This window comes from Mastomys coucha, unplaced genomic scaffold (genome assembly GCF_008632895.1).
Source record: "Mastomys coucha isolate ucsf_1 unplaced genomic scaffold, UCSF_Mcou_1 pScaffold1, whole genome shotgun sequence".
In the NCBI taxonomy this organism is placed as follows: Eukaryota; Metazoa; Chordata; class Mammalia; order Rodentia; family Muridae; genus Mastomys; species Mastomys coucha.
In genome coordinates, this window is record NW_022196891.1 from 31,863,703 (window position 1) to 31,927,700 (window position 63,998).

General features: G+C 47.0%; 3 protein-coding genes across 5 annotated transcripts; all 3 read right to left on the bottom strand.

The window, feature by feature from the left end:
- Positions 1-5,878: 5,878 nt before the first annotated feature.
- On the bottom strand, positions 5,879-13,724 carry Elf3 (E74 like ETS transcription factor 3). 3 transcript variants are annotated; one of them, XM_031341522.1, is made up of 9 exons: positions 13,441-13,724; positions 9,918-10,085; positions 9,333-9,614; positions 9,101-9,196; positions 8,799-8,918; positions 8,569-8,658; positions 8,285-8,401; positions 7,240-7,435; positions 5,879-6,690 (listed from the first exon to the last, which is right to left on the bottom strand). In XM_031341522.1, exons 2-9 carry the CDS (start codon positions 10,075-10,077, stop codon positions 6,576-6,578), a joined length of 1,176 nt encoding a protein of 391 aa, XP_031197382.1. In that variant the 5' UTR covers positions 10,078-10,085; positions 13,441-13,724; the 3' UTR covers positions 5,879-6,575. The 3 variants fall into 3 exon arrangements, with proteins under 3 accessions (XP_031197382.1, XP_031197389.1, XP_031197375.1); XM_031341529.1 differs by lacking the exon at positions 13,441-13,724 and adding an exon at positions 10,587-10,702 and having other exon boundaries at positions 9,333-9,554; XM_031341515.1 differs by lacking the exon at positions 13,441-13,724 and adding an exon at positions 10,587-10,702.
- Positions 13,725-15,008: 1,284 nt separating this feature from the next.
- On the bottom strand, positions 15,009-34,405 carry Rnpep (arginyl aminopeptidase). The gene is made up of 11 exons (XM_031383671.1): positions 33,904-34,405; positions 30,124-30,264; positions 28,963-29,111; positions 24,612-24,728; positions 23,578-23,813; positions 20,696-20,809; positions 19,781-19,893; positions 19,490-19,598; positions 17,578-17,802; positions 16,407-16,549; positions 15,009-15,433 (listed from the first exon to the last, which is right to left on the bottom strand). Exons 1-11 carry the CDS (start codon positions 34,330-34,332, stop codon positions 15,275-15,277), a joined length of 1,935 nt encoding a protein of 644 aa, XP_031239531.1. The 5' UTR covers positions 34,333-34,405; the 3' UTR covers positions 15,009-15,274.
- A 15,449-nt stretch (positions 34,406-49,854) lies between these two features.
- On the bottom strand, positions 49,855-63,830 carry Timm17a (translocase of inner mitochondrial membrane 17A). The gene is made up of 6 exons (XM_031383683.1): positions 63,712-63,830; positions 60,349-60,448; positions 59,424-59,487; positions 54,472-54,600; positions 52,424-52,534; positions 49,855-50,342 (listed from the first exon to the last, which is right to left on the bottom strand). The coding sequence occupies exons 1-6, from the start codon at positions 63,735-63,737 to the stop codon at positions 50,257-50,259; spliced, it is 516 nt and encodes a 171-aa protein (XP_031239543.1). The 5' UTR covers positions 63,738-63,830; the 3' UTR covers positions 49,855-50,256.
- Between the last annotated feature and the right edge of the window lie 168 nt (positions 63,831-63,998).

Genomic DNA, 63,998 nt, shown 5'->3' on the forward strand with positions numbered 1-63,998 from the left:
CAGAAATCTGCCTGCCTCTGCCTCCCAAGCACTGGGATTAAAGGCGTGCACCACCACTGCCTTGCTGATCTTCCTATTTTTTTCTTTAAAGATTTATTTTATTTTATGTGCATGAGTACACTGTAGCTGTACAGATGGCCATGAGCCATCATGTGTGTGGCTGCTGGGAATTGAACTCAGGATCTTCTGCTGGCCCTGCTTGCTCTGCCGTAATTCACTGTAGCTGTCTTCAGACACACCAGAAGAGGGCATGTCCAATCTCATTACGGGTGGTTGTGAGTCACCATGTGGTTACTGGGATCCGAACTCAGCACCTTCAGAAGTGCAGTCAGTGCTGCTACCCGCTGAGCCATCTCGCCAGCCCTGATCCTCCTATTTTTTGACCCCCAGTTTCTGACTGCTCCAATGTGACTCCACTTGGACGGATTGTAGTTTGGTGGTTACAGAGGTTCAGCTTGCTAGATCTTCTGAGCTTTTATTTTGTTTTTTTCTTTTTTTTTTTTTTTATATATTTTTGTTTTTCTTTTTTCTTTTTTTTTTTAAAAAGATTTATTGGGGGCCGGTGAGATGACTCAGCCAGTAAGAGCACCAGCTGCTCTTCTGAAGGTCCTGAGTTCAAATCCCAGCAACCACATGATGGCTCACAACCACCCGTAATGAGATCTGATGCTCTCTTCTGGTGCATCTGAAGACAGCTACAGTGTACTCATTTATAATAATAAATAAATTTTGGGGCCGGAGTGAACAGGGACTGAACGAGCAGGATTGACCTGAGTGAGCAGAGGTCCTAAAAGTCAATTCCCAACAACCAGATGAAGGCCCATAACTATCTGTACAGCTACAGTGTGTACTCATATACATAAAATAAATAAATAAACCTTTCCCTGGCTATAACTTACTCTGCAGACTAGGCTGGTCTTGAACTCACAGAAATCTGCCTGTCGCTGCCTCCCTAGTGCTGGGATTAAACATGTGCAGGACTGCCTCCAAGCAGGCTCTTCTGAACTTTTAAAAGGAAGGTATGGATTCATTTTGTTTCTATTGTTTTGTGACAGTCCCCTCCCACGAGCCCCCCCCCGTTCAAAAAAAGTTACCTCACTGTTCGGTGATGGTTGAAAACTTATCAATCACAGAGGTGTGTCAGATGATACAAGCACCCTCAGGCCTGGGGGCCCGAGCAGGACAGAAACATACTGAAGGTCATACTCTTGCTGTTGCCTTTTTGAAATTTTAAATAAGTTATTTGTTTTGAGCCTGGAACTCAACAGCAGTGCCATTGCTCACCCTTGCCAGAGTTGGGATTACAAGCCTGAGACACTTTGCCCAATTCTACATAGCTTTTAAAAAGAGGACTCAGAGCCAGGTGGTGGTGGCGCACGCCTTTAATCCCAGCCCTTGGGAGGCAGAGGCAGATGGATTTCTGGGTTCGAGGCCAGCCTGGTCTACAGAGCAAATCCAGGATAGCTAGAGCTACACAGAGAAACTCTGTCTCAAAAAAACAAAGCAACACCATTTTTGAATGGAGAGAAAGGATAATCTATTTGAAAGGAGAACAGGAAATGCTCCAGAGGAGGGGGCCCTGGCCCAGGGAAGGGAAGAGCTGTATAAACAAAAGACCTAGGTAGAAGGTCTGGGTGGCTGTTCTCAGAGCAAGGGCCTTAGTCAGGGTGTGAGTGGATGTGGCTGTGTAGGTAAGGGATGTGTGTGTGTGTGTGTGTGTGTGTGTGTGTGTGTGTGTGTGTCTGTCTTTCCCCAATATATCAGTACACACAAGGGTGTATTAGAGACTGAGTGTGAGTATGTAGTGACTGCCACGCATACAGTGTAGATGACGAGGAGTTGTTTATATGAGCGTGGGTCTATATGTCAGTGTGGAGTATGTGATCTATGTATTGTACATATGATTATAGCCTGTAGGAATGTGTTGACTTTGCGACATGAGTGGTGTATGTTTGTGCTCCTGCATCCGAGGGTCTCCTGGGTCAGGGACAATCGCAGGGCAGTGTGACAGTTATTTAGGAAGCACCCTCTCTGTGCCAAGTGCTGGCATGAGTATGCTTGTTTAAACGCATCACAACCTTGGTAAGGACAGAGGGGTCCAAACAGACAGATGTACAAATGAACGAATTAATAAAAGTCCCTTACAACGCTTCCAGCTTCGGGAGCGTTCAGACGCAAGGCGCTGGCGAAAGCTGAGGGGCTCAGCAGAGCAGTCAACAAAGAAATCTGTTTTTCTAGCTGGTTATGGTGGTGCAGGCCTTTAATCCCAGTCCTCTGGAGGCAGGGGCAGGTAGAGTGCTGAGTTGGAGGCTAGAGAGTTCCAGGGCAACCAGGAGAGAAAAGGGGTTTCAACACAGCGAAACCCTGTCTTAAAAAGAGAGAGAAGGGAGGGAGCGAGAGAAGGAAGGGAGGGAGAGTCTTTTCCCAGTAATATTCAGTGAAATAGCCATCCTCTCATTAAATTAACAGCAAACAAAACAAAACAAGACCTTCCCCTTCTTCACCTCCCATTCTGTAAATCTAGAATGGCCTAGATAGGGTGAGGCTGTGGGATTCTGGGAATCATTCAGAAGAGGCAGGGCAGCTAGCCCAACCCCTGTCCCCTCCACCCCCCCACCAAGGCCTAGGCCCATTGGGCACACCCAAGCAGTAGAGGGTTGACCTCTCTCTGACCCACCCAGCAACACACATGATCCCACAGAAGTTGATAAGAGGTGACCGGCTCAGGGCAGGATATAAAGAGCCCCACCCAAGGCACACCCTAGGGGACCCAGGGCAGGTGGCAGAGGACTGGATAGAGGACCTGGGCTGGTGAGACTCGGGATAAGTTTTCTGCCTTCCACAAAGAACTGAGAAATGCCAGCTTAGGGTCTGGATAGACAGGAGAGAGAACTATAGAGGTGAATGTTGTGAGTAAGCCATGTCCCCTGGAGGCTGGGCATGATAGCTTTTTAGAGACTAAAGCAAGAAAGTTTGAGGCCATCCAAGGCTTCATATTGAACTGGGTTGTTTAGTCTGTGTGGTCTACAAAGTGAGATCCTTTCTCAAAAAGATAAATGCAGCTGGGCGGTGGTAGCACACGCCTTTAATCCCAGCGTTTGGGAGGCAGAGACAGGTGGATTTCTGAGTTCGAGGCCAGCCTGGTCTACAGAGTGAGTTCCAGGACAGCCAGGGCTACTCGAAAAAAACAAAAGAAAAAAAAAAGATAAATGCAAAACAAACAACCACAAATGCCAAAGAGGCTTTTTTGAGAACTTGGGAGGCTGAGGCAGGAGGATCAATGCTAGTTCAAGACACATGGGCTACAACCTGGATAGAGTTCAAGACCAGCTTGGTTATAGAGTGAAACTATATCGTAAAAGGTTGCCCCTGAGGACTCTGCCCCGGGCCCGGGCCGGAATGCTGGGTTTCTGGTCCCTGATGTCACCTGACCAGTGACCTTGGGCCAGCTTTGGCTCCCGGCTCCCATCAGTGCAATGGAACACCTGGTCTTTTCAGAGAGGATGGGATAGATCCATCCTCTAGTGATAGTGGGATTTAGAGATGCACCTCATAAACTGAGGTGGGCAGGCCAAAGGTCTGCTCAGGCCTCGAGTACAGCTCTTTGGAAGTGTTAGAGCTTTGGCAGGCTTTTCAGCCCTCTAGCTCCACACAGGCCTCATGGGTGAGACTCACCTCAGAGCCCTCGTCTCAAACCCCTGCTTTTGATTAGGGGACCTCCAGAGGGAAGTGCTTCTCTTTCTCTCCCTCTCTTCCTCTGCCTTTTCTCTCTCTGGCTCTCTCTTCCTGTCTGTCTCCCTCTTCCTCTGTCTCTCTCTCTCACTCATTGATTTAACAACTCTAACTGTATGGCTGTCCAGGAATTCACTTTGTAGACCAGGCTGGCCTCAAACTCACGGACATCCACCTGGTTTCCTCTTTAAGGACAGACGGACTCCAGAGGGAGTTCCGGACTCCAGAGAGAGACAGCTCTGTAGAGAAACTATCAGTGTACAACACATACAAATGAGGTCATTGTTTGACCAAGGGGAGCTTCCAGGCCTAAGTGGCCACACACACTGGGGGTAGGATGGTGATGGTACACACCCCTTTAATTCCAGTACTCAGGAGGGAGGAGCAGCTGGATCTCTGTGAGTTCGAGGCCAGCCTGGTCTAGAGTGAGTTCCAGGACAGCCAGGGCTCCACAAAGAAACCCAGCCTAGAAAAACCAAACCAAACCAAACCAAACGAAACCAACCAACCAACCAACTAAACTCATAGCAATCCTGCTTCTTCCCAAGTGTTAAGAGTTACAGGCAAGTTAACTGCCATGGCCACCCCACTGCACTTCACTCACGGGGCAGACTGACAGCAGCATGGCTCGGACTGAGGACAGTTCAGATCTCATCCTCAGACACAAGCAGCATGGCACAAACTCTGAAGAAATTAGGGCTTTCCTGGAACTTACTCTGTAGACCAAGGTAGCCTAGAACTCGGAGATCCACCTTCTGAGGCATGTGCTGCCACGGCAGCCACATGACTTAGGACCTCAACGTTTGAAAGTATTTTCTTAGCCGGGCAGTGGTGGCGCACGCCTTTAATCCCAGCACTTGGGAGGCAGAGGCAGGCGGATTTCTGAGTTCGAGGCCAGCCTGGTTTATAGAGTGAGTTCCGGGCTGGTGAGATGGCTCAGTGAGTAAGAGCACCGACTGCTCTTCCGAAGGTCCTGAGTTCAAATCCCAGCAACCACATGGTGGCTCACAACCACCCATAATGAGGTCTGACGCCCTCTTCTGATGTGTTTGAAGACAGCTACAGTGTACTTATGTATAATAATAAATAAATCTTTAAAAAAAAGAAAGAAAGATAGAGTGAGTTCCAGGACAGCCAGGACTACACAGAGAAACCCTGTCTCGGGGAAAAAAAAAAAAAAAAGGAAAGTATTTTCTTCAAAGATTTTTCTTTTTGAAAATATCCAATAAAATTTACTTTCTTTAAATGTTAAAGAAAAAAAATTATATAGGAGAGGGAGAGAGGCAGAGAGATCCAGGTGATATTATGCAGGCCTTTCATCCCAGTACTGGGGGTGTGGAGGTACAGATGCAGACAAGATCATGGGGTTTCTAAGCTCCAGGCCAGTCTGATCTATACTGTGAAACCCTGTCTCCCTGTTTCCAAATAAGAACAACCAAAAACCAGGTTAGAAGCTCCCAAGCACAGGGTAAGGGACAGGGCCCTTCAGCTCTATGGAACACCTATGGGCTCTCACTCTGCATCCACACTGGGACAATCTCTCTTCTTGGGAGAGGATGGCATGAGGCGAGGTAGAGAGGAGCCTGGCCGAGGACTTGGCTGTCAACCATCGGCAGCTCCCACTCGCCCTCCTGAGCACTCATCTCCATTTTTGTTTTGCCCCCTCCCCTCCCATTACAAGATCCTATCTGTGCTTTCACGTCAGTCATGACACTAGGATTCAGGTTACAGATCTTTAGCGTGCAGCCAAATTGGCCAGAGTGCAAAAGCATCTATTGACAAGGCGGGACTTGCAACTCTAGACTTCTTGGAGGACATCAGATCTAAACTCTTGTTGTACAAGAGGAAGCAGCCCTGAAGAAGATGGATTTGGCCAAGGTCACCGAGCACATGGTTGGTGGCAACTGGACAGCCCTGGTCCTGTTTCTAAGCTCAAGTCCTCGATTGTATGAAGCCATGGGTCCTTCTTCAGTTGTTAGCTGCCTACACCTATTTTTTTCTCTTTTCTTGACCTCCTGCCGACCCTCCAGTTGCAGAAGTCCACCCCCCACCACCACCACATCTTTCTACATGTTTACTTCTCCCTCTTGTCTTCATGCTTTATCCAACCCAGAGCCCCAAATCTCAGTACACAGATAGCTCAGACCAAGGTTAGAAAAAGCCTAGAAGGCCCTTTATTGGAGGTTTCAGCCTCCATTCACAGGAAAGAGGGTCCAGGAGTCCCCTCTTCCGGGTGCTCCGGCATCACCCCACTTCTCGTTGGTCCAGTTAGAGGTCCTATAACGATCAGTCTGGCCACCAGCACTCAGTGGAGAAGAGCAGGGAGGGGAAAATGCTTTAGAAAAAATAGCTCTCTATATACACATCAGGAATACTTATAGCACATAAATTAGGGATGTTCTGACCCCCATCTGTGGAGCCTGAGTACTAAGCAGAGAGGTGGAAGCCAGTCCAGGAAGTACTGAAGGACACAATCCTGTCCCCTCCGTCCCTGCAGCCTCCTCCCACAGTCTCCCCAGCCTTGTAGGCTGAGCACAGGCATCTGCAGGTGGGTCTCATTTGCAGTCAATGTTGGGACTGGAAGGAACTGGATCCACAGCTGGAGAGTTAGCGCACAAGTTGGTTCAAACCCCGGAACTTGTAATTCCAAGAGGGCAAGGAGAGGCCAACGGCTGGCTGCACTTCAGGATACTGCAGAGGTCACACCCAACAGGTTTTTCCTCTCTACCACAGCACAGGGAACACATCCACATTAAGGGGGTCTTCAGGCCCGCCTGTCCTTCAGTGAAGGATTCAGTTCTGGAGTTCATGCCTGAGTCAGGTCCTGGGTCCAGCCCCGACCCTTAATTCCGACTCTCTCCAATCTCTTCTTCCTTCCAGCCACTGGAGTTCTTGCCAAACTTGTAGACAAGCCGCCGGCCATCCACCCGTTCCAGGATCTCCCGTTTGTAGTAGTACCTGCGTGGGAAGGAGGTGGTCAGAGGTGGACTGAGGTTCCCACTGGTTCCCAGCCCCACTGTTCTGAGCCTGATCTCACTGCCTGAGTTTTCCTTAATCTCACCTGTTGTGGCCACGCTGATCTGTAATTATGGCCAGAGCACCTGCTTCTGCCGCTAACTTCTCTGTGCCTTCTGGCTATGTCCTGAGGCTTTTCATAAAGGCCCATGAACAGAGGGACAGAGGGGATGCTAATGATGCTGAGCTAGTCCACCCTTGTGGCCCACGGGAAGAAACTGTGGCCCAGAGACAAGGGAGCTGAGCTGTAAATCTCTATTCTTTCTCTCATTGAGTGTCTTTCTTAGAACAAGTCTGCAGGAAACACAGAAATGCAAGCTAAAGCTAAGTGTGCTCACAATGTCTGCCTAGTGCTTTCTTCATGCGTCATGTAACCAACTACATAGGCCACAACGCCATCCTCATCCTCTCCCTACGGGCCTCAGGCCTGTCCTGTGAAACCTAGCAGAAGGCAGTAGAGTTCAAACAGAGGTCCCGACAGCTCACACTCACCTCATGGCCCGGCTCAGCTTCTCGTAGGTCATATTACTGTTCTTTTTCTTTTGGCCCCATAGTTGGGCCACGGCCTCTGAGCGAAGAAACTTGAACACGCCCTCATGCCGGTTCTCCCACTTCATGAGGCCTTCGTTGAGCTCAGGGTGGATAAGGATGTCCCGGATGAACTCCCACAGGTGAGTACCTCTGGGGGCTACAAGGGGAAGATTTCCTCAGTTATCAGTTTGGAGTGCCCCTCTCCTCCAGGCCATGGGCCTCACCTATCCCAGCGATGCTAAGACAGAGCCAAAGCATAAGAATATATACAAGGTCCTCTTCATGATCGCTAATAGTGGCTGCTTCCTTTCTTGCCCCAAAATGCAGTGCGCTAGGCAGACTGCACAGAGATTCTCTCAGCAGATAAGGATCAAACATCTGGTTAAGATGGACAGTGACAGAGACATGCTTCCTTGCGAGGGGCTCATGGATCCGTGGGGACCAAAGGTGGTGAGAACTTGGCGCACATGGGGTCAGAGAGCTAGCTATGGCCTGGAGGATCAAGAAACAGCTTCCCGGATTTAACAGTCCCCTCAGGACAAGAACGAAAGCAGGCCATGAGTGCATACGTGCAGGTCTGTGTGTATGGAAGAGGCAGCAGGCAAGACCTTTGGGGTGACCTCCAGGTGGTTCAGAGCAGCTGGAGCACACAAAGCCTGAAGCTCCTTCAGCAGCCTATGCCTGGAGTCCCAGCCACCCCAGCCTACCTGGCTCTGACCCATCGGAAAGTTCCATCAGGCAAGATAGGGGCCAAGTATATGGATAGTTAAAGAGGAGGAGTGTGGGAAATCTGGGATCTCTCCATGGCCTCCCCTAGGACCCTCAGTTTCCCTCTTCTCTAAGTCCAAGCAGGCCTCGGCAAAGGGGTGGTAATGAATACCATGGAGCCCGTCAACTGTTCACAAAGGTAACAATGCAATCAAGTTCCAGCGGCCGTGAGAGGCCAGCGGAGGCTGAAGGAATAGTGTCCCTCCGCCCACAGGCCTGGCAGCCCCTAAGAACTTACCGTGCTTGCTCTTCTTGCCCTCCAGGCAGTCCCAGTATTCCTTGCTCAGCTTTCGGGGACGCCCACGTTTCCTCTTCCCGTGCTTGGGTTCCCCCTTCTTATAGTCAGGAAAGCCAACTATGGGAAGGGGTTGTAAGGTCAAGAGAAGGTGAGGGCAGGGTGTCAACCGCACACCCTGAGCCTTGCTACAGAAACCACCGCTGTAGAGCAGAGGGGAGGGTAGAAGGGAGTGGCTGGACACCGCGCACCGCGGACAGGACCCCCAAGAACAGTCCCCAACTCACTTCTAGGGAAGACCTTGCTCTCGTTGAGATCGAAGTCCACATCACTTCCACCGGAGTCAGAGGAGTGGGAACTCTGGGGAGTAGCGGTCCCTAGGGGTGAAGAACACAGCTTGAATGCCGGGGCCAGCCTACCCAGGCGTTGCCTACAGACTTCAGGTACTCGTTCTAAGAACTGGATGTACGCTGGGGCATTTGGAGAAGGGAGACTGTGGCAAGAGCAGCACCCTTACCTGCAAGGGAGACATCAGAGCTACCGGGGGAGGGCGCTCCAGGGCCGTAGGTGCTGCCGTAGTAGGGGCTGGCCTGGCGGCCATCATCCAGGAGTTCCTGGGCAAAGGGGCTTCCCTGATCTGAGAAAAGAAGTTAGAGCTCAGCGAGGCCCAGGAGACCAGCAAGGACAGGCACGACCCCACTAGGGGCCACAGAAAGGACTGTGGGATTATTTTCAAGTTGGGAGAGAATATCTTTAGTACTCTGGAAGAATTGCAGATGGGACAAGCTAGGGAGGGAAAGGGAGAAAACGGGGACTCACCAAAGGGGCCCGAGTCTCCTAGGCTATCTTGGAAGGCCATGCCGTCCTTCTCTAGCAGCTCGATGATCCAGCTGAGTTCATCAGAAGTGCTGGACGCTGGCAGAAGCAGGGAGGAAGGGGGTCACCGACCATCGTTCCGGCAAGGCAGGGGCTCCACGGCTGCACCCTCCTGCCTGAGTCCCATCCTCCCCGTTCACTCTCTAGGCCCCGTGACTCCCCGGCCTAGACTTACTGAGATCCCGGAGCTGGGCATAGAGTTGGTCTCCCAGCGGCCCAAAGACCAGACGCAGCTCCTCTAGTGCGCAGCTGCAGAGGGTGGCTCCGTCCATGTCGCAGCGGGAGAAGTCTATGGAGCTGGCGTCGTACTTGTTCTTCTCCACTTGGTAGCTGATCCACTCCAGTACCTGGGTCTTCGACCAGAACTGGGGTCGCTCTCCTGTCCAGCTTGCCTTCTCTGCAGGGTGGAGTACAGCCAGAGGATCAGTCCTGTCCCTGGGGTATCTTGTCTGAGGTCCTACACAACCCGCGGGGGGGTTGGGAAGGGGGGCAGATAAACATTCACAATCACAACATGGCTAGTCTCAGTTCGTCCTCCCTTAATCTGCCACCACGGTCCCTCTAGTCCCAGCCACTTCAGTCTTCTCAGGAGCTAGGAACACAATCTAGCATGAATAAGGTCTTGTTTGAGTTCCTTCCTCAGGGCTACTCAAATACATGATGAATGAATAAATTCTCCCCGGCTCCTAGCCCTGGGATACCCTTTCTCCCTGCCTCTCAGACTGGCGTCCTGTCTAGAAAGATTTTGCCCAGCACTCACCTGGACCTTCCAGTGACATCTGTTGGTTGTTCAGGGTCAACGCCAAGTCTTCAGTCCCAAAGACAGTCGGAGGAGCAGGAGCGAGGGTGGGGTCTTCTGAACTGTACATGGCGTTGAAGTAGTTACTGAAAACGTTGCTGATCTCACAGGTGGCAGCCATGAGGCCCCCTGGGAAGAGAAGACAAGGTGGTGAGGGTGCAGGTCAGGGTACACATCCATTCCTGTCTGGGAAAGCCTGGGCAGCAACAGCCAAGAGGCAGGAAGTTCGGTGTTGCTGTAGACGGTCTCCCTTCAACACTCTCCCCACATCACCACCGAGAACCAGCTACTTGGGGAAGCTGAGGCTGGATGCTCTCTTGAGCCTAGAAGGGTCAGGCCAGCTGACGCTAAACTGGGAAATTCCGCCCGGAAAAATAAAAACAAATCTCAAAGCGGTTGGAACCATGAAACAAATTCTTCTGGGGCTCCCTCATCAAATCACCTGGGCTCTTGAACCAAAGAAACCACCCTGTCCCTCCAAGACACCGATCTGGTCTCTGACCAGACCCAAAATACCCCATAGTAGATCCCAACACTCCAGCTAGGAACCTCCAAGCTAGAGTGATTAAGTTCAGAACTGTAAATCCATTGGACGGTTCCCGGGGCCAGAGTTAGGGAATGTGACCCTACCGAGTGTCAGGGTTCGGTGTGGCAGGCAGGTGAGCAGGCTTCTGAGGCCACAGGAAGGGAAGAAATCTAAGCAGTCGAAGGCTCCGCCAGGTAGCAGTGATGAGTGTGGCCAGAGCGCTGCCCCCACCCGCTCTAAATAGAGCAAATCGGTTGCTCCTCCCCGCCAGGTCTTTGGTGTGTGCGTCCCTGGTTGTAACCTGAGCTGGCGGCTCATTGGATGCAGGGGATTTCCTGGCCTTCAGACTGGGCTCCGGGTCCCAAGTGATTTGCATATTCCATGCCACTTGGCCCAGATCCTAGCAGGCGGTGCTGGGAAATCAGGCCTGGCTGGTTTAATGATTGTCAGAATCTGTCATTCCGCACCCTCTGGGGTTGGGCCCAGGGTACTGGACTGGGCAGGTGGCGGGAACATTGCTGGGGTGGGCATCTGTGCCTTAGGCTGCCCTCTGGCCCGGGAAATTCTTCCTGGGGGCCAGGCCGGGGCTGAACTAGGGTGGAGAAAGCAAGATAAGGAATCTGAACCGGTGGTTGGATCAAGACTGATGCTTCTAACTGTCTAGAGGTCTGGAGACAAAAAGGTCCTAGTAAAAGTTACAGGCTAAGGGGTTTTCTCCACAACACCCAGAACCTGGGATTCTGAAAGAGACTAGGCAATACACTGGGCAACGTCCACGGTCCAATGGTGGTTTGGGTCTGATCGTCTAGCCAGCTACAGAGACTATTTGCTGACACTTTGGGGCCTGTCTGGAGCCCACCCAAACTCGATGGTTGCTACTGCGGTAGAGATGAGCACTACTACTTCGAAAGTCTTCCCTGGTGCCTGTGGCACTCTCCTCGTCTAGGGTCGGCTGGAGGTGCTGTGTGGTTTATCCTCAAGTCTGCTCTGCTCCCGATTACCCTTCTCTCCGCCCAGTCCATTAGCATCTGCCTGCTGCCCTCTAGTGGTCCGAAGCCCAGCATTTGCGTTGTTACAAAGACAAGCAGGATATGTATATTAATTTACTGTTTACCAGGCACTTAAAAAACAAAAACATACCCCGGATTGGGAGAGGAGGTGTGGAGGGGGGGGAAGGAAGCGCACTTCTTTAATCCCAGCACTCTGGAGGTAGAGGCAGAAGATTTCTGAGTTGGAGGCCAGCCTGGTCTACAGAACGAGTTCCAGGATAGCCAGGGCTACACAGAAAAAACTCTTGTCTCAAAAAACTAAGAATATAAAACAAAATCCCCTCCACCCCTGGAGGTGCTGGAAATTGAACCCAGAGCTTCTTAAGTCAAGCACTCTACAAATGGGTTCTATTCCCAGGACTCTGTTTGTTTTCCAGACATTGTCTAGCTACAACTCAAACTCAAGAGATCGGCCCTAGAGATGGGTTAAAGGGTAACTACCCAGACCAACACCAAAAACCTTTTAACATAACGACCTTCATCCAAAAACGTCCAGTAAGCAATGTGGGGCTTACTGGGTAAGGGTGCCTGCTGCTAACCCTGAAGATCTGTGTTCCATACATGATAAAGGGAGAAAACTGACTCCCGTAATGTGGGCCTCTGACTTTCATGTGTAAGTGTACACACATATACACACACTAAACAAACAAAAGATATATATGTACATATATATCTTAAAGGCATGCACCACCATGCCTGGCTGTAAACATGATTTTGTAAATATTAAAAAGCACTGTTGGACATGGGTGGTGGTGCATTTATTTCTTTAATTCTTGAACTCCTAAGGCAAGTGAATCTCTGTGAGCTGAAGGCCAAGCCTGGACTACATAGTGAGTTCTAAGCTATCAAGGGCTACATAGTAGCGAGACCCCTTCAAAAGAAAGAAACAAAGAAAGAAAAAAAGAGGGAGAGAAAGAAAGAGGGAGAGAAAGAAAGAAAGAAAGAAAGAGAGAGGGGGAGAGAGAGAAAAAGAAAGAAAGAGGAAGGGCTGGTGAGATGGTTCATCGGGTAAGAGCACTGAATGCTCTTCTGAAGGTTCTGAGTTCAAATCCCAGCAACCACATGGTGGCTCACAACCATCCGTAATGAGATCTGACGCCCTCTTCTGGTGTGTCTGAAGACAGCTACAGTGGACTTATGAAGAGAAGAAATGATGTATAGTTGTCTTCGTTGGTGGTTTGTTCAGGCTACCGAATTTGGAAAGTGACAGGCTGTTGCTGGTACCTTTGCCCTACCTGCAGAGCCTCTGGCTACAACCATCCCACTCAGTGAATTTTTAAAGGGGCAGGGATGAGGATGTAGTAAGTGAGGATTCCCAGTCACTTACCCTGGAATGTGGGAGTACAGCTGGTAGAGCAATTATTGCCTAGCAAAAGATATGCATGGTGGCATGCATCTGGAATTCCAGCGCTCAGGGTCAGCCTCCGCTACATATGGAGTTCGGGGCTATCTTAGGCTACAGTAGATTGTCTCAAAAGCAAAACCATAAAATTAGCAAAGAATGGAGGGCGTGGGACTCGATAAGCCACTAGATGTCTTGCGGCTCCAGCTGGTTTGGTTTGTGTTGCACCAAGGAGACACCTAGGGCGCGATATGAACGAACCGGCAGCATTTTCTGAATCTAAGATAGAAGACCCGTGTCTTCTCTCTTCATCCCATTTACAGACACACGGCCGGCCGCCAGGCAGACCTCAAAGGAAAGGTGATTCCTTTCGATTCTAGGTCTTGTCCAAGGTCACAATCTACCCACCCCCATAGGACCCACTCTTCATCTTCGAAACATCAGTCTCCTTTCCTCTAGGTCAGGGCTGCTGGAAAGCCAAGAGTTCTGGGTAGGATTTTCTCTGGCCCTTCAGGGGACCTCCTCCAAGCAGCCGGAGGCAGACACACCCTCTACCCAGTCACTTACCCTGGAATGTGGGAGAACCAGCTTTTAGCCTTCAGGCTACTCACGTGCTCCTTCCCCTAAGAACACCTGGTTGGGTCTCCAGAGCAAAGAGAGGAAGAAGACCACAAGGAGGCCATCGGCTAGGTCCCTCGCCTTCCCGGGGCTTCTTCCCAGGAGAAGCAACGCTGCGGAACTCTTAGAGCTTGGTGGCGCATCCTGCCTGAGTATGAATTCCATCCACAGTCAAGTGGAGAAGAAAAGCGAGAAAGAATTGGATGAGGTCAGTGCTTTGGAAGGATCCAAGACTGTGATGACGTAGAGCAGCTGTGGAGCGACAGATAGCCTGCCTGTGCATGTGCTGAGCATGGCGGAGGAGCCTGATGCTTTTCCTCAGAAGTCCTCAAGAGCACACCTTCATCCCCAGTCCTGTAAAAGCACAAGCACAAGGATCCCAGCAGGGCCAAGATGGTTAGTGAACAGGACATACAACTCCTGATGCCCACGCTGTAAATTATGAGTGGTGGCGCGCGCCTTTAGTCCCAGCACTCGGGAGGCAGAGGCAGGCAGATCTCTGAGTTCCAGGCTAGCCTGGTCTACACAGTGAGTTCCAGGACAGCTAGGGATATACAGAAAAACTCTATCTCAAAAAACCAAACAAAATATTGACGGGTCTCAGGACTGACAGGATAAATGTGAAGGGGAGGGGAGGAAGGGGCCATGGGACAGTCCAGAGAGAGAGCCAGCTGTGATGTCAGCTATAACTGTCAGCTTCCCTTTATTTGCGCTTCTGGGCCCTAGAATCCCTGTTCTGAAGCTCACAGCAGCCTCTGTTGGTGAGGCAGAGGCATCGCCCTGCTTCCCACCTGACTTTGTCAGAGATGGAGCCTTTTCTCCATCTCCAGCTTTTTCTCCACCTTTGTGTGGGGAAGGCAGAGGCACAGGTGAAGCCTGCTGGAGACCAGCTCAAAGTTCCCCATGTTTAGGAAAGGTAACTTAAACTTGTCTTAGCACGCTCTCTTGTCATTCCCATTCTCAAACCAAGATGCTGACCGCTTCCACCTCCCCGTAGAACCAGGAAATCGGAGTTCAGCTATGGTCGCTCAGCAGACTCTGCCAGTCCCAACCCATTACAACAGTGAGTGAGGATCTGGGGCAGGGGAGGCCTAGCAAAGCCCCAAGGAGGTGAGAGGGGAACAGAGGAAGCAGAACACCCCTGTGTGGGTGGGCAACCATGCACACATGACACAGAGGGTCACCAGCAGTCAACGGTGGCTTTTGTTGCTGCCTATAGCCCCGGCACTCAGGAGGTAGAAGGAGCACCATAGGTTTGAGCCTGGTCTACAGTGAATTCCAGGCCAGAAAGGACAGTATCATGGGTATCGCAAAACGACCAAACCCAGGGCTGGTGAGATGGCCTAGTGGGTAGGAATACTCGCCACTAAGCTGGTAATCCAAGAGAAACAACTTCCACAAGTTGTCCTGTGACCTCCACATGTGCATCACAGCACACACACATGCACTTGCGTGCACACACACACACACAAAACGTTTCTTAAACATAAATAAAAATAAGCGAGTCAGTCTGTAACTCCAAATTAATCTACTTCTTGCTTAAAAACATTTATTTGAAAAGAAAAAAAATGACATTTTACTCTCTGCAGCCTGGGCTACGGGGAGCATGAGAGGCCTTCTAGGACTCTCAGAACTCTCTAGACCAGAAGCTGCCACCAGAGCAGAGACCCAAACCCAGAGAACGGAAGCCCCGGGGCACTGCGGTGAGAACATGAATTTGGGAAGGAACAATTCTCCAGAAAGCCTGTGAAGCCCAAGAGGCAGGGGCCACCCAGGTGAGCCTCTAATTGTCCTTGGACACCAGGATCTGCTGGACATAGTTGACCACGTTGCTGTGGAGCTGGGAAGCGGTGGCTGCAAAGGTGTCCTTGGCGAGGGTCCGGGCCATCTCGCTGCCACCCATCATGGCGTGGTACAGTGGTAGGGTGTACTTCTGCTTGCCCTGTAAGAAGCATAAACACCTGTCCTCAGTGGCTCGCTCAGTAGGTCTTCCCAGCCCCCCTCCTCCAACAGCAGCCACGGTCTAAGGACAAAAAGGATGTGGGGGTCAGAGTGGGGGAATGAAGTGCTTCCCGTGATTTTGGCATCTTCTAGGGAGTGGAGGATGGTCAGCATGGGGAAATAAAGTTCAGTGTGAACCCCAAACCATGGTAACGAGGGACCATCTACGAGTACAAATGACGGGTTGACACAATGGGATTACAAACTTTTGGAAAGTTGGAGGCAGTTAGTCACCAAAACAATGACAGCCAAAACCCAGGGCCATATAAGAGCCATCTGCAATCAAGCCAAAATTCATATCACTGTACAGCAGTTTGCAGGGCAAGCTCCTGAGCGACAGAGGCTTGGCTACCAGCCAGAGGGTTCAAAGGACCTCCCACAGACCTCCCTTTTCCACTCCACACACACACAAACTCTATGACAGAAGAAGCCATCTGGGCATTGCTCTCGATCCACTCAGTTCCTCCTTGCTCTGGATTTGAGGATGCTCAGTTTATCCGAGAGCCCTCTGCCCTAAAAGGTTACTCTCACGGGAATCTGCTGGTGCAAGAACTCCTCCGGGGATCAGGGACCTTGCCCTTCACTCCCCTCCTTTGTTCTTTGGCGTGACCAGTCCTCACATTGCCACTGCCCTCTTCCCAGTTTCCAGTTAGCTCTAACTAGCTTCATCCCCTTAGGCTTCACTGGCTGAACTCCAAAAAGCTCCCTAAACCCGCAAACTTCTCTTCCCACAGGATGAAGCTCCAGGGAGTTACACCAGCACTAGCATGACGAGGAGGGTCTCTCAGCGGCTAGCCCCACTTCCTCTGAAGCGCAGACCTATGAGGCTCTCCTGTGGCTCTCCCAAAGGAAGACCTCAGGTACGATAACAAAGCTCCACAGCCTGTGAGGGGACCAGGGATGTAATTACCCACCTGGCTCTGCAGGAAGTCCTTCACTTTCCAGAACTCTTCTTGGTAGTCATTCTTAAGGATGATTTGGCCCCATCTTAGCCGTAATTCAGCATTCTGGGCATTGGAAATCTTTGGGTATGTCTCCCCAAGTTTTTTCACATTCCCTAGAAAAGCGAGAGTGACAGGCTGTTGATGACCAACTGAGGAGCCCGGAAGGCTCATTCTCTGGGCCACCGAGTGTCTGCCCTCATTCCCTCCAAAAGCACTGGTAGAAAGCTCCTTACCACTCACCTCTCACATCCACTCTGCTCATGTGTCTGGCATGATGATGTTCTAGTACCACGAGCACTCTAATTCTAAGGCTCTCCCATAAAAACGCCCTTAACTTTACTCCAGACTCTCTGCTCTTTTCCTCACGTTCTCTCCTACCATTCTACTAATAAATTTGGATCCAGCTTTGAAATCTGAATATGTTCAGTTACTTATTCTTAGTATGAAAAACCTCCTATGTCCAGAAGGGTGATTCTCACAGGGATTTGATGACTATTATTTCCGACAGAGCAACATCAAAGCATCAGTGGGTCAGATGATGGAGCTCAGGAGACAGCTCAGTGGCTGGGAGCGCTTGCTGCTTTTCCAGAGGACCTCAGTTCAGTTCGCAGCATCCACATCAGCTGGCTTACAATCACCCGTAAGCACAGCTCTAGGGGATTTAACGCCCTCTTCTGGCCTCCATGGGTACCCACACACATGGGACAGACACATACTACATACTTCAATAAATCTTTAAAATAATTTTTAAATTGAAAAGAGTTTTGGTGACTAGGTTCAAATCTTAGCCCAACCACTTAGTAGTTGTATCAGTCACTGGTGCTTTCTGATATAGTCTCTGCTACCGGGGATTAAGATCATAATGCCCCTTCACAGAATAATCATGGAGATTAAAAGGCCTAAGAGAGACAGAGTTTAAAGAAGGCCCTGCAGAACCAGGGCCCTTATGGATGCCAGGCTTTATTAATTTGATCTTGTTTGTGTAACCTTCGCCGTTCTGATGGCATAGTCTTGTGAAGTGTTGGCCTCCCCTCTACCCCGGAGTCACTTGGAGGACTACATCTGAATGTCCCTCTGACCTCTGCCACGAAGCTGTGCACCTGGATTCAGCGTGATAAGGAGGTAAACCCACTATCTTTACCAGGAGGGAGAGGAGACTTCTGCAGGATCTTATCTAGGAAGTAGACAAGCTGGTAGGTCTTCCAGGTGGAGATGGCCACGGCTTCAATGGCTTGCATGTCTGGCTCTGAGGTCACCCACAGCTCCGCCAGCTCTTCGGCTGGCTTCATGAGTGAGTCCCCAGGGGAGAGGTCGGGGAGGTAGGGGGGCCAGCCAGGGGTGTTCAGCCATCGATCAAACTCAAAACCTCATAGGTAAAAGAAAAGAAGGCACCGTCAGGGGTCCCCCACCAGTCAGTATGTCCAAGCAGTTTCCTGAGCTTACAAGTCCCATTTCCCCATCTGCAGGGTCCTGGCTAGGGTGGCATCTGGAAGCGCTCACAGTAAGACTGGACTGTGCCTGCTTCTACTGTAAAGCTGGTTTCTGTTTTAAAATTAGCACTCTGTCATCAGGTGACAGCCACCGCCATATTCAAGCGCATCCTGTCCTTCCCATCCTAACAGCACAGTGTGTAAGCATCAGGGACCAAGCCTGGGCTGCCCAGCTTCCCATTCTAGCTCTGCCATAGGCTCTGGGAGGCCACGAGCAGGTTATTTTACCTCTTGGCGCCTCAGTTGTTTGTAAAATGGGGGTGCTAGGCCCTACCTTAGTTGACAGTTGTGAAGATTAAATGAGCAAATACACATTAAAAGCTTAGCGTCCTGCCTGGTGCACAGTAAGTACTCAGTAATTATTAACTATTATTCGTTAGTCTCATGACCTTGAAATCCAGGCTTTCAACCAACTGCAGGACAAGGTGCTACCAAGGCTGAAGCCGACTTCACCAAACCAACCAAGTGATTCAGAGTTCACGTTCCGACAAGGGGTGTGTCTAACTAAGGGACTGTCTGGGCCACGTAAGGGACATCCTCTCTGCTCTATGAGGAAGTAGCGCCACCCTCCTGACATCAGAGCGACAGCCAGGATTTCCCTTTGCTCACAAGACCCAGAGAGACCTCAGCGCGAGCTTAGGGCAAAAGGCGATGACCCCTTTTGCTGTCCTGCTTCTAATATGGGTGGCAGAGATCACAGCAAGCCTCTGAGAAGAGTCAGGAAGTCAGCCTGCCTCTGGGTCTCTGTCTTCCTGACACACTGGCCTTGAACTTACTGGAACCGAACCCTGATCCTCTTGTTCCCACCTCCCCCAAGAGCTGGGGTGACAGTCATCCCCCAAATTTTTTTATTTTGTTTGTTTTGACTTGAACTCAATATATAACTTGGGCTGATTTTAAAGTTATGACTATTGGGGCAGTGGTGGTGCACACCTTTAATCCCAGCACTTGGGAGGCAGAGGCAGGCAGATTTCTGAGTTCGAGGCCAGCCTGGTCTATAGAGTAAGTTCCAGGACAGCCAGGGCTATACAGAGAAACCCTGTCTCAAAAACAAAACAAAACAAAACAAACAAACAAACAAAAGTTATGGCTATCAGCTGCCTCGGACTCCGAAGCGCTTAAGTTCAACTTAAAAAGAGATTTTCCATTTGCCTTTATGTTTTGGTGTAGGGGGTCAGACCCAGGTCCTCATATATGACAAGTAACGTTCTACCAACTGAACTACACTGCCAATCCAGGAAGTTGAAATCTGTCCTCTGTTCTCTCTCTTCTCCTTCTCTCTCTTCTTCTTCTCTCTCTTCTCCCTCTCTCCCTCTCTCCCTCTCTCTCTCTCTCCCCCTCTCCCTCTTCCCCCTCCCCCTCTCTCTGGGTTGAGTCCAGGGCCTTGTATACACTAGGCATATGCTGGCGCATGGAACTCCACCCCAGCCACCAGTTGTCATTCTGTGGAACAGGGCCTAGGGTCTTGGGCTGCCTCTCCAAATGGAACCTATGACTCCATGTCCTCCATCTCATCTTGCTCATTCTCTGAGTTCTTGGAAACAGCCCAGTTTCTCTGCTTACCTGCAATGGAATCCACTCCCTTCTTCTTCAGCTCAGGGAAATACTCCAGGTAGAATTCCAGAAAATCTTCAGCCACGATACTTTGGAACTTAAACTCATCTACATAGGCCTGTGAGGAGGGACGTGGTTGTTATCTCTCCATCCATCCTGGGGAGCAGAGCTCCCCCATCTCTCAGGCCCTCTCTGACCCCTTACCTCTTGCGGTTGTGCCCCCTACCCCTACCCTAGCCCTCTGACCCAGCTGCTTTACCTGCTCCTCGTCCTTCTCCCCACATGGAGAGGTGACTGTACCTTGAGAAACTTGTCAAACTGATCTTGATCACCCACCAGGTGGGCCAGGTATGAGACAAAGCAGTAACCTTTCTCGTAGGGGGTCTCATTGTAGGTGTCATCCGGGTCAACACCTGGCAGAGGGGAGAGCGGACAGGGCTGAGACAGGGCATGCACCTCTTCTGCCTTCAGATTACAGACCAACTATTGGAATCGCCCAGACTACACCTTTCCCATTACAGCCAAGGTTTCTAGGCCACCAATGGTCCTTCTCATGGCACGTCAAAGGTGACAGCAGAGAGAGGGTCAGTAACTATGGATCTAAGACAGGGCCAGGGAGACTGGTGGTTCAAAGAGCCTAGCACATTTCCTTGGGCAATGTGCTCTTAGGGCTGACCATATTCAGACTTTTGAGTCTGGTTGGTCACCATCTACACAGTCAACCTCCCAGATGTTGTTTTTACAGCTGTCCTAGACTTAAGCTAATCACCAATGTACTAGAAGTTCATTTTACAGTCAGTGGCACCAGAGAACACACGCTCCAGTTGCACAAAAGGGTTTTAGGTTAGTCACACGTGAAACTAAAGAAAAATTCTAGAAAGCAGGAAGTCCAGAGCTGTCAGATGCATGACCTTGGGCAAGTCACGGAATTTGCCCAGTTCTGTAACACGAGGCTAACACGCTTTACTTACGAGCTGCGCTCCTGGGACAACGATAAAGAGGGATGGGAGCGAGCCTGTACAATGCAACGGCCAAGTCATTAAGAACTTAGTGGCCGAAATGGTTGTGCTCAGTCAGTCGGCCTACAGCACAGGACAAGGCCAGAGCACTGCGGTGGCCCACTCCTCAAAGAAAGCATTCTAACATGTGGCTCAGACTAACTTGGGGCTCCAAGCGTAATTTACTGGAGGGGGGAGACAGAGGAGCCTTCTGGACCTGGTTCGATCTTCACCCGGAGCTTGTTGAGCGGGTTCTCCTCTCCGGACACGTCCATGTGCTGCCGCAGCAGAGCCCTCCCTGTGGCGGCCTCCAAGCAAGTGTACGCAGCTCCTGGCCGAAAATAAAACCACGAATCCCAAGTGCGCCAAGTCCACGGCTCCCCACAGAGGCCCTGTGCTGCCCCCTTGTGGTCTGATGACATAGAACATGACTCAGCCCCTCCCTAGCTCTCGGTTTCTCTGGGATACAGAGGTTTGGTGAACCTTGGGTCTTTCCCACAAGGACAAGGGGAACCTTCTTCCTTGTCAACCGGAATGAATGTATTTTTATTTTTAGGTAACAACTTGGTCTCTATGAAACCTAAAATAGTTTTACTCTGATGATCCTGTGTACCAAAGAAACTGTCACCTTCAAAAACATCAAGCACCTGGCCTGGGCGTGGATGGTGGCACAGGCCTTTACTAGCTCTAGGGTCAGAGGCAGGTGGATCCCTGTCAGTTTAAGGTCAGTCGGGTCCACACAGTGAATTCCAGGCCATCTGGGGGTATATAGGAAACCTTGTCTCAAAAAATGAAAAAAAAAAAAAAACTTTAACTGTCTTTTAAATTTCCTCCTAGCTTTAAAAACAGAACCTTGGGAGCCAGTGGCATGGCTCAGTGGGTAGAGGAGCCTGCCACCAAGCCCTAGCACCTTCAATAATCACCAAGATTATTACAAAAGGGGAGTAGCCATTCCAGAAAGCTGTTCTTTGACTTCCACACAAACACCGGAGTACGTGCCTACGAGCACACACGTTGACTCTGCCACTCACTACGTGTTCTGACTCTGAGCCTCCCTTGGCCTCAGTTTTTCTCTTCTGCACACTGAAAAAATAAAAGTGTGCTATGGGATTCCAGTATTTTAGCTCTGCTAAGTTAAACTCGCTATGTAGTCCAGGCTAGCCTTGAAGTCAGTTCAGCTACCATGCCCAGCCTGGTTGGGTTGTCCTCGTTGTTGTCGTTCATCTTTCCTTTTTTAAGACAAGGTCCTACTATATGACCCTGGCTGGCCTCAAACTCATGACCTTCCTGCTTCAGTCCCCCAGTGCTAAGGACTCACACCTGTGAGTCACCAGGCCCAGTTTGTCACAGGATTCTTTGTGGCTGATTAAGACATTCACAAACAAAAACTTGCTGTGTATACTTTGAGTGAGAGTCCAACGCTGACCCAACGTTTTGGGAAGTAAAGGATAACACACACTGCAAGTCTTTACTGTGCTCAGGTCAGAGGTGACGTTCCTTCCTTTCTTTGTTTTTTGTTTTTGCTTTTTCAAGACAAGATTTCCCTATTATCCCCAGATGTTCTGGAACTTGCTCTGTAGACCAGGCTAGCCTGGAACTCACAGAGATGAGTCTCCCTCTGCCTGCTGAGTGCTGGGGTCAAAGCCATTGCCACCACCTCCAGGGCAGAGGTGATGTTTCTAATAGTCTTCCTTCCTGAAATCTTCTGAAGTATGTACTGACGTGTGTGTACAGAAAAATGGTTGTCAAATATTTCTTTCTCCTTTTGAGACAGGGTCTCCTGTAGCTTAGGCTGGCCTCACTAGCCTTGACCTTCTGAAAATGAGAATTATAGACGTGCACCATCATGCCTGGTTTTATGTCTGCCACAGGACCCAGAGACTTATGCACGTTAGGTAGGTACGCAACCACTGAGCTATTGAACTTCATCAACGTCCACTCCCCACCCCACCCTGGCCCTCAGTCCCGAGGGTCAAACCAGAGGCCTTGTGCATGTCCGGCAATCACTGTACCTAATGGGCTACGTTACCAGCCCAAACCCTATTACATTTAATGAAAAGTTTTTAAACTCTTTTTTTCTTTAATGCTTTGAATTATTTTTGAGAATTAAAAAATTTTAAATACTATTAATATTATTATCAAGCTAGTTTAAAACTGTTGATGTGAGCAAGGAATGATATGGCTTTAGTCCTAGGGCTCAGAAAGCAGAGGCAGGTGGATCTCTGGTTTATATAGTGAGTTCCCGGCCAGCCAGGCATGCACAGTGAGACCCTGTCTCAAAAGAAAAACAAACAAACCAAACCTATAGGTGTTTGATCTTTCATACTCACATACAGAATTGAGCTTTTAGGAGGTAGAGGCAGGAGGGGGGAGTCTGACCTGGTTTATATAGTGAGTTCTAGACTAAAAGAGCCTACACAGCAAAAACTTGCCTGAACCCTGCCCTTCAGTATTGGAGATTGGACCCAGGAAAGCACTTTGGCAGCTGAACAAATGAACTGTATCCTCAGCCCAAGACCTGTCTCAAAAAAGCCCCAAAGTGCTGGGCATGGCAGCTGCATAGCTTTCCTCAGAAGGCAAAGGCAGGCAGAGAAGTGATCTGTGTGAGTTCAGGGCCAGCCTGGTCTACACAGTAAATTCAGGGACAGCCTGGTCTACACAGTAAATTCAGGGACAGCCTGGTCTATACAGTGAGTTCTAGGCTAGCCTTCTGTGAGGTCTGTCTCAAGCAACACAACAACAAGCAATATAAACAAAAGAAAAATTAAAAGAGGCTGGAGAGATGGCTCAGAGGTTCAGAGCTCTGACTGCTTGCAGAGGACCTGGCTTCGATCCCAGCACCCACACAGTGTCTCATAGCACCTGTAATTCCTGTTCCAGGGGATCTGATGTCATCTTCCGACCTCCGCAAGGACCAGGCACACATATGTTGAACATACATACAAACAGGCAAAGCATGCACACAATAAAAATGAATAGAGAAATAAACCCACAGTTTTCTGCGTAAGTCTCGCCTCCCTTTGCGCCCACCCACACGATGAGGCCACAGGAGCAGATGGCGCAAGAATGGAGCCAGGTGCTCGGAAGGATGCACCTTACCGAACAGGATGGTGGAGATCCTTCTCTGGGCATACATGGTGAAGCCTTCATTGAGCCAGAACTCTCCCCAGTTGGCATTGGTGACCAGGTTCCCAAACCAACTGTGGGAGATCTCATGGATGATGACATCGGCTAAGGAGCGGTCCCCTGCTAGCAGGCACGGAGTGACAAAGGTCAGACACGGATTCTCCATTCCTCCAAATGGAAAGGATGGTGGCATGAAGAGCAAATCATACCTGCCAAGAAACTCAAGTCAGGGGAGGCCCTTTCTCTCCAGAGCAGGCCTCACCTCCCCATCCTCTTCAGACCCAGAGCTGCAGCCACTAAACAGACAGGCCTTGCTGAAAATGAAGCCTGGGCCCCTGCGTGCTTCCCCAGCAAGCACTCCTGCCTTCACGCTCACCTCTAAAAGGCAGCTGAGCCCTGTTTTGCTCTCCTCCCAAACTGGCTGTGAGCATGCTCTCAGCTCCACAACACTTCCCACCCGAGGCCCGCTCATAAAGACCAGCCCGTATCTCCAAGCCTGCAGCTTGAAGACTTTAAGGTAACTTCCCACAAAGAGGAAAGGCATGCTAATAAAGGTCCTGAGGGTTCTCTACTCTCTCCACCTCTAGCCTGGCAGCGCATTTTCTTTCTTTTTTTAAGATTTATTATATTTACATGAGTACGCTGTAGTGTCTTCAGACACACCAGAAGAGAGCATCAGATTCTATTATAGATGGTTGTGAGCCACCATGTGGTTGCTGGGAATTGAACTCATGGATGAAGAGCAATCAGTGCTCTTAGCCGCTGAGCCATCTCCCCAGCTCCTGGCAGCGCATTTTAATGACTTCAAAAATCTGTTCCTCCCAGATCCCTTTAGTAGCTAGCCTCAAGGAGCCTGGCTCATCATCCCTTCCTCTTTGTCTCCTCCTCTCCTGTGTTTCTGAGATGAGGAAGCCTTACTCTAGGAGACAGAGGAAGGGAGGGAGCCCCAGGAGTGTGGAAAACAGCCACTCAGTTTCACAAAACACATCCATTAATTGATACCACACCTTCCCCAAACATAGGGTCCGAAAAGCTTCTCTCCTGTTGCCAGAAATTCTTCTATGACCCCACTGTACTCTTCCTTGGCAGCTTCAATCAGGCAGGGCTCTGCCCACACTCGGCTCCTAAGCACAGAGAGCAGAAGAATGCTGAGACTGCGTCGGCCACGGGAACCACCTGCGGAACACTAGCCTTCTCCCATGTTTGAGCCAATGCAATGTGGCCATGTAGCCAGCCACTCACACAGGAAAGAAGAGACCAGTCCCTTTGCTCAGCCCCAAGAGGCTGCTTGTCACACCTGGGTGTGAGCACCTAAGATTGCCTTCTGGAGGCACCAGGAAGCCCATCTAGGCAATGGGACCTAAACCCACATGAAGTTCACGGAAACTGAATTTAATCCTGCAAAAGTGGAAGTGAAATGAAACAGAATATAGGACTCAGGGCTGTAATCTCAGCACTGGAGCGGCTGAAGCAGGAGGATTGCTGTGAGTTCCAAGAGATCTAGGGCTATAAAGTAAGATCCTATTTCAAACAAAACAAAACAAAACATTATCAAATAAAAAAGACAGAATATAAGAGACCTTCATAAAGTGACACAATTACGTTCCTTCTTCCTATTTATGGGATAGGTGAAGGAATTCTGATGATGGCCGGGTATGGTGGTGGTGTACCTCTTCAATCCCAGCACGTGGGAGGGGGAGACAGGTAGATCTCTGTGAGCTCCAGGGCTACACAGTGAGACTTTGTAACACACACACACACACACACACACACACACGCACACACACACACACACGCGCACACACACGCGCACACACACACACACACACACACACACACGCGCACACGCGCGCGCACACACACACACTATGATAATAAAATCCCTGGAATTAAAATTTGTCTTTTGAGATAAAACTAGCAATATTAATGAAAAAGTTGACAGTTCCTTTGTGTGTCAAATGATATTGTCTTTACTTCAAACTAAAGCTAGGATGGGCTTCACTCCTCAGAGGGACAGTATGATATGCTAATGGTCTAGAACAGAGCCAGTGAGCAGTGAGTTGGCTCCGGAGTTAGAAGCATCTTCTTGCTACACCTGATGACTAAGTTCTGAGACCTACTAAGTGCAAAGAGAACAGTGACTTCTGCAACATCTTCTGATCTCTACATGTATACTGCACACAAATGTATGCCCCCATGCACAGTGCACACACAGACACAAATAAATGTGTATGTAATCATGTCATTTTAGAAATTAAAAAATGGTCTAGGACAAACAAAAACAAGCCCATGTATAAATAAAACCAGTGGGCTGGTGAGATGGCTCAGCGGGTAAGAGCATTGACTACTCTTCCGAAGGTCCTGAGTTCAAATCCCAGCAACCACATGGTGGCTCACATCTGTAATGAGATCTGATGCCTTCTTCTGGTGTGTCTGAAGACAGCTATTGTATATGTAATTATAATAAATAAATCTTTAAAAATAAATAAATTAATTAAAATTAGTATGACAAAACAGGTGTGTTTCAGATGTTCAATGTATGGTTCCTTCAACGTTTGATAATTTGAATTTTTCATAAAAATTAAGAAATAGTGAACAAGGTGGTATGCATCTATAATACCAGCATTGAACTTTTTTTTTTTTTTTTGATTTTTTGAGACAGGGTTTCTCTGTATAGCCCTGGCTGTCCTAGAACTCACTCTGTAGACCAGGCTGGCCTCAACTCAAAAATCCGCCTGCCTCTGCCTCCCAAGTGCTGGGATTAAAGGCGTGGGCCACCAATGCCCAGCAGCATTAAACTTTTTTCTTTTTCTTTTTGGTTTTTCGAGACAGAGTTTCTCTGTGTAGCCCTGGCTGTCCTGGAACTCACTCTGTAGAGCATTAAACTTTTTTATTATGCTTATTTATGTGAACGTATGATGTATATGTGCATGTGCAAACGTGTGTATGGCACAATGTGTGTGCATAGGGGAATCTGGTTCTACTATGTAAGACCCAGCTTAGATTATCAGGCTTGTGGGGGCTGGGGAGATGACTCAGCGGGTAAGAGCACTGACTGTTCTTCCCGAGGTCCTGAGTTCAAATCCCAGCAACCACATGGTGGCTCATAACCATCTGTAATGGGGTCCGATGCCCTCTTCTGGTGTGTCTGAAGACAGCTACAGTGTACTTATATATAATAAATGAATAAATCTTTATGAAAAAGAAAGAATTTAGATTATCAGACTTGGTGACAAGTACCTTTACCCAATGAGCTGTCTTACTGCAGCCTTGTAATCCCAACATTTGGAAGGCTGAGGCAGGAGGATTGAGAGTTGGAGGCCATTCTGGGCTACATAGGAAGACCCTGTCTCAACCAACCAACCAACCAACCAACCAACCAACCAAAGACTAACAACAGGAAATCAGAAGTGAGGAGGGAGAAACGACACCACCGTCAGGAAGATATGATCAAAGAGAAAGTCAAAGCTGAGGGAGCCAGAATTTAGGTCAAGGCCACTGGATGCCAAGGATGAGCTGGCACCAGGATGAGGGACTCCTGAAGCCAAGGCCTGCACCTGAGGCTTGCATAAAGTACTTAGTCATAGCTGGCTATCCCAAGAGGGTACACATATTAGCAACCACACTGGGTCTGTGTACGGTTAGGTGGGATCATACACCAATGGCCACTGGGTTCCACCCTCTTGCCTTCTACCCAGGGTGTTCTTGTGTTACCAGGAGCTGGGATAGGAGGAATACTGTGCAGAAGACCCTCCTGTTTAACTTACAGCATGAGCCCTCAGATGTGAACAAGGGCTGTCCACTCGATGGGGGCTAAAGAAGTTGTCATCACTACTTTACTTCTTTTTGATTTGGTTTTTTGTTTTGTTTTGTTTTGAGGCTGGAAGAGCAGTTAATGCTCTTAACCGCTGAGCCATCTCTCCAGCCCTTGAGTCAATTTCTTACGGAGGGTTCAAGGGAATATTTTATGGTATGCTCTCTGTCATATGCCATGGATTCTGACATCTTCCCATTGCCATTATGATTAATTCATATGCCGTCTTGTTTTATTTGAAGATAGGGTCTCATTGTGCAATCCTGGCTGGCCTCAAACAGAGATCCGATTGCCTCTGCCCTCAGGGTGCTTACATCAAAGGTGTACACCACCACACACAGTCTACTTCATACTTTTGCAAGTAGAATGCTTGTTAGGAAAACATGTCGTCAAACCACAGGCCTTTCCTTATCTTGCGATCAGAGGAAAAATCCTCTGGTGGCAAAGATGACCTCTCTGTCTATTAGGAATAAGTTAGCACATGAATTGGTAGTGCTGGGGATATCGCTCAGGGCCAGAATGCCTGTCGAGCATGCTTAAGGTCCTGGCTTTGACCCCAAGCACACCAAAACAACAACAACCAGGACTAGCGTTTTGAATGTGTGAGCTGGAAGCATGTACCAATGGAATTCCGCTTAGTATTCTACCTGACACCTAGGAACTAACTTAATTCATGATGCCACTAGTTCTTTAGAGCCCTGAAATAAAACGTGAGCTAAGGAACAACACAGAGCTAGGAAAGGGGCCCTGTACCGAGTAGGATTAAGCTGCAGAGAGAAAAAATAGGAAAATCTGAAAAATCTATTCTTCTGGCTTTAGATAGGATTATTTATTTTATACAGTCCTGGCCAGCTTCGAACTTGAGACTTTCTGTCTCAGCATCCCTAGTAGCTGGGGATGCAGGAGTGCGCCACTGTGCCCAGCTCATGGCCGATGCTCTTGTCTCAAGAAACTGTACAAAATACCTTTTTGCCTCCACTAAATCCGCCTAGCATCATGACATTATATGTCTAGATTGAGGCATCTGTAGCAGGCAGAAAAGACTGTCTTTCTCCCTTTAAAAGGATGCAATGAGTTCCAAGTTGTTAATTTGCAGAATTCAGTGCTAGAGGAAATGGATTTGGGCACAGAGGTATAACAGTGGCCAGAAGAAACTTAGTTACTAATCAAGAATAGCCTTCTAAAACATCCACTCGAGCACCAACATCACTTGACTGAGTGGCTGCCTTCACCCAAGAGACTCCACTACAGCTCCACCCACTGCTGCTGTACCAGCAGGACTGACAGTCTCATTGCTGAGACATGGAAGGGAGGAAAAGGGAGGGGTGGGGAAGAGGAAGAGAGAAAAACTAGAACCTCTGCCAACCTATTCAGCATCTGAAGGCAGCAAGCACAGGATCCCACACTGCCCCAAGAGCCATTTTAGCAGGACCACTGGGTCAGAGTGGCCCCTGGCTCTGGTGTGTGTGTGTGTGTGTGTGTGTGTGTGTGTGTGTGTGTGTGTGTGTGTGTGAATCCAACCTTGCCTATGGAGTGTTTCTTACCTGGGTCCAACCTCAGCTGAAGCCAGATCTCCAATGGCCAAAGCTATCAGATAGGAGGGGATGGGCTGGCTCATCTGGAAGAAGAACTTATTTGGTCCTCTCTTCTCCCAGGTGTTTGCGCTCATCACAGCTGTGAAGCCATCTGGAACCTGGTAACAGAGAGGGCGTAGGAAACCTCACCCAGAAAGCCTTCGCACCCGGAAAGCCTTCGTTGCGTGTTTGTCTATTGCTTTGCTCTTTTTGAGGCAAAGTGTTTCTATGTAGCCCTGACAAGCCTGAAACTTGCTGTGCATACCAGGCTGACCTGGAACTCTTGATGGTCCCCCCTGCCTCTTTCTGGCTGCTTGAATGACATAACCGTGCCTGGCAAAAAAAAAAAAAAGGCCTCCTTTTGTCTAACTTGAAGAATAATGTGATCAGAAATCTCAACAGTGACGGTGATGGCTCAGAGTCTATCCCGGAGAACACAAAGGCTTCGAAAGCGAACACTGATGGGATTTGGACCATGTAAATTTTCTGTCAATGGACGAGGCTTGGCAGTGCCTACCAGCACTCAGAAACTCTGAGCATCTAGCCTGCTCTACATCGTGAGTTCCAGGCTAGCCAGGTCTACACGGTGAGATGCAGTCTCAAACAATATCTGCAGATGGAAAGCTTTACGAGGGAAGGGTTTTCAGAGATTCCACTGGATGGATGTAGTAAGTTGCCAGCCAAAATGGGACCTGGTGGGTTATGTTCTTTGTATCTTTCTCTGAGAGAGGGTCTGCCTAGATGGCCTAGGTTGGCATTGAACTCATGATTCTTATGTCTTTGCCTCCTAAGGGCTGGGATTATAGGCATGTACTATCGTGCCTGGCTTTTTTTTTAACATTAAAAAATATTTATTTTATTATGTTTTAATTATATGTAGGTGTGTGTGTGTGTGTGTGTGTGTGTGTGTATGTGTATGTGTGTGTGTGTGCATGTAGGTATGTGCATATAGATGAAGATGCCGATGAAGTGCTAGACTTCCTGGACAAAGGGTCATAGACAGTTGTAAGCCACCTGATGTGGGTGCTAAGAACTGAATTAGAGTCCCCTGGAAGAGCAGACGTGCTCTTAACTGCTGAGCCATCTCATCCCTAATCTCAAGGGCAAACATACTAAGTTAGGTCGCCTTACCTCAATGAGAGCTGAATACGTGCACTTCACTGCTGGAGTGTCAAAGCAAGGAAAAAAGGCTCGGTTTAAGACCGCCTGACCCTGGGTGTAGACAAAGGGTTTCTCCTTTCCTGCCGTCTGCTCAGGAGCCAACCAACAAACCTAAGAGAGAACAGAGAGATCATGAACAGAGGGAGGAGCTGGCTGACATGGGGACACTTTGAGGACATTTCATAACTATTAAGACCTTCCTGCCAGCCAATCTGTTCCCGACGGTCCTGTCCTAGTGTGTGTTTAGTCTGCTCTGGAATAGGCCATGGTCTCATGCCCGCATCACAGGGCAGACTCTGCATTCTCACTGTATTCCAAGTTTATCTCAGGCATCCTGTCAGAGCCTCAGACTGAGATTCTGTCCTCCTCAGTGTCCTTCTGGCTGTAGCAATTTCCCATCTAACCAGAGTTAGATGTTTACTTGTTTGTTTGTTTTGACAGGATCTTAGAGTAGCACATGCCATGCCCAGATTTTATTTTATTTTTTTCATGAATATTTATGAGGTGGTTAGCTCACGTATGCATGTAGTAAGGTGACTCCTATTCTCTCCCATATCTGGGTAGACTGGATCACCCTTTTTAAGGTATTTCTTCCAGTGATCCTTTAGAGACCCCAGAAGAAGGAAGACAGAGAGACCTTGCCTTAGTACAGGTACGGTGAGATGTCCTGTGTGCCTCGGTTTCTGATATTCCAGAACGACCTATCTGCAGTGCAATGATATTTAGTCACAAGCCGGCTTTCAACTACTAGTTGTTTCCAAGACACAACTGTATCTTTCTTAGGTACTCCAGATCTCCTTTCTGAGTGCTCAGGGTTATGACTGATGTTGTAAGTTGTCTATCAGTAAGAAAATCAGGGCTCTATCATGAAAAAGGACCAACCTTACTTCTGCCCATAGCAAGAGGAAACCATACTCAACATAGGTAAAACTGTTTGTGGGTGTTTGTAGTAACGTGTGTCCATTTAAAATTTAAGAATGGGTTACACTATCCCAGGAAGGTTTCATAGGTGAAATAAAAGTGTCTGATTGGGCTGGAGAGATAGCTCAGTGGTTAAGAGCACTTAACCACTCATGCTCTTCCAGAAGTCCTGAGTTCAATTCCCAGCAACCACATAGTGACCCATAATAAATAAATCTTTAAAAAAAATCTGATCAGACCTTTAAGGGTAAGCAAGAGTGAGATGTTGGAAGGAAAGACAGAAGCCTTTCTCTAGTCTAGTAGGTGAGAGAGGAAAGGCCTGTATGCAGGTTCTGGGAACTCCACAGGCTCTGAATAGACTGGTAGGAGGTGGGCCTGAGTAGGCTGAAGGAGGGGCCTTGAAAACAAGGATCTAAGACACTTTAAAGAGGCATAAGAAAGCCACATTGGATGTTGAGTTTCTCTTTGCCTGCTTTTGTGCAAGTATAATAAATGCAGTTTGTCTTCTAATAAATACAATGCAGTGTGGAAGGCAGGGGGTGACACAGTAGAAAAGGCTGACAAGTACTACTATAGCAGAGTGACTGAGGTCAACCTCGACATTCAGATGACAGGTTGATACTGCACAGACTCGAGACAGTGTGATCCAAGTGGCACTTCACCTCTGAATTTCCCCTCCACAATGTACAATTCCAGTCTACTCATCTAGTCATGGGGGAAAACATCTGAGGATTTTCAGTAGAAGAGCATTCTATAACCTGAGCAATACTCCTCCAAACTGTTATGGTCGTAAAAAAAAAAAAAAAAAAATCAAGGAAAGCCTGGCAAACACAAAGATGGACAGCCACACAGCTAGCTACAGTGTGCTGTACAGTGTGCTGGGCTCATGAATCAGAAAAGGAAGTAGGTAAAAAACTAAGACCCCAGGAAAGCCCATGGAGCCTTGATAGTGCTGACAGTTGGTGTGTGCCATTGTTGACTGACCAGATGCGAATGAGGAACTGGAAATTGTGAAAGACTCGTAAGGAGCTGTGTACCATCTGCCCAGTTATGCCGTTAATCTGCCTTTGGTTGTTATTTTGAATTTGCAGTCCTCCTGCCTCAGCTTCCTGCATACTGGGACTCCTGGCAATGTGCCACCACGCCTGGCTGGTACCGAGCGTTTACACATAGAAAGCCCACTGAATTTTGTCAAGTATTTAGACAAGTGCCTCGCACATCTTAGAAAACCCTGTTCATTATCCGTCCACAGTCTTTGCTTATGGTGTTGTGTTTGTTTTTTGCTTTGTTTGTTCTTAAGTGATGTGAAGGAAACAGAACGGGGAAATGAGGAAACCTGTGCACTACCGCCCATGTGAATTCTGGGAGAAGGCGCTGCAGTGCTTGGGTGAGCATACTCATCAGAAAGGGTTGCAAAAGCAGAAAAGGAATGCATGGCAATGCCCTCCGTGAAGCCCTCCACGGTCCAAAGGGCAACCCTTTGGAAAGCATATAGTGCCCTCGGCCACGATGTCTTGAAGGACAATAATTGGTTCTGCTGTTTAACTTAAAGATGGTGCAAGGATAATGAACAGGGCTTCCTAAGATGTGCAAGGCACTTGCCTAAATACTTGACAACATCCGGTGAACTTCTATACATAAGCACCTGATACCAGCCAGGCATGGTGACACACTGCCCAGAGTCCCAGTACTCAGGAAGCTGAGGCAGGAGGACTACAAACTCAGACTAGATTCTGCTGTTAACTTTGCCACCTTTAGGGTTCGCAAATTTAGGGAGGGTTTAATTTTCCAGTCTTGTTTAATTTCTAGCTCCCACTGAAAATTAGGACTCAAGATATAGCAGAGGAAGCAAAGGTATTTCCCAATGTCAAGCTTCCGTCCAGGCACCGAAGGAAACTTGCCTCTGCCTTCAATGCTAGGTTATGCCCTAGTGCTTTGGACTTTCAGTTTCTCTAACAAGTTCTACCACAAGGCACTTTCATTCCTCCAATCAAAGGAGGAAGTCAAGTGCTCTCTGGGTCAGGAAAGGGGGAGCTGCTAGCTGGATAAGCAAGCTCCGATACTCTGCAAGCAGCTTTGGTGAACCTTGTAACCCAGCCTAAGGCTGTCACTCTTAACAAATGTCCACTACATAGTTACCTTAATTTCCAATATTTGTCCAACTCTGAAAACCGTAAGACTTAAGAACCAACCAACAGTTATTGTGAAGACCAAATTATTATAAAGCCTAGACTACTCTAATTACACATTCTCACCCCTGCTCAGATTCTTTTAAGTCAAATGCAGGATTTCAAAGGAGGAAGCAAAAATGATTCATGGGCTATTTTATAGCCTGTGCAACCAAAAGGGCTTGCTAGCACAAGAAAGGACCCTGTCAGCATCCAGCTAATTAACCAATGCTGTCCAGGTGCCAGCAAGGAGAATTATAAAATAAAATAAATAAAATAAAACAAAAAGCAAAGTTGTGTACCAAGCTCCTCATCCTGAAAAGACACACAGGCTAGCGGACAAGTTGGTCTAGCGCGTGTGTGACAGAGGTGATGCAAGGCAAACTAAGGCAAATAACCCAGACAGAAGCCAGGAAGGCAGGAAGGACCAGCAGGAGGAACACAGCGCCGGCTGGAGACGTTCGATCCCGGGAATGGGGAACAGGAGGCCGGAATCCAGAGCCGCCTGCTGGGGATGAAAGTCGGCGCGCGGGGATGTCCCGCGGAAGCTCCAAAAGCAGGGCCAGCTTTCCTGCTCTCTGGCTCTGGGCTGCTCAGGAGCGGCGGGCTGGCCAAGGGGGCTGGGAAAGGCCGGCGGCCCGGGCGCAGCGCGCGCACTCACCCCGGGTCCCTCCCCGACGCGGTAGGTGAGCTCCAGCTGGAAGCGCTCGGCGGCGCAGCAGGGCTGCGGGAAAGCCACGCACAGGGCCTGGCCGTAGTGCGAGAAGGGCCGAGTGTGGAAAGGCACGGGCTCCGCGGGCGCCTGCTGCTCTCCGGGCTGCCCCCGGCGCAGCGTCGCCGCCGTCACCTCCAAGCAGCTGTGGGAGTCGAGCCGCAGCTCCGAGGCGCCATCCGGCAGCAAGCCGCGCAGGTCCAGCGTCGCCCTGCCGCTCAGTCCGCGGCTCCCCGGGCCGGGCCCCGGAGGCCCGAACTCGGCCCGCAGGTCCAGGTGCAGGTGCAGGATCTCGAAGGCGCGGAAGCTGGAGGCCGAGGCCACGTCCACGGCTTGTGCCGAGTGCAGCGGCCGCCGGACCGCGCCGCCGCTCTCCATGGCTCCTGAGCCGTTGCTCACCCGCCACGAAGGCCGGTCGCTCCTCGGGTCCTGGCAGGCTCCGCCTCGAGGCGACGCGCCACCATGCGCCCCGCCCCCGAAGAATGCGGACGGCCACCGCCTCTAACCCCCTGGGGCTGTCCCCTCCCTTGTGGCACACAACCACTCTTCCTGCTTTGCACGGGTTCCTCCGCTACTCTGAGACCCGAAGTCGATGGCGTGGTTGGTGGGTCACCCTCATTCCAGGTCACCCTTGCGGACTCCCCATCCTCTACGTACTCTGCAGGATGCAGGGGACCAGAACCTGGACTGAAAGGGTCTGGGTTTGAAATTTCACCCACTCTCTCCACTAGGCCAGTCATTAGGACAAGTGTGACATCTTGGACAAATTGTAAAACAAGAGTTTTAATGCTATTCTTCTGTCAAGGAAGATGTCTAGCGTGCTTAGTAAACGGCCACCCCATCCCTCTGCAACCCAGGCACAACAACTTCTGTGTCCTGACCAGAGACTTTTTGTTGTTCTATTATATAGATTTTATTTATTATAAATTTATTATAAATTTTAGTTGTTTCTATTTAAAATTTTTTAAAATGTGGAGGAGTGCCCTGTCAGCTCATATGTGTGCCTAGTGCCCGCAAATTCCAGAAGAGAGAGTCAGATGCCCTGGAACTGGAGTTACAGACCTTGTAAGTTGTCATTTGGGTGCTGGGAACCAAACCAGGTCCTCTAGAAGAGCAGCCAAGTACTCTCAACCGCTGGACCATCGCCCTACCCTCAAGTTTATAGTTTTAAATTAGTTCATTAAGATTGGGCTAGTTAAGCTCACTAGCTACTGAAATCATGTAGCTTTTTTATTATGTTACTCTATAGCCCAGGGTAGTGTCAAATTAGCCATCCTACACCAGCATGAGGAGTTATGGGATTACACCCCTCCTAGATAATATTTATCAATGCTGGGGATCAAATCTAGGGCCTTATGTACCCTAGGCAAGCACTCTGCCATTGAGCTATGCCCTGCACTAAAATGCTTAGTCACCCATTGCATGTTCTACAAAGAAAATACAAATACAAATTTTCCTTGTGTGGTTCAGTTTGAGCTCGGACACAGCTCTACATTTTGTTTCTTTTCTGTGCCAGTGCCTTGCAGTGGCCACAGACGAAGAAATTAAGTGTAGCCATATCCTAGGGATGGAAATTTTCAGTCCTAAAGAAGAAAGAAGGTCATACAACTTAGGTAGCTAGACCATTCACAAGGTTAGAGAAACAGGAACCACGCAGGGAAAGAGGACACTCTTTCTTGTGGCACTATGGGTAAGTTTCTTCCGCTGTCCACAGTACCCCTAGCCATAGTGAACAGATGTTTGTTCATGTCTTCAGAGGAAAACAACAGTTAGAAAGTCATAGATCTCTGTTAACTATCCAAAGATAAAATTTCCCCCAGGAACTGGGATGGAAGCTAGAGATTCACATATGCTAGGCAAATGATTTACCACTGAACTACACTCCCAGGCCCTCTCCCCCTTCTCATAAGACAAGGTCTCACTATTGCAGCCCTGGCTGGCCTAGACCTGCAGCCTCAAACCCTCCTGACTGCTGTGATTAAAGTCTTATCTCACACTGTACTTGGATTTTTTTTCCCCTTAACTTAATGCAGTAAAAAATCAGAGAAGCACGGACATTCCAGTAACAACAGAGCAACCTGTATATTATATTGGTAACATGTTACAAGCTATGTAAGCCTCCCAAGAAGCTGGTGCTGGAAACGTGGTCCCTCCACTTCAAACCCAAGTTTGTTTAAACTGACCCCCAAAGTCCCCCTGTCCTGGGTCAGGATGCCACCATCCCACCTTCACCCCCTCCCCCCCACCAACACACACACTATGTAAAGGGGAGAAAGAAAAACAGCATGCTGCTAAGGTTATTAAAGAACACTGAGTCCCTGAACAACTTGAAGTTACTCCCAACAGAAATGACTATTGTTTATTCCACGGGATAAAAATTCCTGTGCTAGGGAGGGATAGCTTATCAAGGAAAAGCTGCTGGACCGGGAATTCCAGCTGACTTCTGAGTTCCCCAGTCACTTCCTGCTGGATGGCTCTCAGCCCTGATTTGATGTTATCTTTGCTTTCTGATCCCACTGGTCCTGTCACCTCTGCTGGGTTTGACCTGATGATGGTTTGCTGTGTGTCTGTCTGTCTGTCTGTCTGTTCCTGTCTGCTACTTGCTATTGGTCCTTTTACTTTGCTTGCTACATGCCTAATAAACTCAGCTCATCTGAAACTGAAAGCACGCCCACATGATTCTCCAGACTGTACAGAACACAGGGATTCTGTATTTATTCTCCAATAAAAGGCATTAGTGCTTTTTTAAAGCAGACACTGATTGTGGAGTTGGGTTCAGGAAACAAGCAAAATGATCCTAGAGCAGTGTTCTCAGCCTGTGGGGTCGTGATCCTTTGGGGTGAGTGTCTAAGGGCCCCCCCCCCTTTCACCAGGGTTGCATATCAGATACCCTGCACATTAGCAAAATTATAATTACAAAGTAATATTTTTATGGTTGGGGATCAACCCAACATGAGGAACTGCCTTAAATGGTTGCAGGGTTAGGAAAGTTGAGAACCACTGTGCTAGAGCATCTCATGGGTGAAAAAGTAAAAAAGCTAAAACCCAAATAATAACAATATCAAAAACTGAGGGCTGGTGAGGCGGCCTGAGTAAAAATAGCTCCTATAGGCTCACATATTTGGATGCTTAATCACCAGGGAGTGGAACTCTTTGAAAGGATCAGAAAGATTAGGAGGTATGGCCTTGTAGGAGTGTGTCAAAAACTGGGGATGTGCTTTGAGGTTTCAAAACCTCGTGCCAGGCTCAGTGTCTCTCTCTCTCTTTGCTGCTTGTGGCTCATGATGTAGAACTCTCAGCTACTTCTCAAGCACATGACTGACATACTCCTATCATCATGATAGTACACTAAAATGCTGAAACTGTAAACAACTCCCCAATTAAATGTTTCTTAAAAGAATTGCCTTGGGCCGGGCGGTGGTGGCGCACGCCTTTAATCCCAGCACTTGGGAGGCAGAGGCAGGTGGATTTCTGAGTTCGAGGCCAGCCTGGTCTACAGAGTGAGTCCCAGGACAGCCAGGGCTATACAGAGAAACCCTGTCTCAAAAAAATAAAAAAATAAAAAATAAAAAAAAAAAAGAATTGCCTTGGTCATGGTTTCTCTTCACAGCAATAGAACAGTGACTAAGACAGCTTGGAACACAGCTAAGTGGTAGAGTTGCCTGTATAGTATATGTGAGGTCCTAAATTCAAGTCCCATCACTGGGGGGAAGGGGTGGGAAAGATTCTGTTGAGCCAAGTGTGATGGCACACACCTTTAATCTCAGCCCTTAAGGGGCAGAGGCAGAGGATCTCTGAATTTGAGACCATTCTAGTCTACAGAGCAAGTCTCAGGATAGCTAGGGCTACACAGAGAAACTCTGTCTCAATACAAAACAAAACAAAACAAACAAGCAGGAAAAAGTGATGTTGAAAGGAGGTAAGAGCCAGCCAGGAGCAAGCACTACCAAGCCAACAAGCTGACTTTAATCCTAGGGACCACCTGGGAGCAGAAGAGAACTACCTCTGACCTCTACACCTCCCACAAATAAACAAATCTAATAATGTTTTTAAAAAAGTTAACCTGGTCGGGCGGTGGTGGCGCACGCCTTTAATCCCAGCACTTGGGAGGCAGAGGCAGGCGGATTTCTGAGTTCGAGGCCAGCCTGGTCTACAGAGTGAGTTCCAGGACAGCCAGGGCTATACAGAGAAACCCTGTCTCGAAATACCAAAAAAAAAAAAAAAAAAGTTAACCGGAAGGAGTTCCCAACAGCCAGAGTTATAACAACCTGCATGAATAGATAGTGATAGTATTGGATCATAGTCCCCAAGTGAAATAAATACTCATGGAGTTACAGCAATGAGCTACTACGCGTGTTGAAACCTGTTCTCCCAACACAGATGTAGCCATGTGGTTTCACGGTCATCAGCCACCATGTACACTGATACAAAAGCAGCTTGACCGTAGACACAAAAAAATAGTTTGGCTCAGAGTTAAGGTCAAGTTGACCATACATTCCGAGGCTTATTGTTGCTGTTGCTATTATTATTATTATTATTATTATTATTATTATTATTATTATTATTATTATTGGAAATTCTCTAACTGTAGCCTTCACTTAGAACCAAGCAAGACAGAAGGGAGCTTGAACTATTAAGTCTAAACTACTAAAGAAAATTGGAAAAGGGTCAACCACCCTCCAACCCTCCCAGCACATGCTTTTGAGTTCCTTGTGGGGTTTTTTGCCTGTATAAACTGACCCTGGAAAACATTCGTGATTGTAGCTTTCAGCACCCTGATTGATCAGTTTTGCAGAGGGCATTCAGTAAACCAGCCCTGTTTCACTGAGATCAGTGTCTGAGTGTCTGAGTGGCTTGTACAGTGATTTCCAGACCTCAACAACATGAGTTCTGGGAATTGAATCCTGGTCCTCTGGAAGAACAGTCAGTGCTCTCTCCAAGAAGCAATTCTTTTTTTTTTTTTTCTGGTTTTTCGAGACAGGGTTTATCTGTATAGCCCTGGCTGTCCTGAAACTCACTCTGTAGAGGAACTCAGGCTAGCCTAGAACTCAAAAACCGCCTGCCACTGCCTCCCAAGTGCTGAGATTAAAGGTGTGCGCCGCCACTGCCTGGCGGCCAGTGCAACTCTTACAAAGGAAAACATTTATTTAGGGTTGGCTTACAGTTTCGGAGGTTCAGTCCATTATCAACATGGTGAGAAGCAAGGCAGTGTTCAGGCAGACATGGTGCTGGAGAAGGGGCTGAGAGTTCTACATCTTGAAGCCTGAAGGCAGCCAGGAGAAGACTGGCACCCTCAGGCAGCTAAGGAAGCTCTCTTCCACAAAGAATAGAGCCTGAGCATAGCAGGAGGCCCCCAAAGCCTACCCCCACAGTGACACACTTCCTCCACCAAGGCCACACCTCCTAGCGGTGCCACTCCCTATGGGCCAAGTATATTCAAACCACCACAGTATACACTTACATGCAGGCAAGATAGGAGTACGCCTTTTTAAAAATAATTATTTATATTTATTTTATATACATTGGCATTTTATCTGCATATATTTTTGTGAGATCTTGGAATTGAACCCTGGTGCTCTGGAAGAGAAGTCAGTGCTCTTAAAAAGTCAGGATCCTCAGGGGCGGGGGGTTGGGGGGCAGTCAGCTATCTCTGCAGCACCCACAAGTTTTTAAAAACATTGTTTTCCAAAATATCTTTAAATGTTGCTTTTTATTTCCTCAGATGAAGGGATGAGATAAGAGCCATACCCAAGCTGTGCAAATACAAAGCTTGGATCGATCCCAGAGTGTTTCTTTCTAGATAAAATATTAAGGCCTAGATGGAATGTTAAGGTCTAGGTAAAGTGTTAAGGCCTAGGTGCTGAGAGCTTTTGGCACCGATTCTAGGAATTTGGCATTGGTCCCTGGGCTCAGACCAGGGCGGAGCTAGACTCAGGTAAGAACAGTAGAAACAGTGACCACAAGGCTTTGCTTACTGCTTTGCTCAATTACTGCCTTGTGCGATCTCCTTGTTTACTACTTGGCTTGATTACTTTGTCTTTGATCGAAGAACTGACCGTGTTTTTTTGGGTGTACCTAGAATGATATAAAAGCAGACTGGGAACAACTAAAGCTGCTTCAGCCTCAGCGCTGGCTAGAGTCATGTTACAGTTCTGTCTAATTGTCTTCTCCCCTTCAGTGCTCACTCCCTCCCTTGAGACCCTGTTGACTGAGCTCACTTGGTCACCTAGGTAACTGTTAGTAGCTAGACCTACCATTTTGTTCTGTTACTAATATTATAAGGAAACTTTGCCATATGTTGTTTCTGCTGTTACTAGGAAACTTTCTCATGCCTAAGTTGATTACATATTCTGTTATGTTCTGGGCCCTTGGAAACCAATTATGACTGAAATTAGTAGAATTGCTTTGTATAGTTACCCACATTAAGCTTGGACCCAAACCAACCACCCAGCAGTCCTTCCTGCCAACCATGTATAAGCTTTTATGGTATAAGCTGCCCCTGGGATGGATCCCAACATAAGAGAGACACCACACCAATATAAGAAACTAATTGTAGGGCTGGTGAGATGGCTCAGTGGGTAAGAGCACTGACTGCTCTTCCAAAGGTCCTGAGTTCAAATCCCAGCAACCACATGGTGGCTCACAACTACCCATAATGAGATCTGACACCCTCTTCTGGTGCATCTGAAGACAGCTACAGTGTACTTATTTATAGTAATAAATAAATCTTTGGGCCAGAGCAAGCAGGGTCCTAAAAAGTCAATTCTCAACAACCACCAGATGAAGGCTCACAACTATCTGTTCAGTACAATGTGTACTCATATACATGAAATAAATAAATAAACCTTTAAAAAAAAAGAAACTAATTGTAATAAGACTTCCACTTTGAGTAATATTCAGGTGAAGTTTAAGTTCCCAAGACCTCCGTGGGAACTGACGTCCTACTTAGCAGAAAGAGACATGTACGTGGGCAACTGACATCCTGGTCAGCAAGTTAAGGCATGAATGTTAGACAAGGCAATCCTCTGCCACAGTTAAATAGCCCAACCAATGGGAACAGGATAAACATACAAAAAAAAGAGACATGTTCCTAAGGAAATCTCCTATCCCTAAATCCTGATTGGTAGAATAACTTGGTGCAGATGTTTGTGGATTTTAGGCTTAAAAGCTCTGTAAGGATCTTAATTCAGTGTCACAGTCCAGTTCCAGAATCTGGACCATGGCACTGTGTTGTAAAAATTATGTAATTCCTGGTCAGGGGTTTCTACCCCACCTTAGGTTATTGAGTTCCCAGATTAAAAACACACACGCGACACACACACACACACACACACACACACACACAGCCTTTATATTTACAATAAGCCCCAGACAGCACAATAGCTGGGCAACTGCCTACCTTCCATACTTTTAGATCTACTTTCCTATCAATAACTCCAAGTTATCACATATTATTCACTGTGCTCCATCTGGGCTGCTCTTAACTCCAATTGGGCGGCCCTTAGGGCCATGATCTCTTGACATTTAACCCATAGTGGTTTCTCCCCTCTCCTTCTCTGCAGGGTTCTTCCTCCTCTTTCATGATCCTCCTCCAACCGCAAGCCTGAAAACCTAACCCCACCTATGTCTCTTCTACCTAACTATTGGCTGTTGGCATCTTTATTCACCAATCAGTATTAACTTGGGGGCAAGGTCACAAGGGCTATGTGAAGACAGCAGGGGACCTGAACTTAGCATTACAATAGACAGTAAAAGACAAAGCCTCAACAACTTGTTCAGTTAGTCCTGGGCTGTATGTTCAATAACTATCTCTGCCTGACTATCATGTGGTTTGTGAGGCAATTCCTGGACCCCAACACTATCCCTGGAACTAGGCCAGGAAGCTTCTAACCTCTGGACGATCTAATCATCCAAGCTGACTGATTCAATCTGGCTTCTCTCCACTTCTGCCTGAATTGCTCTGCTTGGGCCGATACTAACTTTGGCAATATGTTCTAATCTTCTGGTTCCTTCTGTATTTACCTGTGCCTAGCTTGTTCTCTATGCAACCTGACTCTGTACAACTGTTTCAGTAAACCTGCCACACATATCCACTTTTCTCACTGTTCTTAAGTAGCCTCTTTTTCCTATTTTGTTCTCATGAGAGCAAGGTAAATCTTATCTCTGACTCATTTTGTTAAATCTTTCTGTGATTTGTGACTTTGTTTGCCCCTCAATTAGATGTCACTTTCAAACATGGCTGCTTTCTTCTACAAATTCACCTTATCCACATTGTTAGGGATTAAAGACATGTACTAAGGACATGTCTGCATTCCAGCTGGATCATATTGACCTAGAAAGTCTCTGGATGTGATCTCTTGCCAGAGCAGTGGTGTTGCTGAAGCATCAAGGTCACAAAAGACAAAGAAAGCTTGAGAAACAATCTACAGAAGGAACAATGACATCAATTGACAGAATTTGGGGTCCTGTAGTAGATCTTAAAATGGGAAATGACATTACAGGAAAAACAAGAGATCTAAAAACAAACAAACAAAAAGTCTATAGGTTAATTTAGCCACTGCCTTTCTGACATTACTGTAGCCATTTTGTCTTATGCCAGCAGCCAAACATTTTGTGATGTTACAAGGAATCTTTCTTATATGCTGTTACTAAGAAACTTTCTCATGGCCAAGTTGATTGATTGTATATTCTGTTATGTTCTATGCTTTGGTGATCTTGGAAACTCCCCAAATCTTTGCCCTAATTTAGAATGAATCACAGTAAAGTTGAAGTTCCCAGGAACTCCCTGGGTAACTGACATCCCGCTTGGTAAGTTGAGACATGAATGCTAGGCAAATCACTCTGCTACAATTGAATAACCCAACCAATAGGAGCAGGATAAGAGTACCAGGAAGATATGTTCCTAAAGAAGTCTCCTATCTCTGAATCCTGATCTGTAGGATAACCTGGCACTGATGTGGATTTCAGGCTTAAAAACTCTGTAGCATTCTGGCTTGGGGTTGTAGTCTTAGCTCCCAAGTCTGTGCTGTATCTCTGGTCCATCAGCCCTGGGGTGTGTGTTCAATAAACCATTCCTTCTTAACTGAAACTGGAGTTTTTGAGTGGTTTGTGCGGTGATTCCTGGACTCCAACAATGTGATTATGGTTACATAGATGTTAACATAAGAGGCCCGGCAGTGGTGGTGCATGCCTTTAATCCCAGCACTGAGTTCAAGGCCAGCCTGGTCTACAGAGTGAGTTCCAGGACAGCCAGAGCTATACAGAGAAACCCTGTCTCGAAAAAACAAAAAACAAAAACAAAAAACATAAGAGAATCTGAATGAGATATATACCAGAAGCCTTTAGCTTTATAGCTTTTAAGTCTACAGTTATCTAAAAAATAATACTTTCTTAGAGTTCTGATCTCTTGTCAACTTGACACGTCACTGTTCAGTTAGAACTTTCCTTTCTCATTTATCCCCAAGATGGCACAGTAATATCACAATCTAAGACATAAATAACTTTAAAAGTCTCATGGTACTCACAAATCAAACACATGAAAACTTCAGTCTTTTTGGATTTTTAAAGATTTATTTGGCTGGCGAGATGGCTCAGCAGGTAAGAGCACTGACTGCTCTTCCAAAGGTCCTGAGTTCAAATCCCACAACCACATGGTGGCTCACAATCATCTGTAAGGAGATCTGCCACCCGCTTCTGGTGCGTCTGAAGTCAGCTACAGTGTACTTACATATATATAATAAATAAATCTTTAAGAAAAAGATTTATTTATTTTATATATGTAAGTACACTGTGGTTCTCCTTGGACACACTAGAGGAGGCATTGGATCCTATTTACAGATGGTTGTGAGCCACCATGTGGTTGCTGGGAACTGAACTCAGGACCTCTGGAAGAAGAGACAGTGCTCTTAACCGATGAGCCATCTCTCCAGCACCCTCCCCCACCTTTGTAAACTTCAGTCTTTTTAAAATATACAGTCTCTCTAAGAATCCAAAAATCTCGTTTCTTTATCATACTTTCAGCCGTTGGCTCCTGTAAAGATCAAAATTAAATTAAATATCTTCTCAGTCCAAGGGAAAAGAACCAGGGCACAGTCACAATCTGAACTCCCATCAGTGTGGATAACTCAAGGTTCAGTGTCTGGGACTCACTTAGGACCTCCTTCTTCCGCTCCACCCTCTGTAGTACACAGCTTGTCTTTGAGGCTCTAGTTGGCTCCACTCCACAACTGCTGCTGCTCTTAGTGGTCATCCTATGGAATGATGGGGACTTCTGCAACTGGGCTGCACCTTCAGCAATAGCTCCTCACAGGCACATGGTGCCAAGCCTAACTTTTCTGCATGACTCCTTCAGTCCTGGGCCACCCATGGTCACTGAGGCTGCACCTTCACCAATGGCCTCTCCCAAGGACAAATGTCAGCTGCTTTTCATGACCCCTTTATGCCTTCAAAACCAGTACTACCTGGGTGACTCTTATTATACTAGCAAGCTCAGCTGCCAGTGCAAGGTATAACCGTGGCTGCCTGTGGAACACAGCTTCTGTGTACTTTGAGGAAACACTTTCCAGAAGATTCTCCCTCAGCAATACTGCCACCTTCTTAGTCAGCACTAATTTCTCAGCTCCCATTGACCAGCATCCAGTGTTCCAGTCAAGCAAAGGTTTTACTTTAGGGGTTCTGGTATCTTGTTAATCACAGCTGATTCTTCAGCCCCAGCAAACTAGAACCACAAAATCTTTTTTTTTTTCTTTTTTCTTCTTGGTTTTTTTGGAGACATGGTTTCTCTGTGTAGCCCTGGCTGTCCTGGAACTCACTCTGTAGACCAGACTGGACTCGAACTCAGAAATCTGCCTGCCTCTGCCTCCCAACTGCTGGGATTAAAGGTGTGCACCACCACCATCGCCCGGCCTCAACCACAAAATCTTAATTCACAATAACAAAAGGCTCCTATAGGAGCTGGAGAGATGGCTCAGCGGTTAAGAGCACTGACTGTTCCTCTGAAGGTCCTCAGTTCAAATGAGAGAGAGAGAGAGAGAGAGAGAGAGAGGGAGAGGGAGAGGGAGAGATGGAGATGGAGAGGGAGAGGGAGAGGGAGAGGGAGAGGGAGAGAGTTTGTTTTTCAAGATAAGAGTTTTTTGGTGTGTAGCCTGGCTGTTCTGGAACTCACTCTGTAGACCAGGCTGGCCTCCAACTTATAGAGATCCACCTGAGTGCTGGAATTAAAGGGATGAGCCACCACTGCCTGGCTACAGCATATATATAAGATTTACTTATTTTTGCCGGGTAGTGGTGGCACATGCCTTTAATCCCAGCACTTGGGGAGGCAGAGGCAGGTGGATTTCTGAGTTCGAGGCCAGCCTGGTCTACAGAGTGAGTTCCAGGACAGCCAGGGCTACATGGAGAAACCCTGTCTTGAACCCCCCCCAAAAAGATTTACTTATTTTTATGGGTATGAGTACACCGTAGCTGTACAGATGGCCATGAGCTATCATATGTGTGGCTGCTGGGAACTGAACTCAGGACCTCTGCCAGCCCCGCTCACTCCGGCCCACTCGTTCCAGCGTAATTCACTGTAGCTGTCTTCAGACGCACGCAGTCAGTGCTCTTAACTGCTGAGCCATCTCGCCAGCCCCAGGATATATTTTAAAAATATGTATTTAGTGTGCGTGTGTATACATATGTGTGTATGTATGTATGTATGTATGTATGTATGCATGCATGCATGCATATATGAGTGGGGGTACAAATATGAGGGCCAGAAATTGGCTTTGGAGAGTTGGTTCTTGTCTTCCAACTTGCTGAGGTGGTGATTCTTGTTTCTTTATCATACTGCATATTCCAAGCAAGCTGGTCTGAGAGCGTTTGGATGATTCTCTTGTTGTCTTTAGGAGCACTGAGATTACAGATGTGCACATCTGGCTTCTTACATGTTTCAGGGATCAAACTAGGGTTGTCAAATCTGCATTCCTAGTACTTTCTCCTGCTAAGCTAAGCTATTCCCCCTCCAAGTCCCCCAGTGGAGGATCTCTCACTAGCTGGCTAGACCAGCTGGCCAGAGAGCTCTGGGATTCTCCTGTCTTCTGTCCCAACAGGTGCATGTCACCACAGTGGAGATCTGAACCCAGGTCTTCATATTTCCTTGGCATACTTTACCAGTTAAGCCATCTCTCCAGCCCCACAATGAGTTCACTAAAAAAAGCACATCACAGGCTGGAACTCTGACCACATTTCCAGTCACCAGACACTGGCATGTGGGAACAGATGTATTTGCAATAGCAGGTTCAGCTGTACCTATAGCTTCTAACTTAGAATCCAGTACAGGCCAGTTCTAGTCCAATTCAGCTAATGGGAAAATGGGAAAACGGATGAGCATTTCGACTATGAAACTAATCCCACGATTCCAGGGAAAACCTGGAGAAGACTTCTGCCATGTGCTTGTTTCTCTGATTAACTTGTTAGTTAAAATGGTTTTGATGTTTTAGCTTTTATCTTGGGCTCTACCTTACCCAAGATAGCATTAAGAGTATCTATTAAGCTGGGCAGTGGTGGTGCACACCTTTAATCCCAGCACTTGGGAGGCAGAGACAGTCGGATTTCTGAGTACAAGGGTAGCCTGGTCTACAGAGTGAGTTCCAGGACAGCTGGGGTCTCATGTGTTCTAGGCTGGGCTTGAACTCACTATGTAGGGGACAAGACCCTGAACTCCTGATCCTCCTGCTTCTTCCAGATGTGTAATCACAGGCGTTCCCACCCGAGCCCGTGTTCCCAAATAATGGCCTGGAGGCTTGAGTGATACCTAGGCCATAAGCTAGGTTTGCTTTCTGACTAGCTCGTAACTTATATTAACCCATTTATACCATCCTGTGTCTGTCACATGGCTATTTATTTACCTCTCCTGAATTTGTCCAGCCGGGGTATCTTTCCTTGCTTGACTATTTCCCAGAATTCAACTCTCTCCCACATGTCCCTTCCAACCCTACCTCAGCTCAATGGCTTTTTATTGACAGGCAATGAAACCACCCAATGCACAAGAGATTATCCCTACGCACATGTTGGAAATGCAGGCATGCAGCACCATGCACACAGTTCTCTGCAGTGCTCAGAACAAAACCTGGACTTCATGTATGCTCTGCAAGCATGCTACCAATCTTTTCTAAAATAGGTAGTAGACTCCAAGCTCCCCACTCCCCTGGAGCCCTGGGATGGAAGAAGGGAGGCCATTTTCCAAGGTGAGCCACAAAGCCTTGGCAACAACACTGGAAAGAGTTTCATTTAGTTTTCTATCTCATGCTCTGCATGTGGTAGAAGATATAATTAAATAAAAAACTGGCTAGCTTTCTTTTACCTCTCATCTACCCCAAAATTATTTCCAGAAGATCTACTGGAATCAAGAATTGTCTCAGGGGCAACGGATGGCTAAGTGGTTAGAGAGGTGTCTCAGGATGAGCAAGGCCCTAGGTTGGATCCCCAGGGCCACAAAGCAAAGCAGAGCAGAGCTTAGTGGACTACGGTGGGCTATGTCTCCAATCTCAGGACTCAGGAAGTGGAGGCAGAAGGCTTACAAGTTCAAGGATATTCCAGGTTATATAGCAAGACTATCTCAAAACAAAAATAATTCAGGGATGCTAGATGGAAGACCCCAGCTACCCATTAAAATGGCAAAACCCTAATAGCGTTACATGTGAAGCAGCATCGAAGAACTGGAGTTTCCTGACACACCATGGAAAGGGATTAGCGCACCTTAGGAGAGCTCACCTCTCTGCAACTGAACGTGCTATCTGGATACTTCCCTGATACACATCTTTATCTTATGACTGAAAGATGGAGTGACGCACACTTAACAGATTACTCCCAAACTCCATTTCATTAATGTTTTAAAGCAATACAAGTCAAAGCCATAATGAACTAGATGACAGTCTCAAAAAACCAGCCAACCAAAAAACGCTGTAACCTCAAACAATGGCGTACCACCTCACGTGCCAGGAGGGCTAGACGGTTTCTTTAAAGGGAACAGGGCTGGGGGTATAGTTCAGTGATTGTAGGAGGGCCTGGGTTTAATCCCTAGCATGCGGGTGAAGAGGAGAAAGAGAACTCTTTTTCATTTCTCCTGGGAACAGTAAGATGGTAAGGCCTTTGTGGAAAACAATTTAGCAGTCCCTCAGAGTTGAAGATAGAACTCCCAGGTGAACCAGCAATCTTAGTCTCAGGTAGACATCCAAGAGAACTCAAAGTAGGAACTCGGATATTTGCACTCCAGAATTCACCATAGCTAGACACCAGAGACAACTGCTCCTGTCAACAGTGGGATGAGTCAATCCCAGCTGGTGTATGCTTACAAGGAAACATTCAGGCACTAAATTAAAGAAATTCCAGGGTGAATGGACCTGCAAGCATTATGCGAAGTGAATTAAGACAGGCATAGAAGGAGTCTATATCATTCCATGTATGAAGGTTTGAACAGGCTTGGCCCGTGGGGAGTGGCACTATCAGGAAGTGTGGCCTTACTGGAGCAGGTGTGACTTTGTCGGAGGAAGTGTGCCACTGTGGAGGGGGCTTTGAAGTCTTATATATATGCTTAATGTCTGCCCAATAAGGAAGACAGTCTCCGGCTGCTGCCTTCGGATCAAGATGTAGAACTCTCCTCCAGCACCATGTTGGCCTGGATGCTGCCATGTTCCCACCTTGACGATAACAGACTGAACCTCTGAACCTGTAAGCCAGCCCCAATCAAGTGTTGTCCTTGGCCATGGTGTTTCTTCACAGCAATAAAATCCTAAAACACATACCAATGATAACTCGGGCAAACTGAGACAGTGGATCGCCAGCCGCTGAGGGTAGGGATAAAGGGAAGCTACTGTTTAATGGGTACAGGGTTTCTATCAGTGATGCTAACTTTCATTGTTTTGAACCAGGCTGGCACCAAGCTTGCCATCCTCCTGCCTCTGCCTTCCGAGTGCTGAGATTTTAACCATCAGGTTGGTGACACTATGAGCACACAGAACACTGAGGGTTAAACACTCTTTGCTTGCATTTCCAAGCTTCCAAAACACACGTATAAATGTCACACTGATAAATACTATTTTATACCTATCTTGTCACAATTAAAAGACACCCTCAAGTAATCAAACTACAACTAGCAATTAAGCACTCACTACATGTACATACTGTTTGAGCTGAAAGGCAGGTGCATTCTCAACTTGCCTTCTGAAGGCCCTGTCACACTGACACGATGGGAACTGTGCGCTACTCTGAAAGGTACGGCTAGGTAAATTCTAGCCCAGCCAAAGCCCACAGCAGGGCTCTCAGGTCAGCTCTGGGGGCCTGAAACAATCACATCATGGACTTTCTTCTCTCTTTTGATTTTTTTGAGACCGCTGTCAATTTTGGCCTTGAACTTGGATCCTCCTGTCTCAGCCTCCCAAGTGATGGGATTATAGGTGTGAGCTTTCATGCCTGTCTTCTGTATTTTCAAGCAAAATGATATACCCCAAATTTCTTCTAAGAATTATTCTCATAAAGAATTGGGTATATTAGAAGGAAGTTGCTTTGATGACCAGGAATCAAGAAAAGGCAGCTCTAAAAGAGTTTTAAATCTGGTATCATTATCTTTTTTTTTTTTTCTAAGACAGGGTTTCTCCATGTAGACCAGGCTGGCCTGAACTCAGAGATCCACCTGCCTCTGGCTCTGGGATTAAAGGTATACACTATGCCCGGCTATCCAGATCTGCTAAACAAAGACAGCAGTTTGCTTACAAAGCAAAGGATGAACATGAGGCATATCTCTCAATTCTTAAAATCCTATGTAATGATTCATGCTGATTACATAGTCCTTCTCATATATAATTCATTTCAAGTAAGTTGAGGGATTGGCATAAACATGCATTATCTGAAGTATGCTCGGTACGAAAGGCAGAACTCTGTAACTTTAAAAGGAAAGGTCCCAGAGCCGTTTATTGTTTGAATAACTGAACACAAAACACCAGGCAGAGAAGTCCCGAAGGAATGATGGTCGAGTTTCACTGTTATTTGGCCTTTGGTCCTTTATCTTCTAAGCTCATATACATTCTTTAAGTGATATTAGACATTTATTTTGATCACAGATGCAATCCAAGCATGAATAAATAAACTCAGTATCTTTTCCACCCTCTTGAGTCTCTTTTAAATAGAAAAATGTGTTAAATGTCTCTTCATGGCCCGACTGGCCGCCGGTGTCCCACCTAAGGCTTTAAACAGGCTGTAACTTGATCTTCTGAGACCCTACTGAACTACAGTCCACCCGGTTCCAGGAATCCCGGGCACCAAGTCCTACTGATACTGTCGGTAGTCTCCAAACGGTGAGGGCGGCAACTGGCTGGAAGGCAACTGGGAGTGTTCTTCAGCAAACTGAGGGCCTGTGGGGGGGGAGGGGCCAGGAGAGACGAGCATCCAATTTAAAGTATACATATGTAGAAAATAAACCAATCAACTTAAAAGTCTCTGCTACTCTAGAGCTGCAGTCTCAGTCTCTATAAAGATTTGCCCCATGCCCACCAGAGGCCTGGAGCCCCTTCCGAATGATACAGGACAGACCGGCTCCCCAGGTAGTTTAGAATGGACAGCCAAATGGATCTATCACAGAGAAAGTAATAGGTTTTTGTTGTTGTTGTTTTGAGACTTGATCTGGCTTAGAATCAAGCTGGCCCTGAACTCCTGACCTTCCTGCCTCCACTTCCTAAGTACTAGGATCACAGGTGTGTGACCATCCATTTAGTTGTTGTTTAAGAGGAACCCAGGGCTCTGTGCATGCTACCCAAAGACCCTACCAACTCCAACTGAAAACTACAGTCTCAGGCCCGGGGGTAGTGGTGTTTAAAGGAATTGCTATAGTAAGTGAAAACTACAGTCTCAGGCCTGGGGGTAGGAGTGTTTAAAGGAACTGCTATGGTAAGTTTCCCTGGATCAAGACTAGAAAACAAAAACAAAATTTTTCTGTTTCTTAATACATTTTTTAAATTTTTATTTTATTTATTTATTTTGTATGTGCATTGATGTTTTGTCTGCATGTATCTCTGTGTAAAGGTGTCAGATCCCCTGGAACTGGAGTTACAGACAGATAGATATGAGCTGTCATATGAGTGCTGGGACTTGAACCTAGGCCCTCTGATGTTAAGCCAGTCTTTTAAACTGCTAAGCCATCTCCTTAGCCCCTACAATTTTACGAGTACGTGTGCAAGTGTATGTGTGCACACCACTGTGAAAGCCGCAAAGGTTAGAGTTCCAGGAGGCTGTGAGCTGCCATGTGTGTACTGAGAATTGAATCTTAGTCCTCTGCAAGAACAGTAAAGAGCTCTAAACCACTGAGCCATCTCAAGCCCCTGGGGTACATTTCTGAAAAAGTTTACCATTTTTTAATTTATGTGTATGTTTGTCTGTGTAGGTGCCTGTAGGTTCTGTGGAAGCAAGAAGAGGGTGCTGGATGCCCTGGGGCTAGAGTTAGAGGAAGTTGAGAGCCACTCAATGTGAATGCTAGACAACCTTGGGTCCTATCAGACAGCAGCTAGTACTCTGAACTGGTAAGTCATCTCTCCAGCCCCCCTTGACTCATATCTTGGTATCCACTTAAAATTATGTTCACAGAACTTAAAATGGCCTTATGTATATTTTTGTTGTTGTTTTAGCAACACAAGAGATAAAAACCAGGGCCTCTTCGAAGCTATGCAAGTCCTTTACCATTCAGCTACAACCCCTGGGTTAAGAATTCACTAATCCAGTTTAAATAACCTATGTATGAGCATCTTCTCAAAAACAAACATCAAAACCAATGAAACAAGCTCTGAGATGGGAAGCTGCCGTGTAACTTGTCACAGAACAACATTTTACAACTTTATTTCTAAGAATTAACAAACAAACAAATAAACAAGAAAGTCTGTTGAAACTAACTTTCACGTAGCATAGGCTAGCTTCAAAATTTGCAATGTACCTGTCTCGGGTGGTTTTATGTCAACTTGACAAAAGCTAGAGTCACCAAAACATTACGTTGCCAAAGGATCTTTTCATTGTGGCTAGCTAAAAGTGATAATTATAGGCCTGCTACTTTAAAAGACTTTATTTTTATTTACGTGCATGCCATGTGCCTGCTTGTGTGCCACACATGTGTAGTGCATGTGGAGGCCAAGAGGTCATGAGATCTGCTTGGAACTGGAAAGGAGTTACCGGTAGTTGTGAATGACCACAGTGGTGCTGGGAACAGAACCCAGATCCTCTGCAAAAGCAGCCGCACTCATAACAAGGGAGCCCTTTCTCCAGCCCCCACCTACTACTTTTACACTAGCTTTTGAGGTCATTACAGACTCAAACAACATAAATACTATAATGATACCTAAAGTAAAAACCACAAACCACTCCATTTTACCAAATAAAATATTCTTTCTTAAGGTCAAGGAACTGCTCCCATGTATGTGAACTTAGAACACTCAAGAGAAAGAGGACTTACCATTAGGAAACTGTGCAGAGGCGAATCTTGTCAGCAGGATACCAGCTCCTTCAATTAAAGCTAGGAGAATGCCACCCATCGCAGCTGAGCCAACCATGGCTACCGGTCCATCTGAAGGCATTAATGACAAAGACTGCTTTAAAGGAAAGAGTTATCCATAGAGTTATGTTCTCTCATTCTCAACCTCTTTCATTGTCTAAGAACCACAGCCAGAAAACAATGGCTGAGAGGTCCACTCCAGCCAGGGCCTATTTTTTTAAACAAAGCTGAGATGGTTTCCTTGAGATGGCCCCACATGCTCATATGCTTGAATCATCTGTCCCCAGGGGGTGGAACCCTTTGGAAAGGATTAGGTGGTGTGATCTGGTTGGAGGTGTGTCATTTGAGGTAGGCAGGCTCTGAACCTGAAAGCCCCAAATAAACTTTCTTCTATATATTGCTTTGATCATAGTGTCTTATCAAAGCAACAGAAAGAAACCACTATAAAAGCTATACTGGACTATAGGCATGTTCTTGTGTGTATGCATTACTGAAGTATGCTTGCACTCCCTTAATAGCATTGGATCACATAGTCCCTAGGCAGGGTGTCACATGCCTGTGAACCCAGCACTGAGACACAGAGTCAGGCAGAACTCTATGCATTTGAGGTCAGCCTGGTCTACACTGTAAGTTCCAGGAAAACCAAGGTTAAATGGTAAGACTATCTTAAAAAACAATTGACCAACAAGATTATATAGTCAATAAGTTTAAAATATTATTTCTGGACCAGCCAGATGGCTCAATAGAGAAAGATGTTTTTCTCTAAGCCTAATGACCTTAATTCAATCCTGGGACCCACAAGAGAACCACTCCACAAGTTGTTCTCTGATTTCCATATGCTGTGCACACACATATACATTAAATTAATGTAATAGAGTAAATTAGCTTACTATTAATGCCTGGACTTTTACAAGAAAAAAGTTTAAACTTCTAGTCTAAGCCCAAAGGTATTCTGGTTTGCACTCTGTCCTTAAGATCCAAAGGATCTTCATTCCTAACAGTTGTACATGGTGAAGAACTTATGAAACTACATATCAAGAGTTTGGCATTCTATCAGTCACATAGTTAATAAATGGCTATTGCTCTAACTACTGTGGAAATGCACATTTTCTAAGGGGCACACACTTGTCATCCCAGAACTTGAGGAGCAGACGAAGGAGGATATGGTATTTAAGGTCATTCTGAGCTACAGACGAAGTTCAAGGCCATTCTAGATTACAGGAGACCCTGTCCCCAAACAAACAAAGAAGCAAACAGCTGGGAGACAGGCTCAGCAGGTACAGGCTCTGAATTCACTTCCTGGAATCTAAGCAGTGGAAGGAGACACACAACTCTAGTCAACTGTCCTCTGACCTCATTTAGAACATGTGCCCCCATACAAGACACATAAATAATAATAATTTTTTTAAAAAAACCACCAATCTTATACTTTTTTATTCTTTTTTTTTTTTTTTTTTTTTTTTTTTTTTGGTTTTTCAAGACAGGGTTTCTCTGTGTAGTCCTGGCTGTCCTGGAACTCACTCTGTAGACCATGCTGGCCTCGAACTCAGAAATCCGCCTGCCTCTGCCTCCCAAGTGCTGGGTTTAAAGGCATGTGCCACCACTGCCCGGCTACTTTTTTATTCTTACTAACTTTTCAAATCACCACAAATATTCATTCTGTACCAAATAAAGCAATGCTTAGTCTCACAGATTACAGGTTCCATTTTTTGTTTGTTTCTCTGTACAGCCCTGGCTGTTCTAGTACTTGGTTCTTAGACCAAGCTGGCCTTGAACTCAGATATCTGCCTATCTCTGCCTCCTGAGTGCTGGCATTAAAGACAACTTTCATTAATAAAAGGCCGATAGATCATCCTATGAAACTGGCTTAGACAATATGTCCAAATGATGACTTAGTAGGATGAGGATATAGTTCAGTGTAAGGGAGTTGCCTACCATGTCCAAGGCCCCAGGTTCAACCCCTAGCATTATTGAAGCCAAAGCACACACCACAAGCAATGCTCACTTACTTCTTGCTGCCAAGATGGCTCCCGTTAAGGCACCGCTAGTGATGGAGTTCCAGGGGTCTTCTTTGCCTCTTATTTGCACCATACTACAGTCAATCATGGAAAACAGTCCTCCCCAAACTGCAAAGCTACCTGTTTTATAAACAAAGCGAGTGAAAAACAACTAACCTAAATTTCTTATTTGCCTTATATTAAAATATCGTCAAGTAAGTTTGCTAGCCCAGGGTTATGTAATGAGCCCATCACAAAGAAGAGAGAGAAGGGAAAGCAGTTACGGAGCCCACGAAACGTTGTGCTTTACGGTTACTTTATGCTTACATTAAAGTACCTTTTGGGGGAGGGGCTGGCTCAGTGGTGAAAAGTGCTTGCTGCTCTTGCAGAAGACCTGAGTTCAGTCCCAGCACCCACATCCATTAGCTTACAACCACCTGCAAGCCCAGCTCCAGGGGATCTGAAATGCTCTTCTGGTCCTACATACATGTGGCAGATACACCAGAATGCACGCAACATAAATGAAAATAAATCTTAAAAAAATTATGATCCGCTGAAAAGGGGTGGGGTGGCAAGGAGGGAAATAAACAAACTGCAGGAGCTGGATTTAGCTTGGTGGTAGAATTTTTGCCTAGCACATTCAAAGGCCTGTGTTTAATACCCTGCACCATTAAACAACTAAAATGAAGATACCTAAGCCTAAAAGATACCTAAGCTACAAATGTCCACAAGCATTTAAACCACTCTTTTAGGGAAACACGTCTTTGTTTAAATAACACTTCAGTATTTCCAACCAAAGCTTCCTTCTTTGGAAGGTATGCCTTCTTCCTTCCTTTCATAATTTACTTTCCTCATTTTTCCTTTCTTCATTAAGTGTCAGAGAGCATCTTACTCTGATGCTCACTAATAGGAACACAGAGAAAGCCAGCTCTTCTAGCCCAGATCACAGCACATACCGAAGAAGAGGATGAACATCCTAGGTGGAAATCAGGGAATGCCAGGAAGTTAGACACAGGAGGCCTAATCACTTTTTCTATATTTTTTTAAAGCAGTGGTTCCCAACCTGTGGGTCCAAGCAACCACATGGTGGCTCTGATGCTAAGATCCTATTCCCCAGTTGGTTCTTGATCTGGGCCAATTGCTGAGCGGTAAGTGCAGGAGGGATTTCTGGTCCCTGGAGGAGGAAGGAGATATAACGAAGAAGAGACAGAGTCCACCAGGCTTCTGATGGAGAAAAGTTGGCCAGCCATGTGAGATCTCAAAACGGAGATCAAAGCAGGCTGCTCCTACAGGCGTGTGTCAGTGATGTTTAGCAGGAACTAGATTCAACTGACCAACTAAAGTTAGGGCAGGTAGGAGGAAAGGAACTAAGAGTACTTACTGATAAGGGTATGTTTTCCAGGCAGGAGATAGTAGTGCCCAGCAATTGTGCCAAGAAGGCAAGTTGAAAATGAGCAACTGTGTGTGTGTGTGCCTTTTATCCGTGGATTCAAGGGAAGCCTGGCGTGGCTGGTAGCTTGGCCCATTCCTGGAGCCTAGGCTGGGCAGCCAAGAGCTACATGCAACATGACCCCTTATGTGTGAGGTATTGTTGAGTGACTCTTTCACAGGGATCATCTAAGACCATTAGAAATACCAGATATTTACATTATAATTCATAACAGTAGCAAAATTACAGTTATGAGGTAGCAATGAAAATAATTTCATGGCTGGGGTTCACCACAACTTCAGAATTGTGTTAAATGGTTGCAGCCTTAGGAAGGTTGACAACCATTTTTAATGGTGTAGGAAACAGGATGTTAAGAAGAGCAATGACTATCTGAGCCACATCACTCCAGGCTTCTCCAGTCCTCACATACCAGCTGAGTACAGCAGAAGCCCCTTCATCTTTGGCCCAGTATTTGGGAATCTCATACTTATGGGCTAAGAGCACTGTCTGCTCTTCCAGAGGACTTGAGTTCGGTTCCCAGCACCCACAAGGCTGCTCAAGCCCATCTCTTAATTCAGCTCTAGAAGACCTAGGCTTGCTGGTACTAGGCACTTAAGTGGTATAAGACACACATGCAAGCAAAACACAAAATTAAAAACCAAAAGAACGAAAAACAACTACAACCCCAAACCCAAGACTTCTCATCTGAGTCACAGTGCTTGCGAAGACAACATGTGTTCTTAAGAAATGTGTCGCTGGCAAGATGGCTCAGCGGGTAGAGCACCACATGTGATGACCTGAGAACCCACACAGTGGGGAGAGAGAGAGAGAACAGACTCTCACAGCCGCTCTCTGTGTTATGATCATAAAAAGAGAAAGAAATATAAAAATATGTTCTGGCGGGGTATGGGGGAAAGGGATGTCTCGGGGAGTCCATGCCAAGGCATCCCTTACCCCTGGGGGACCAGCCACACGATGGTATAGCATAGAATAGAATTTATTTAGGGCATGGGAAGGGGAGTTAAGAGAGTAGTAGAGGCAGAGAAAGGCAGAGAAAAGGAGAGACTGGAGAAGTAGAAGCCGGCCATGACCACATGGAGAGAGCAGGAAAGGGAATGGAGAGCAAGGGGGCAAGTGGGAAGCAAGAATAAGAGAGTAAGAGAACAAGAGAGGCAAGAGAGAGAGGAGGGGGCAAGCAGTCCCTTTTATAGTGGGCCAGGTCTACCTGGCTGTTGCCAGGTAACTGTGGGGGTGGAGTCCTGACAGAGTACCAACACTCTGCCCCCCCCACACCACCCCAATAAGTAAAAGTACAATAAAAGAAAGAAAAAAAATGTATATATACATCTGTGTGTCTGGTGGCCAGAAACAGGCCTAGATCCCTAGAAGTGATATTACAAACGGGTGTGAGCTGCCATGTGGATGCTGAGAATCGAACCCAGCGTCCTTTGAAGGAGCAGCCAGTGCTCTTAACTCCCAAGCCACTTCTCCACACAAGCATTAAGTCTTTATAATGACTTCATGAAAAACAGTCAACTCTAATTTCATATTATATCTTTGTATGTGAATTTTTTTTGGTCATCTCTTTTCTTCCAGCTTCTAAATAACCAAGTTTTATAAGCTATGTGTTGGGCTGGCAAGATGGCTCAGCAGGTAAGAGCACTGACTGCTCTTCCGAAGGTCCTGACTTCAAATCCCAGCAACCATTTGGTGGCTCACAACCACCCATAATGAGATCGGACGCCCTCTTCTGGTGCTTCTGAAGACAGCTACAGTGAATTATGCCAGAGCAAGTGGGGCCGGAGCAGCCACACACATGATAGCTCACGGCCATCTGTACAGCTACAGGGTACTCACACACATAAAATAAATAAAATAAATAAGCTATGTGTTTTTATAATGGCCTGATATTTTGCACTGGTTTCTGCACAATGTTTTAACGGTAACCCTGGAGAACTCAACCTGTTTAATTGGGCTCTCTGATCCTTTACATTACACTCTCTTCAGTATCATGTAACTCTACAAACTTCCATTTCTGCCTCTCCAAATCTGAGCTTTGAACATAGTCTTCCTTCTGGAAAAGGGGGCGGGGGTGTCTTGACTAGTTTTATATCAACTTGATACAAGCTAGAGTCATCTGAAAGGAGGGAACTTCAGTAGAGAAAATGCCTCCCTAACGCCCAGATGAAATGCATTTTCTAAATTAGTGATTGATGGGGGGCAGGCCCAGTTTATTGTGGGTGGTGCCATTCCTGGGCTAGTGATCCTGGGTTCTATAAGAAAGTAAGCTAAAGGCCAAGTGTGGTGGTCTACACCTTTAATCTTAGCCCATTGGCAGAGGTAGGTGAATTTCTGTTGAGTTCAAGGCCTGCCTGGTCTACATTGTGAGTTCTAGGACAGGCAGGGCTAATAGTATAACCCTATCTCAAAAACAAAACCCCTAGGGCCCCTCCCCACACCTCAGCACTCAGGAGGCAAGGCAGGCACATCTCTGAGTTCAAGTCTAGCCTGATCTAACCAGAGGTACACAGAAAACCCATTTTGGAAGCACAAAAGGAAAGCAGGCTGAGCAAGCCCTGGGGAGCAAGCCAGTAAGCAGCACCCCTTCATGGCCTCTGCGTCTGCTCCTGCCTCCAGGTTCCTGTCGTTTGAGTTCCTGTCCTGACTTCCTTTGATGATTAACAATAATATAGGTATAAACCAAATAAATCCTTGCTTCCCCAGCTTGCTTTGTGGTTGTGGTGTTTTGTTGTAGCAACAGAAGCCCTAACTAAGACAAGTTAAAATAAAACATTGATACCCAAATGACAGAAACAAGATTTTTAAAAGATACAATAATCCGGGCTGGAGAGATGGCTCAGCAGTTAAGAGCGACGACTGCTCTTCCAAAGGTCATGAGTTCGGGGCCCAGCAACTACATGGTGGCCCACAACCATCCGTAATGAGAACTGACGCCCTCTTCTGGTGTGTCTGAAGACAGCTACAGTGTACTTACATATAATAAATAAATAAATCTTTAAAAAAAAGATATAATAATCCAATTTAACTTTCCAAAAAAAGCATCAATCAAGGAGAACTTACAGGGATACTAGACAAGCAGAGCAAATCAAAATCGCTAATATAAAAAGGGGAAAAAATACAATTTGCTGGCTAAACTCCTGTAATTTCAACACTCAGGAAGTTGAGGCAGGAAGCTCTTGAGTTGAGTCCAGTCTGGTGGCCAATGAAGAAAGGGAAAGAGGGAGGGAGAGGCAGACAGTCAGGTAGAGCCCTATGTTTAGGAAAGCAGCAAAAGGGGCTGGAGAGATGGCTCAGCAGGTAAGAGCATTGACTGCTCTTCCAGAGGTCCTGAGTTCAACTCCCAGCAACCACATGGTGGCTCACAACTATTTGTAAAGGGATCTGATGCCCTCTTCTGGTGTGTCTGGAAACAGCTACAGTGTACTCATATAAATAAAATAAATCTTGAAAAAAAAAAAAGGAAAGCAGCAAAAGTATAACTGAAACGTTATACTTTTGGAAATACTCCTCTTACCTCCCAATTGTGGAGCCCTGGTTTTAACGGCTGTCAAACTTCCTCGGAGTCTGTGGTTTATTCCCTGTTACAAAAACAAAAGGAAGTGGTTTAAAATGTAATAGATCAGGGGCTGGAGCGATGGCTCAGTGGTTAAGAGCATGCTGCTCTCCCAGAGGACCCAGGTTTGATTCCCACCAGCCACATGTTAACTCATAATAGGCAGTAACTCCAGTTCTTGAAGACCCAATGTCTTCTTCTGGCCTCTCTGCACATGGTGCACAGACAAACATGCAGACAAAACATCCCAATACATAAAATAAAACAGGGCTGGGGCTGGCCAGATGGCTCAGCGGGTAAGAGCATTGACTGCTCTTTGGAAGGTCCTGAATTCAGATCCCAGCAACCAAATGGTGGCTCACAACCACCTGTAATGAGAACTGACACCCTTTTCCAGTGTGTCTGAAGTCAGCTACAGTGAATTACGCAGGAGCAAGTGGGGCCAGAGCGAGCAGGGCCGGCAGAGGTCCTGAGTTCAATTCCCAGCAGCCACATACATGATAGCTCACGGCCATCTGTACAAATACACTGTACTCATACACATAAAATAAATATTTAAAAAAACAAAAACAAAAAAAAAAGGGCTGGAGAGATCGCTCAGAGGTTAAGAGCATTTACTGTTCTCCCAGGTTCAATTCCTGGCATTCACATGGCAGCTCACAACTGTATGTAACTCCAGTTCCAGGGGATCTATCTGATCTATGGGCACCAGGCACCAAATATTGCATAGCAAAACACCCCCACACATACAAATAATAGTAATAACAATATAAATATATTATAGACTGTAAGTGTAATCTATTTCTAATCTACTGATGTGACCATCAATAATATCAACCAGCCCTGGCTTCTGGTGACTATGAAATAAGACCAATCACTCACTCACCACTGGAGAATTTCGAAAACCTTTGAAGGCCTGGAAGATGCCGCCACCTATGGTGCCCATGGTGAAGGCACCGCCACAGTCATCCACAATTCGCCAGGGGCTAAACCCAGGAAGGAAGAAAAGATAACCTTACTTCTTATTCATTAACCACAGAACTTTTTTCACTTAATGTATGAAAGGATGCAACAGGTTCCAATGTTGAGCCCACGGCAACCAATATACTTTAGCTTGTAAAACAGGGGCAAGGGTACTAAACTCAGCCACAGCTACTCAAGTCTCCAAAGCTAGAAGGCTTTAACAGTCGTGTCCTTTTTTTAAAAGAACGGCAGCATGGTGTGAGCCATGTCTTGCTGAACTGCCTGCCTCCTGCTGCTGCTTCATCCCCCAGAGTGTTGGCATGACAGTGCACACCCAGCACTTTAGTCATTCACAGTAACTTAGGTCTGTCCCAAGAGGTGCACTATAAAAAGCAAAAAAATAGAAACGAAGCAAAAGAAAAGAACTATAAGCAACAATATTGATTTAGCTTCTAGAAGTCAGGGCATGATCCTGGCTAAAGCTGGGACCCAATGAAGAGTCACTCGCTGCAGATACTTTTTTAAAAGTCTGAAGGCTTTTCAGGGTAACTAAATTCAAAATAGCATTTTAGGCTTCAGTTTGCATCCCATCCACTTAACACACTAGAATAATATTTGACAATTAGAAGTTAAATTTGTAAACCCAACATCCAAACGCAGCCCCCTAACTTAGCCGATACTTAGAAATCTGAGTAACCTGACCAGAAGAGTTAAGCCACTCACTCACTAGGGATCTGGCTAGTAAGTCTATAGAATCCAGGACCTGACACACACAGCATCTCCAGCTTTGTTAAGTCAACTGAATTTCTGTAAGGATTTATGTAAGCTTCTCTTTTGTTACCACAGAAAGCCTGTGCACACGCGCGCGCGCGCGCACACGCGCACACACACACACACACACACACACACACACACACACACACACACACACGGTACAGGGTAAAGTCTGTTCCAAGCAACTCTCAACAGGGTTGTAATTCCCCACCACCATTTCTTCCAAATAAGAAGCCGGGAGTCTAGTCCATGCTGGCACACATCATCCACCATGTTCCAAACCTAAATGAATTCTGTGAAACAAACATTTAGACTTGTTTCTATAGTGTTCATGTGTATAGAGGCTGTAGCCTCTGGATGGGGCGGAGGACGTGAGGGAGGCTTCACCGATCTGGGGTACAAGTATCCACTGACATAGCATGTGACACAAAATAAAAGACCCTAGCAAACTAGGAATGGGAATGGGCCTGAAACAAGGCAGTGGCTGCTCCCAGTCTTTACAGACGTCCCCTCAGGCTCCGGCAGCCTGGCACCTCCTCGTAGTGACAATGGGTTGGATGGCTACTCCAGAGCTCCTGTGGACTTCCCATTAGTCCAAAGGCTGTATAAAAACCCTTGCTGCAGTGCAGAACAGTAGAGCTGCACCTCCATGCTGGTCTCTGGAGTCTGTTTCCCCAGGTTAGTGACTCCTTCACCCACTCCTGGATCCCCGTTCCCACACACACGCTACTTGGGCAAGCACAGAGAGGTTTACTTGGGCTTATAAACAATTTCACAAGGATGTCTAAAGTTAGCAACAACAACAAAAGGTAGTTTGTAAGTAGTATACTCGTTAGATGTAGAAGAAATTTCTCAGTGTGTCAGACAGTCTCAAGAGATACGCACTTGGGAGAAAGAGGCAGAGGCTCAAGAGGCAGAGACCAGCCTAGGTCCCAATCTATGGTCCCTCCCTACAAAAGACAAGCATTATAGTGAGCCGGCCCCTGAACCATCGATATAACAACAGTATGCTTTTGTTTTGTTTTTTGTTTGTTTGTTTTTCTTTGAGATAGGGTTTCTCTGTATAGTCTTGGCTGTCCTGGAACTCAGTCTGTAGACCAGGCTGGCCTCGAACTCAGAAATCCATCTGCCTCTGCCTCCCAAATGCTGGGACTAAAGGTGTACACCACCACTGCCTGACGAAGTATGCTTTTAAAACTTACCATTACTGGTCACTAGAATCTGAATCATGACTAATTTCCCTTTAGAACTCATCATCTTTTAACTTGACTATGACTTATCTCCTCTGCACTTGACTTGCCTGGAACCTAAGTGCTAAGACTACCAGCATGTACACTGCACTCTGCTGAAAATATGTCTGACACAAGGTCTATCCTTGGCTGGTCTAGAACTTGCTATGTAGCCCAGGCTGTCCTTAAAACTTGCTGGTTCTCCCGTTTCTACCTCATGAGGCCTGGCTACAGGCCTGTGCCACCTGACCCGGGGTGGGGTGGACAGGACTCAAATGTAACAAAATTACCCCTCTTTCCAATGTGTCATTTTGTGGTATCCAATTTACAGTCCAGCTAAACCCTGCATATCCAACCTCAATATATATACAACCTTCTGTCTTTGAGGACAGAAGGTTGAAACATACTTTTGTTGGGTGCCACCAAATTATAATTTACAATTCTGGGCAGAGACACCACTTACGGATATTACCCTGACTCTCGTTACAAACAAAAACAAGCCCAGAATAACCTAAATATCAAGATCTATTAGCTTGTGGTCCCTGAGGCTTTATTCAAACAACTGTTGCGTCTCAACGGTTATTACATTAATTTCCTGCAAAGAGCTATGCCTGGTTTGCTCGTGTTTACTCCTTGAGCCAAGCACAGTGCCCTTACTTAATAAACGCTTAATGAATGAATTTATTTCTGTTTATGGCTTTTCTGACAACACACGATGAGCTCATCATCTCTTCCTATTTTCCACATACTGATTTATCTCCCTTCTCCGGGAATTCCACGTAGGAAAGGTCGCTCCAACCTACAAGGAGCTCATCCAGACCATCCAGTAAATCTGTGGTCTACTCATCTGAAACGCCTCATCACGGGGACACTGGTTATCATACACATGAGGGCTCGAGTATGGCACTCGGAGACCTACATTCCCTTCGTCCGGGCAAGAACTGAGCAGAGCGAGGCCCAGGGACGTGTTCAAGGTCACCTCAGCAGGCAGAGGGGATCCTTTCTGTCCCCGCACAGAGTCGACAGCACCTGCCACAGGGAGGAGGTTCCAAAGCTCCACCAAACCCAGCACCGGACCTCCTCCCAGTGCACCACAAGGTCACAGGGGTGCTGGGTCTCGGCACACTGCGCTAAAAAGCCACCTTGGCCATGCTCATCCACGCCACCCACAGCCGCCCAGCTCTCGGCGCCGAGCCGCGCGGAGCTCCGCTTGCACCTCGGACTCCGACCACCGCGGACCGAGGAGGTAAGTAAGGGATAGGGCGGCGGCGGCGGCAGCTCACCACGGCTCTCTCGCGTACTCCTCCATCTTGGCTCCAACCCGCGCGAGAGTCTGGGGCGCGCTGGGCGGAAATTGATCCCCGAGACGGAAGTGATCCCTTGCGGAGGCGAGCTGATGGGCGAGGATTGGGTCATCCGTTCCCGCAGCAGCCAATAGCAATCGCTCTCCGTGTAGACCCCAAAGCGTGCAGGTTCCCCTGCCAGGCCGGGAAGGCTCGAGGATTCTCAGTACTGAGTGACTTGTTCAGGTCAGCCCCGTGGCCTGGGATAAACATTGATTGTCCTTTTT

Excerpts from the sequence above, each read along its gene's own strand:
- Rnpep (XM_031383671.1), bottom strand. The coding sequence starts at position 34,332 with ATGGAGAGCGGCGGCGCGGTCCGGCGGCCGCTGCACTCGGCACAAGCC. Across the intron at positions 29,112-30,123 it reads CGTATTCAGCTCTCATTGAG|GTTCCAGATGGCTTCACAGC; the intron begins GTAAGGCGACCT and ends CTCTGTTACCAG. Across the intron at positions 24,729-28,962 it reads TCAGCTGAGGTTGGACCCAG|GAGCCGAGTGTGGGCAGAGC; the intron begins GTAAGAAACACT and ends CTCTGTGCTTAG.
- Timm17a (XM_031383683.1), bottom strand. The coding sequence starts at position 63,737 with ATGGAGGAGTACGCGAGAGAGCCGTG. Across the intron at positions 54,601-59,423 it reads CAGGGCTCCACAATTGGGAG|GTAGCTTTGCAGTTTGGGGA; the intron begins GTAAGAGGAGTA and ends TTTATAAAACAG. Across the intron at positions 50,343-52,423 it reads CTCTGCACAGTTTCCTAATG|GCCCTCAGTTTGCTGAAGAA; the intron begins GTAAGTCCTCTT and ends CCCCCCCCACAG.
- Elf3 (XM_031341522.1), bottom strand. The coding sequence starts at position 10,077 with ATGGCTGCCACCTGTGAGATCAGCAACGTTTTCAGTAACTACTTCAAC. Across the intron at positions 8,919-9,100 it reads AGGAGACTCGGGCCCCTTTG|ATCAGGGAAGCCCCTTTGCC; the intron begins GTGAGTCCCCGT and ends TTCTTTTCTCAG. Across the intron at positions 8,402-8,568 it reads GAGCAAGGTCTTCCCTAGAA|TTGGCTTTCCTGACTATAAG; the intron begins GTGAGTTGGGGA and ends CCCTTCCCATAG.